The sequence below is a fragment of the Ambystoma mexicanum genome, chromosome 3q (genome assembly GCF_040938575.1).
Source record: "Ambystoma mexicanum isolate Mex_15411 chromosome 3q, UKY_AmexF1_1, whole genome shotgun sequence".
Taxonomy (NCBI): domain Eukaryota; kingdom Metazoa; phylum Chordata; class Amphibia; order Caudata; family Ambystomatidae; genus Ambystoma; species Ambystoma mexicanum.
Window position 1 is genome coordinate 1,127,247,076 of NC_090926.1, and position 72,089 is coordinate 1,127,319,164.

A 72,089-nucleotide genomic window follows, 5' to 3' on the forward strand; every position below is an offset into this window, starting at 1 on the left:
ACCAGCAGGTGGCAAGTGCAAGGGTAAGTGCAGGCATCGAGTGTCAAGTGCTGGTAGTGGGACTGTAGGGGTACAGAAACAGTCCCCAAGTGCAAGGATTGCCAGGAAGGCAGTGCAGGTAAGCAACTGGTGGGGAAGAGGATCTGGGCCCGAGATCAGAGGATGGCCAGGTAACTAGTGCAGTTTCAGTATCAGCCAGGAAGTCAGCACGGGAGAGGAGGAGAGAAAGCAGAAGCAAAGAGAAAGGTTTTGAGGTGCTTCCGGAACCCAGAGATGATTCTCCTCAAGTTTCAGGGAGGAAAGGAGGCTGTTCCAGAGGGAGGCCCCAGCCGAATGAAAGAGATCTATCACCAACTCGTTGCTTGGAGAGGCGACTGACCCTGCGAGAGCTGGAGGCGGATGAGCGAAGAGCTCGAGAAGGAAGATATCTAGGAAGAGAGCATTGAAGGTACAGAGGCCTCAGGCCCAAGAAGGCCTTGTGGACAATGCAGAGGGTTTTGAACTTAATACTTGCAGCCACTGTGAGCTAGTGCAGAGATTTCAGTCCTGGAGAGATACGATCCCTGGGCTTAAGGCCAAGGACAAGTCATGCAGTCCCGTTCTGGATGAGTTGCAGAGGGCGGAGGGTAGAAGCAGGCAGATTTAGAAAGAGGCTATTGCAATAGTCAAGCCTAGAGAGAACTAGAGTTCTGGAGACAGTGATCTTCTGGGGGAAGGAGAGGAAAGGAAGAATACCTCAGAGAAAGTGCAGCTGGTAGTGTGACTTCTTAGAGACGTCAGAGATGTTGGGGGAGAAGAAGAGTGTGGAGTCGAAGATGACCCCAATGTTTTTTGCCTCACAGGTGGGAGCAGGAGGAGGGCCAAGAGAGGCCGGCCAGAGAGTGACAGGAAAGGAGGGAGCGGGTGTGCCGATGAGGAGAATCTCAGTCTTACTGGCATTATCATTGGAAGATGGGTTCAAGAGCACTATACTTGTAATAATGGTGAATTTAATATGGTTTCACAATAGAATTAGCCCTCATTTCATTGCAAATCAAAACAAATTAAAACAAGCTCCCAAAATGCAAATTACTTAGGCTATTTTAAACAATGTATCATTTTATTTGGAAGATGCCGCTCGTATCGCCTTGTTTCCAGAGAGTTTCCTTAGAGACAATCACCTAAGATGGCGGCCTCCATGGTAGAGCTCACTCAAAACCAAAGAGTTCAGAGATGGGCAGGAATGGGTGGGATTAGCCATAGGGATTACATTGGCTAGGGGCAGCGAATGGGTGTGCTTTCAACTGTGTATCCCTCCTCAAAAGTATTGCAGACCTTCATTCAAAGCCCATATTTGAAGCTCTTATGTTAATGACAATAGTTTTGGCTTTTAAGGTAGCACTTTCAACGCCACCTAATAGCCCAAACTAAAAATAACTATCTGCCTTACTGTAAACGGTTATGCTGGAAATGAGTACCCAAATGGTTCAGCCTGCACAGAATAGTCAATTATGTCCCACTGCACAAAACACATCTCTGCTCTCGGTTACTTGGCCCGGGCAAACCGGGTGGCTGCCCGTGCCGCTATTGCCCAGAGGGGGCGTATTTGCCCGCCCTGGGACGGGGACGAATTGGCATGGGGGGCATGATTGCTCTGAGGCGACATGTGAAAGTAGTGGCAGCAGGTGCCTGGGTCACCAAATATTGCGTTGCTGCTTGGGGACAAAAGGGTGCCTCTCGCTTGGATTCCAGGATTGCAGCCATGAACCATCCAGCAGCAGGACTGGCGATAAGTGTTTTGTACAGCTAAAAGGTGGGATCCCGTTTGCGAAGCCAGGGTGCTGTGCATATTTTCAGATGGCCTGATTGCAGTCTAGGGTGGCAGATAGGGGAGTCCATATATATAATATTGAAGTGCGAGTTGGTGGTATGTGGCATATAGCTGCACTATCATAAAGGGGCAATTGGCGAATAATAAAGAAAAGCAAATCTGGAGGGGTAGGGCAGATATCTTTTTGGTCTAGATTATAGCATTTTATTATTCCCTTTAACAGCATCTGTAGTCCCCAATGATTGGCTCAAATGGAAAAATAAGCTGCATTTTTAAGCCAAATGAGTGGCATTTTGCAGCCTACAAGGCAAACTTTCATTTTGAATGAGCCGGACCCTATGCTTAGTACTGCAAGTATTGCCTTTAGTGTTTTGATGAAAGCAGTTGCCCACGTGCATGTGTGAGGTGCATCTTAGAAATATTCAATTTCTTATTAATTTCACACTCTTGATTTGCCCTGATTAGTTGGGTATTTACGTATTACTGACAAAAAGCCCCCATAAGGCTGACGTTGTGCTATAACACACACACACACACACACACCCTCCCCCCCCGACTTTCCATCACATTATTGCCATAGACGTCCTCGTCCCCCCTCTCGGGCAGGAAGAGTCCGCCACACCATCCAGAACAACTCATGTTTGCCTGTCATTTTCATGTTAGAACCGAACACAGCATTGCACAATAGTATCAGAACAATATTAACTTTAAAGTTCACGCTTACTTAAAAGTGTACATGAGTAGTCGCTTAATGCTGGGAAGGAAACAGACAGGATGGGAGAAAAACCATTATATTAGAAGTTAGCTACGATATATATATATATATATATATATATATATATATATATATATATATATAAATATATATATAATTACATGGCCCACGGTTGTGGCCGAGTAGTTATGGTTAAGTTGCTGTTTCCATAGGAAGAGCACTTTTTGGACTTCGCTCCCCCTGGACGAATCCTCACCAAACTTTGCAAAAAAAGTATATGGCCCACTCTTTTTTTGTAAAGTTTGGTGAAGTTTGGTACAGGGGGGGCAAAGTTACAGGGGGCGTCCCAAAACTTCTGTTTTTCCTATAGACTGAATGGGGGAAAACTTTGCGCACGGCTACAGGCTAAACTGCTGGACGGATTTCAACCAAATTTGTGGCAGTGGCAGGGGCTTGGTCGCGAAAGCGTGCTTTTGTGAATTTTGTGATAATTCATCCAGTAGTTCCCTTAAAAACGATCAAAAAGTATGTCTCTACAAATTAGTGATATCTATGTCCGCTTCGCGGTCACATTTCCCTGTCCGCTCCGTGGAGAAGATTGCAATTGGCTATTCCGTGACATGCTGGCCGCAACCATGTTGCGCTTTCACCGATTGGTTGTGGAACAGCGTGAAGTGCGTCTTAATATTTCGATACGTCCGCCATGTTTACTTCGTTTTTCTGTTGAACGCGGACATCGCCGCTAATATACCTAACCGAAGAAGACACCAATGCACTTGTTACACTTATGGAACCCTGTTTCGAAGGGTGAGCGTTAATGAGACTTGGTAGTAGAAAGTGAAACGCTGAAGTATTCTTGTTAGCACTGTTGTACGATACAGTGAAACTTGCTACTCATTGTACGAAATAAATTTACTGCGTCCATTGTACAATACATAAACAACCTTACTGCGGTCAGACTGGCGGGAATCCGAGGCAGCCACCTGCTCTATTTCGTACACACAGAAGTTCCGCGCGTGTCCGGGAGTAGTGGTTCTCATGAATAGGCGCTATGTTGTTGCAAAATGAGAATGTATTTGCATTCGCAGTGAAGGCCACTTCATTTTCTGTTTGAAATACGAGCTCAGTACGGCCGCATATTTGTCGACATCCATAAGGGTCAGTTGTTTTGTAACCTTGAGGTGCATGGAAAGAGCAGAATGAATGTAGGGAGTAACAATTAGAAAAACATATCGTTTGATGAGGTTATGCTTCAAAAACGTTTGCACTAACCATGAAATATTAGTTACACTACTGTCTGACTGCAGCTAATGCAATGGAGCCGGTCCACATCATGTAAGTGTATTTTTCCCACCTATACACAGAATTGACATTAAATTTTTACTTTGGTGGGAAATAAAATATTTTTTCCTAATGCATTACAAGGTTTACGTGCGGTCGAATTTTTTTTCCCCATTATGGACATTGCACATTGTCGCCGTTTGTAGCGTACCAGTACATTTCCCCAAATGAAATTATTATTTAGTAATAAAAGTATGTGTTACAACTTTGTTTTGTGCAGAGGTTGCGTATTGATATACGTTTTTGTAGTGATACACAAAATTGCAACCTTGCCAATCAGGGCTTTAGATGACAGCATTAGCCGCTGAAAGCCAATAGTGTATTCAAAGTATGTGCTAAAAATGCTGACAGTAGTCTGTTGTAGCACTTCCATTATGCAGTAGTGAGCTACAAGGAATATGCAGGCCTAGTATGAGTGATAGGTCACATTATGCATTGTTTATAGACAGGCAGGGAGAGGGCCCTAGCTCTGTAGCTGATAGGTATTTTTGGAGTGTTTGGAACATTATGGCACCTATATAGCGCATAGATAGCCAGTCTTAAGCGCTATAAACACTAAGCTATGAGTGCATGCCTTTTAGAGCTTGCAGATGGGGTTAATACATCCCTGCTTCCCTTAGAATATTCTGCCTCACTAACGGTAGCCCTGCATGGCCCCAAGCTAATCTCCTTTTCTCTGGGAAGGCACTGATAAGACATTCCTGAGCTTTGGCAGATGGACTCCAGGGAGCCAGGGAGGGGCTCAGAAGAAGGAGCAGTGGAAATTAACAGAGTTGGGTTTTTTCCATGAGCCAGCCTATATTTTGCACAGGGAAAGTTCTGGAACTGTGCGTGATGGACGGGCAGCACGAGATTATAAAATATCCATGCTCACATGACTCGGGTGGGAGATCGTCCTGTGGACTTGGTTCGAGCCAGATCAAGTGCCCGGAATTGGAGCTCTTGACGGCATCCTGCAGCGCTGTCCTCTGAGCGGGGCTTGTTACAGCTAGCTTATGAGGGCCAGGGTCTCCCAGTGCTGATTGAAGGGGCGTAAGACTGTGTTTCTCTATGTTTCTCTATGTTTATCTAAGTTCTATGTTTCTCTATATTTTGCATTTCTCTAGGTTTTGTGCTTTGTAATCTTCTCTAACTTGAATACCAAATGTATATGAAATTCACTGTTTAGAATAAATACTAAAACTTATTGAAGGTGTCATTTGTCACTAGCATGAGATCACTGCTCAGCACAATAGAACCTGTATTTTGGGCTGAATTGGGTAATTATTGCTCCCGAGGGCTGGTCCCGAGGACGATTTGGCCCATATCAAGACATTTGGTGGCAGCGGTGGGATTTGTGAAGAGCAGTGCCTTGCTGTGAAATGACAAATTGTGTGAGAGAACACAGTGCAGAGTGAGGAGCAGGCTGTCGCATTTCCTTGGTGGTCTCACTGCAGCTCTGAGACTTCAAAAGACAGCAGCGTTGTGTCGGCTTGCCGTGGCCGATAGCTTGTGTGGTTAAGACTCCCTTCAGTAAATCAGTCGTGACTGACTTATTGCTTGGGAATGGAGCCAGGGAGTACAAGGCGATAAACAAGCGGGAAATGGCTTTGTTTAAAGCGCTCTGATGAATGGTCAAGAAAGATATATGTTCAATTAGGAAAGAATTTTATCATGCGGTTTCCCCAGTTTAAAGTTGTAATTTGAAATGCAAAGTGAGACGGAGTTCTCAACTCTATTCTGTCATGAGGGCAGGGAAAAATAGTTGCAAGGATTTGACATGCAAATTGTGAATAGTAATCTAACCATTGACTCAGCCCCAGTGTGCTAGCGAGTGGGGGGCTGTAATTTTCGGAGGCGAAGGTTCGCTTTTTTGATGTATGCTTTTGAAGTGTTGACATTCCTGAAAAATAACGTGGGGAATGAGCCGTGCTTAGGAGAAAGAGTAACATATGTGCTGAGAGCCTAAAGGGTTTGTTTTTTTTCTTTTGGCAACTGTGAATTTCATGTGCTCGTGGTGCATTCTGTTTAAAGGAAACACACTAAAATGGTTATATTGCATTTTAAGCTGTGCCATGCTTATAATGGGTGAGAGACTCACTTAAAAAAGAAAGTGAGTGATGTTATTTGGATTTTCGATTTTTGTGTATTGATTTGAAATTGCAGAATCAGTTTGCAATGGTTTGGGGGGAAAAAACAATTTATATTTTTCTAAATTGCCTCTAAATTGCCCCTGGAGTATTTTTGACTGTTCCCACGCTATGCCATGGATTTGTACTGTTGCCTTATAACTGATGCATGTTTGGAAATAGTGACCTGTTGACTGTGATACATGGTGAAAAATGTTGTTGACACATTTAACAGCCCACAAGCAATATAGGGTGTGGGTTGCTCTTGCAGGGAAACCGTGCAGGGAGCTGCACTAAATATGGCATTTTTTAAATGCACTGAAATAAGTGGTTATATTCTGGCAATGGTACAACAGAATGAAAAAATCTGTGTGTGATAAGATAGCACAAAGATTTAGTGGGTTGCGGGTTCTTTTGAAAGATCGCACATTGCATTGGAGTGAGCTCGTGAAGCCAAACTACAAGGTTACGAGGAAGAAGAGAAAAAAAAACGTATGCTTTTAAATGGGACATTAATCAGTTCAAAACAGTCTAAAACACGCTTTGACATTTTGCAAAATTACATGGAGTAGAATCTGATGACAAGAAAAGTGCCTCTTTTGAAAATAAGAGTCTTGCTGTGTGTGCAGAGCTTGTGCCTTGAAGCTGTCTTGGGCGAGGTGCAGGAAGGCAAACAAAAGCAGAATACTGCACTCCTGTTTAATGAAATGGTGTTTCAGATATGGGAGCTTTTCTGAGTTGCTGGAACAGTGCAAGAAAGAGTTAATCTGGATGAACTGTCTGAAACGAGTGCCTTTCCATTGAAGCCGCCACAGTTTAAGAGTTATAGGCAAAGAGATAAGCTTGCTGCGCGAAAGATAAACAATGACATTCCTGCATTCCATCCCCTGTGAGAGACACCCAGTGTGAGCAAAAAAACTGAGGAGAGGGGGTGCAAAGACAGAAATGTTGATCAGAAGTAAAGAATTTGCCCAGTAACACTGGAAGGAAAACAAAGGCTGTATGCAGGATGGCAGATGGGCACATCACATCTGAACATTGGGGAACCTGTGCATCTGTGAATGGGCTAAGAAAAGACAGCTGCCCATTCCAACAGACATTGCCATGCAAACCGCATTCCCATGCACCATGTGATGTGATGTGAAGTGAAACGCTATTGCTGTGCAAGCTGCATCCCAGTGCTCCATGTGATGTGAACTGAAGTAAAGCGCTGTGCACTGGAGAAGAAACCTCTAGGTGCTTTGAGAAGAGAAAATACACAGCTGGCAAAATGCAAGCTACATTGCCAGGGCTGGAGTAACTGACAAAGACATTATGGCATTCCAGATGGAAGCAAAACTGACAAAAAGCGCTTAGCCGTTTTGCAAGAGACAACATGCAGAGCGGGGCTTTGGAGTACAACATGAACACTGCACATTAGCCATGATCAGAAGCCTCACGGCTTAGTGCAAGAATGAATGATTTGTTGAAGCAACAAAAGAAACTGACTTAGACTATCGCGCTCAAAGGGGTGGGCCAAGAAATTAGCAAACACCCTTTGAAAAAAAAAAATGACAAGTGAAAAACCAGAGGCTTGAAAGACACTAGCTGTATGGAGAAAAATAAACAAAGCTGCTTGTACAACTGCAGGCGGTATTGGACTGAAAGACTTTACCTTTGAAAAATGGAGTGATGCCAGCAGGGCAAACTAAATCAAGATCATGAGACACTGGAAGCAAGTTGGCGCCTGGCATTCGTGATCGCTTTGGTGAAAAAGAAAAGCATTGTGCGACCTGGGTACTTATTATATGGCTTTTGTAAAAGCACAGATCAGTCTGAGGTACCATTGACCAACTATGATCGCATTGCACAAATGAGTTTGTGATTAGGCAGTTACACCCCGTATGGTTGAGTGTAAATAAGCCCCCAGGAAACATGCAGAAGGGTGATAAATAATTGCAGTAGCAATGATAAAGTGTGTAGTTACCTGATGAGACTTCTGAAGATGGGGGTGGTGTTCAGGGAAGGGGTGGATAACGCTGATATTGAAGTTTTGATGACATCCTAACATTTCTGTTTGTATTTTGCCTAGGCAAAAAAGCAAGACAATAGCGCGCCATTGACAGAAGTAGATGTATTCAATTTGTGGGTGACACTGATCAGTCAAGCAAACTGTGCTCAGAGAAAGCGAGTCAACTTTAAACGTGTCCTGCACCGCACTCAATGCTGCTAACATGCATGACGTATGAGGACATTTGTTCTGCACCCTGCGAAAGGTGTCCAACAGAGTAATAACTTTTGCTGAACTGGCATGGTGCAGACTTGGCTAGTTATCAAATATTTGATGCTGCACATTCAAATGATTCAGTTGCTGGAAATAACTTAATTGATATGTCTTGCCTTTCTTGTTTAAAGGACTATGGACAATGAGTTGTGGACTGTAACATCATGCACCACAAACAGCTGTGTGACACAGCACTTGAATGCAAACACATTGAAAAATGGTTTTTAAATGCACTTTTTGAGATGAATCTGAAAAAACGAAATGGTTTTGCTCTTCCAACTGAATTGCTTTAACCAGAGATGCTTTGCTTTTTTGAAAAAAAAAAAACTTCTACGTTGCACGTAGGCAGGAAAATGATTTATGAATTGTTGGGGCAGCAGAAATATGCAAGCAGGAGCGTAATTTATTTTGAGATAAAATGAGTGCGCACATCAAAGTCACCTGTGCGTAGGTTAAGATCCTTAATTGAAGTAATGCTGCCAAGTGTGTGAGCTCTAATTTGAGATGGTAACCTTTGAAACACTGGATACTTTTACAGCCAGCTTTAAGGCGGGTAAATGAAACCATGACTGACTAGTTATTTGATTTTATGACACAGAGTGTGACACGGTTTTTGTTAAACCAACCAGTTTCATGTTTTTGTGGGGACAGCTGTCTCCAGCACACTAATGCAAAGAGTCACCTTTTGATTGTAGACATTTGGAATAATTCTTTGGAAAAGCACTACAAATGAGTATCCACACGGAATTGCTAGCGTACTGGCCTGGCACATTGTCAGACATCTTTTGTCACTGACTCATATGACTGGTGTCTATGAAGTCATAGGCCCAAATGTTTCAGTGAATGGATACAACGATTTGTTTAATTTGTTTAATGTGATGTTTTTTCTGACCAAGAACTGCAGCAAGTGTTCTCGCCAAGATTTTATGGACTATAATTTGACTAAATGCATTTTACACAATGGTGTGATGAAACAGCCACTGCCGGATGGTAGTATGGTGTTTGTGGCAAAAACTAATATTGTATATGGTAGATATCCCACTTGAAGAAGGGTATTCTCCAAGTCACAATAGGTAGACACTGTAAACATGTTAGATTTTCCAGTAGTAAGGCAACATTTAAATTGTAGGCGGGTAATGCACCCCTCTATTATTACAGTGATACACTTAGACATAGATTTATCACGAGGCAATGTTTCCTTAGTACTACCAAGCTGCTACAAATGGAGTCCATTTCTATGGCCCATCACTAGAGTGCGCGTAGCTAGGGAGCTAGATTCATTAATTGCAGGAGCTTTATATGCTTGTGACATAGAAACTGTGCACAATAAGCTAGCCACTATGGGTTCTGATGCCAGCTCTGCTATAGAAATTCTGGCCTAGTGGGGCCTATTGATACGCCCAACACTGCTACAAGTATTGGCAACCACTGAAGATGGCAGAATTTTAGGTATGAAGACATTTTTTCTGCCATAGGGCAGGTCAACAAGACCGCTAAATACACACGATGCATTGTATGGCAAACATTGTTTAATCAGCAGGTGTTGGCTTTTTACTGAGTGGGGGCGACCACCCTCCACACACTGGCACGCAGAGCTACAGTTACCAGCATACATATGGATCAAATTGCTTGCTTTTGATTGCATGAATAACACATGCCATGCTCGATGTAAATTAGTAGAATTGTTTTTATTTAGATAACCTGGTGCCCATGGGTTCACCTTGTTCACGAAATTAGATGGTTTCTGGTTGGGTTCCACATACATGGGGGAAGTGTCTAGTCACACAGCCCATAGTCACGTTTGAATGCCCTGGGATCAGGGGGAGGGTAGGCCCTTAGAATGAAAGGATGCCAGGTTTTAGAATTGGTAACCATACATAAATGCAATAGTACATTGTAGATTAGACTACACTGGATTGCCTTGACATTCTAACTGCATGCTGCTTTTTAACTGACAATCCGTTATACAATAATTATTTAGGTATTGTTGTGTAGGCCAGGTTTTGGCTAGGGTAAATGCCCATGTTCACTTTGTGTAGGTATTTTTGTGTAGGCCAGGTTTTGGCAAGGGTATATGTCACTGTTCACTTTGTGTACATTTTTGTTTAGGTAGTGTTTTTTACTAACCTTGCATGCCACGCTAACTAACCGCTAAAAGGTAGTTTGCTTAAACCTCTTGCAAAGCCCCAAGGTCTTTATCACTGCACTAAATACTATATTGATGTGTATTAGTCAGCATTTGTCGCACACACGTTGAATAGGGGTGGAATGTAGTGATACACAAAATTGCAACCTTGCCAATCAGGGCTTTAGATGACAGCATTAGCCGCTGAAAGCCAATAGTGTATTCAAAGTATGTGCTAAAAATGCTGACAGTAGTCTGTTGTAGCACTTCCATTATGCAGTAGTGAGCTACAAGGAATATGCAGGCCTAGTATGAGTGATAGGTCACATTATGCATTGTTGATAGACAGGCAGGGAGAGGGCCCTAGCTCTGTAGCTAATAGGTATTTTTGGAGTGTTTGGAACATTATGGCACCTATATAGCGCTTAGATAGCCAGTCTTAAGCGCTATAAACACTAAGCTATGAGTGCATGCCTTTTAGAGCTTGCAGATGGGGTTAATAAATCCCTGCTTCCCTTAGAATATTCTGCCTCACTAACGGTAGCCCTGCATGGCCCCAAGCTAATCTCCTTTTCTCTGGGAAGGCACTGATAAGACATTCCTGAGCTTTGGCAGATGGGCTCCAGGGAGCCAGGGAGGGGCTCAGAAGAAGGAGCAGTGGAAATTAACAGAGTTGGGTTTTTTCCATGAGCCAGCCTATATTTTGCACAGGGAAAGTTCTGGAACTGTGCGTCATATACGGGCAGCACGAGATTATAAAATATCCATGCTCACATGACTCGGGTGGGAGATCGTCCTGTGGACTTGGTTCGAGCCAGATCAAGTGCCCGGAATTGGAGCTCTTGACGGCATCCTGCAGCGCTGTCCTCTGAGCGGGGCTTGTTACAGCTAGCTTATGAGGGCCAGGGTCTCCCAGTGCTGATTGAAGGGGCGTAAGACTGTGTTTCTCTATGTTTCTCTATGTTTATCTAAGTTCTATGTTTCTCTATATTTTGCATTTCTCTAAGTTTTGTGCTTTGTAATCTTCTCTAACTTGAATACCAAATGTATATGAAATTCACTGTTTAGAATAAATACTAAAACTTATTGAAGGTGTCATTTGTCACTAGCATGAGATCACTGCTCAGCACAACAGACCCTGTATTTTGGGCTGAATTGGGTAATTATTGCTCTCGAGGGCTGGTCCCGAGGACGATTTGGCCCATATCAAGACAGTTTTATTTACGCTTTTCCCCTCAGATACTTCCTTCCCTATTGTGATTGTCACGGATTACAGCTGCCGAGTGACGGCTTTTTTAACCGTCAAATCCAACTGTTCATTACCGGTTGTCTGTGTGTCTTTAATTCAGTGGGATGATTGTATTGGACCTCTATGTCCTTACGCTGCTGTCGCAATAAGAAGTAACATTCCATCCTTTTTGGTGGTGTAGATCACAGCAGTTGACGTCGTCTTTCACATCAATGTGGGAGTAAAACGACTACTGTGGCGGCAACGCTTACTTTCTGTGTGTGAAAGAAACCAATGTGCCCATTACCATTTTCATTGTCGACGAAAGACAGAAACTTACTACTTGTATGGAAATGTGCATAGGGCAATCATTTCGCACAGCTCCTTGTGAAACACAACTACTTTACTAATTGCTTAGGGTGATGATTTCGCTCAGTTTATTGTGAAATAAAACTACTGTACTAATTTTTAAATGTCAGTGTTTGTTTTACAAATGTACTCTCTGCTTTCACAATGTGGCATGCTACGTTGCATGTTGTAATGTGTTCTTTTGTAGGTGCTACATCACGGCACGTACGTCAATATGGACCCATTTGTTTAAGCTGCCAAGGAACGTTATGGAGAAAGGTACTGCATACCCCACTTGCTTTGGCTACGGGAGGGTCAGGCCCATCTCATTTGCTTTAGTGCCGTCAGGCCAATTTCTGTCACCGTCAGACCAATTTCTGTCACCCAGATGCCCTATTAACCAACATTAGTTCAGAATAATTACTATCTTCTTAAAAGCGGGGAAATGAGGTAAGGTGCACTGAAAGTGTTTGGTGCACAGAAATGTTTGTAAAATAATACATGGTTAGACCCTCCCAATACACATATCTTCACACCTTTCAACCTGTGCCACTTACGAAATTATATGTTGAACGGTGAGTGGTAATGGTGTTGCTTCCAGTATTTCTAACGTCATTGCGCTTCCCATCACAGAGTTTGTTTCAGATTTTATGTAAACGTAAATAGACTACTCCTTTGCGTTTTTTAAGCACATTTGTACATAAAAGAATTACTACATGTACAACACATGTATGTAACGGTCATTGACAAAACCCGAAAAGGTTTATGTTGTGCATGTGATAGTGTTTTGATATTTAACAAGTGTACTCATATACATAACAAATCAACGGTACAGCTTCCGTCTCTGAGGGGTAGCCTCTATGTATGGTTAATGGCCACAATGTCGGGGATGTGGTGACTGGCCATTACTGGAAGGGACAAAACATTGCATTGAGGTCGCCATGTCCACCAGGGACTGCCTTTCTGGTAAAGGTGTTCCTTATAACCATACATTTCTCGATGAACACAAATGTGGTGCTGCCTTTACGGTCACACAGTTTCATTTTTGCTTTCTGTAGCCTGCAATGGAAAGCGAAGAAGGGTTTCTATCCAACACCCTTCTTCCCTTTCTATGGTGGCCATCTTGAAAAATGATTTGTTTTCTTCAGCCGGGAACGCCGGAGACGTTCCGGTTGAAGACAAAAAATCCTCTTTCTTGGTAGCACGGGTTACTGCTGTAAAATCTCGATTGCTTATGGCATTCATCCCCACTCTTTGGCGAGAAATAGGGGTTAATGATTCAGATACGTCGGTATGCACTCTTGCTTATATTGTGTTGCACGCTTGCCTTGTGGAGTTCTGTGCCGGACATTTTCCATTTTCAAATTCGTACAAGAATATACAATGTCACCCAGTTACACATGTCAATGTGAAGTGCGTATGACTTTTCGAACACGCCCCCATGCTGTGCTCCAGCATATGATAATGTGGAATTCTTCGGAAGGTGGGCAGTTACTTCAAATGTTCCTTTACAGTAGTATGCTTATGTGTTACCATTAGAACCCTGATAAATGTAGTACACATTTTTTGTTAACGTGCTGTTATGATATATTTACACTACTAAAAACCCATGGCATTCAGTTAAAAAAAACTTTGTTAAAGGCACGTTATGGTTACGTTGCCCTCCCAAAAACCTGTAATATACACTACAAAAAAAACTTTGTTGAGGGGACGTTATGGTTAAGTTGCCCTACGAAAAACCTGTGTTTGCCCTCCCCATTATGGTTCAAATTAAAACCGAAAACCCCCTGAAATTCGCCAGTTATGGCAGACTGAGCCCCCATACTTGCCATCACCACTGTGCACCCTGGAACTTGTAGGTTTTTCAATGAGAAATTAAGGAAAACTACAAGTCCCAGAATTCAAAGCAAAAAATAAGACTGGCCGTCTTTCTCACGCACAGCAATAGGAAATAGGAAACTGTGCTCTGCACTTTTGATGAGCAGTGAGCTTTGACAATGACACCAAGAAGTTATTTAATGCAGCACAGACATGATAAACTATTGTGCCTGGCTGGGGCCTTCTGTCAGCATTTGCAATATAAGTTACTTTAGACTTTGCTTGTAAACCTGGGGGCGAGTCCCCCTGTCCCTTGCCAAAATATACATAAAAATAATCCATATAACGATCCATTGCCTCTGTGTCCTCCTCTTCCTTGTCCCACTCCTTAACTCTATGAAGGAGTTAGCCTTTACATCAGTCCCTTATTGCATTTTTTTGTTAACACCATTCCTCCCCCCCCCCCTATAAATATGATGCAGTACTTGAGCACCTCATGTTTGGTCAGCCGCACTGCAGCCTCTTCTGACATTTTATGGGCCCTGCTGGGCTGCATCTGTGCACACAGATTTTGAGCATTATGTTAGGTAGTGCTTGCGCAGAGTCAAAGTTTGCATCATGAGAGTGTGTAGCAAACTCATGGGGGAGGGGGCACATTTTTATTTTTTGCCCTGGGTACTGTATTGCCTAGAAACTGCCCTGTCTGTTGCATGTAACAAATCCCCAAAATACCCCTCTCCGGCAGGCAGGGCAAAAAAAGCCACCCCAAAAGAAAACAAACCAAAAATAACTATCCACATTATTACTGTAAACTGGTATACTGGGAATTCACCTGGGACCGCAGGAGTGGCCGTGCTCGGCCCCATTGCACAAAAACACCCTCTTGCACATAACGAATTAGCAATATACTCAGAAATACCTCCCTCCTCCGGACAGGACAAATCAACCTGCTCCACTAAAATAACATCCAAGTAAGCGATAGCTATAAGACTTACTGTACACCAAATTCGCATGTTAACGGAGCAATGGTGGTGTTCATCAGCTCTCGGCCATGGTGCTGCCTTAAACTTCGACCTTCCGCTCTCGGCCACGAGGCTGCGCCAGCCTTCCCGCTCACGCCACGCACACGTTGATGACGCCTGCAACCTGGTGCGCGTGACTTCCCAAACGTGCAACCCACGTGATGACGAGAGGCAGGATCTTAGTTAAGGGCCGTTTCTCGAATAGGAACTAGAAACTACTGTTGCTGAGCAGCCACCGCCGCAGTGCTATCAGGTAAAAAGGGAACGTGGGGTTATGCCCTATTATACGCCTTGGGGACGGAAAGGTGGGACTTTACACCATATCAGTTACATGAACAGAGGTGGGTGACACGGGATGCACTGTCTGACCCTGGCCGCCAATGAGGAACGCGGGTGGGCGCTTGGTAATACTAATAGGCCATAAAACGGTGTCCCGATAAACTGTAAAGGGCACGGAATAGTACCCTCTTTGGGGCATATCATAGGTAAGTGGCAGCTATAAAATATACACGTGTCCCTGAGGGATTGCTTGGCGTCAGGGCTGTATGTTCCATGATACAGGGACATGCATATGCTATTATCGCCCAGTAGATTGTGCAGGGATCGAAGTGTACAAAAGAGTAGTGGGTCTACCTTCACCGCATCACACCGACCCCTCAATCAACCCACAATACAAACCCGATACCCGTGTCCTGGCTTTCCTCCATTTCATCATCCGACACAGTGTTTTATGAATGTATGCACGATCAACACTGACAGAAACGTTGGAAAAAAACGACCACCATTACTTAATGTATTTTATTGTTTGAAGCACACAACTGGCTCGAGAGCAGCGAGCGCTGAACTGAGTGTGGGTAGTTAGCATTTCGGCAAACACCTTTTAATAGCGCAGTACTGCGATTTGGGTGTCTGTGCTACGGTATGTGCATCAATTGGAATTAACCGTTTAGGAATTTCAATAATGGCTCCCCAAGCATGCACCTTTATGCAAACTTTCTCTTCTAATTACCCACGATACGGACTCTCATGTGACCTGCCCAGGACCATAGCAACTTCCCCTCCACCACCTATTAACTGCACACATAGCTGTGCCTGCAGCAATTTCATGTTAATGGTGCTTGTCTGCAGAAGACAGAGGCTGATTATTGCAGTGCAGAGCTATGTTGGTCTTCGGGAATGGGTGCCAAGAAGGCTATTCATGCAAACCAGTGTCTGCGAGATAGCTCAGTAAGATGCAAGACTAGAGTGTTCCAGGCAGACCCGGGTGCACATACAAAATTGTGGGGAGCAAAAAACACCTGCTGTCTATGAACGGTGCTCATGGTTACAAAAAGTAAGGGACCAATGGTGGATTTTCACAAAAAGTAGAGGAACATGGTACCCTTTTAGCTCCCGCCCACTTAACCTCTGAGATTGTGGCTCCAGTTGTCAGGTGACCGATCCGACATCCTCAACATTGTGGGTGGACTGGTTCTAGGCAGCAGCTGCTGGCTCCTTGGGACAAGATTTCAAAAACATGAAACGCTTAAATAAAATGGTGATTACAGAGTTTCATTGAGAGAAAATGATGTATTGGCTAGACTATTTGTGTTGAGTCATGAGACACTTCAATGGCAAAGGAAATGGAGAGGTAGAACTGCCAACCAGTTAATTGGTAGAGGCGAGCCATTAGGGCAGCCTGGTGGGCTGACTCTGAGGCAGCCAAAGGACCCCTAACTGACATCTTTCCTATTCCACACCGCAAAACCCCTGCTTTGTTTCTTGTCGCCCAGCCTGCTCAAGACAGGAGCCATCTATACTGTTGTGCCTTGTTGCAACATTAAACCCCTACTACGTACCGGTGTACTTTTCTAAACCCTATAACACAAAACCTGTATTGCCTCCACTTCCCTCTTCCCAGTACTTACTTGTGAGGCACAGCCTTCACTGACGGGACATTTTTTCCAGTTAAGATAGTTCCGTCCCTCCCCAGGAGTTATTCCTCCTGTTGCCCTACTCCCTCAGTTAATTTATTCCTGTCACCTGGACAGGGGCCTTTTTTTTTATTTTTATATTTTATTTATTTTTAATTATTTTGGTTGGCTGAAATAAGAAAATTCAACCTTTTAAAAAGTCATGACATATAAAAGACATATTTTCATACAATTTCATCATGCATTACAAAATTCACATGAATTATTACAAAAATGTTCTTTATGTTAAAACAATCATTGAAATAAAGACAACAACTTAAAAATTAAGTAAAACATTTTTGGTAAAGTAAAATAAACTCCATCTATGTGATAAGCTGTTTAGACATCACATGTTTTTCAATTAGATGTTGGTGAAAAAGGGATGTCAAGGAATTCTACCAAAGCAACTTTAACCGACGTTCTATTAGTAGAGAAAAGAGCATGCCATATGTAATTAGACGTGAAAATCAAAACCAAAAGGTTGCTGAAAAACAAGGCCCGCTCTGTCTTCAGGGCGAGACTCTACTACCACCACACTCTACTACCACGTGTTGTAACGTTTCCGTGAGCCCAGGTTGTTTACAGAAACGGCAGGAGATTTCCTCTGAAATTCTACCTCTCCTGACACGTATTTCATTCTCAATCTCATATACTGATTTCGGATGTACGGAGATGGACAGCGCACTAGATAGTCTGCCATCTGACCCAGTTTCTTGTAACCAAAAATTAATACATTGAAATCGGTGTAGGTGATGCATTTTTCTCGTGTACATACCCAATCGTATCTGTGAAGTTTCATCTTAAATTTATCTGGGTTAGCTAATAATTCATCACTTGACAGATCATCGAAAGTAATAATGTCAAAAACAAAATTACGCTAAACAGTTGGAAATTTGTCCTTAGAGGCCAACATATAGCAGGCTACAGTAGATAGTATAGTGGAGCATTCGACACCCAGCATGTATTTCCTAAGAAAAGCACACAATTTCCAAGCCACGTGCACAGCTAAGGATGCAAGGCCAAGTTCGTATCTGATTAAGGCCATCGGGACGCAATTAGGTAGTTGCAGGATGGTCGTCCTGAACCAAGCCTCAATTCTCTCCCGTTTTACTGGATTCCAAGGCAACATTGCCTCTACATCATAAAGAATGGTTGGAACCACTTTTTGTTGATAGAACATTATGATATGGGACTAGGAGAATTTACCATATTTATGGGCTAGAATCTTGGGCTGTGTGAAGTTAGGCTTTGTAGTTTTGATTCAACCGATGTAAGAAAAGTTGGGCTGGCAGTGTGCCCACTAAAAATTACTCCTAGATATGTCTATTGTTCTACAACCATTAAGTTGGATTGATATAGTTTCCATGAAAATGTAGTTGACTTCCCTAGCTTTGCTCCACAAATTACGATCTGCGTTTTTTCGACGTTAATTGGTAGATTGTTTGCGTTAGTGTATTCTTCTAATTTGGTTAATAGATTTTGCAGTCCTCGGGGTGTCTGTGATGGCAAAACCAGGTCATCTGCATAAAGTAACCAAGCCAGTTTTTGTGAACCAAACTTGGGAGCATCTGCTAAGGACTCATCTAGACGCCACCCTATATCTCTCAGAAATAGGTTGAACAAAGTGGACGCCAGAATGCATCCCTGCCGTAAACCACGATGTGTTTGGAAAGTGGTTGACAATAGGCCCTGCAAGGTAAAACGCACCTGCATGGAGGTGTTGGTGTGTTATGTTATGTTATATTATGTTACTTTGCATTTATATAGCGCCTTATATACCATTGGTATGGTCTGAAGGCGCTGATAGGTTGAACGCCCTTGGGAACCGTAGTTCAAGTCAGTAGAGAGAGTAGAGAGAGTCAAAGGTGCGTGTGCAGCTGGTGTGGCATTCGTGTCATAGCTGCTTCTTAGCGGTAGGTGTGGTGGTTGGGCGGTCAATAGTATGTGTTCGTTCTGGCAGGAATTATCCAGATCGATCGTGGCTGCGTTACGCCTGAGGAGAACGCCTGGCTGGGGGTGTGTGTAACCAGCAGTGTTTAGTTAGAGTGATGGGGAGTATGAGGCAGATGTTGGTATGAGAACAGCTATACCGTATGGTGTCATAGTATTGCTGTGTTCTATTTGAGTGGTGGTTTAAAGAAGAGAGTAAGCGTGGAGATGTGAGTATGGTGGTTTACAGTAGGTGCCTGAGATCGCGCCCACTCCAATAGTTCCATGAACTTCATCCGTTCCATGTACTCCGACTGTTCCATGCATTACGACCGTTTCAAGCACTCAGACCATTCCTTTCAGTGTTCTTTCAGACATTCCATGCCCTCCAAACCATTTCATGTACGTCCCGCCATTCTGTGCACTCCCATCCGTTCCATGCACTCCAACCATTTTATGCCCTCCACCATTTTATGCACTACTCCTGTCATTCGTTCTAGCCACGTTATCCTTTGTCCATGCGTCATCCATACACATAAGTCATCTTCACACTGATCCTTTGATTCGTTCTACCCATATTATCCTTACTCCATGCATCATCCATCCACATACGTCATCTTCACACGTTCCATTCACTTAACTAATTGTACCACTTCACTAGTTCCCCCCACTTCGCTGGTTCCAAGCACATCACCGACAATGCCTGGAGCTGACTCACTCTCCTCGCTGACGTAACGGCGACCAGAAAGGACACTTTCCAAGACAAGAACTTGAGGTCTACCGTAGCCATTGGTTCAAAGGGTTTATGGCACAGTGCCGTCAGGACAACATTTAGGTCCCATGGCGGGTGCGGATTATGATCCGGAGGGTAGAGGTGTGTCAAGCCAGCAAAATGCCTCTTCACCACTGGGTTAGTTAGAGAATAAGAACACAGGTCTGTAGAAAGGTACGCAGAAACCCCTGAGAGATAAGTCCTGCATGACAGAACATGAACCCCTGACTCTACTAGGGAAGACACGAAGGACAGCACTGTGTCAATCGTGGCCACCCTCGGACCATCTTCCATCGCCTTGGCAAACATGTTGGGTTCTATGGGCATATTAAGGAGGGTAGACAGTCTCAAACTGGAAGTAATGTGTAGTAATTCTATTAAGGTTAAGAGTGAAGAAGGGAACTTGTAGTCAGTTAGCTTGATAAAAAAATGTCTAGTCGATCAACTGAGTCAAAAGCGACACGAAAATCCACAAATGCCATGTAGATCGGCTGTTTTCACTCTGCTCCTTTTGCTCTGACCATATTTAGTGCTATGATGTTAGGAATGGTACCAAGACCCGCCACAAAACCTGCCTGAAAGGGATGTCTGTTTTTGGATTCTGCCGTCCATCGATTGAGTTGTTTCAACACAATGTGACTATATATTTTCCCCGGTGCATCAAGCAAAGCTATTGATCTTGTAGCTTTGGGGTTTGGAACAGTCTCCTTTTTTATAAATGGGAATCCCAATTGAGTGCTTCCAAGAGAACAGTAATTGTTGTGTGAGGTTTATGTGAGAGAAAATCTTATAGGATGTCGGCCCAAAGTTGTGGATGTTGCTTCAATGTAAAATTAGAAAGACCATCAGGTCCCGGGGCTCTCGATTTGCTCACCTTTATTTATGTAGTTGAGAATATCATCTCTATCAAAATCTAGTTTGAACTGTTGGAACGCCTCAACTTCTGAAGAGTAAGCCAGGCTACTTGGTTTAGCAAAGAGTTGTTTGAATTGTGTCACCCACTCTAGTTCAGATCATCCATTTACCTTACCTGTACACTGAGTTGGGGAAACAACACCAGCCTGATTTAGAGTCTCCCACGTACGAGCCATATTTTTGATTTGTATCAATTCCAACATCCTCTCACCATCTTGTTGATACTGAAGAGCCTTATGGGCTTGCATCCAATTTTTGAGTAGTTTTGATTTTGACTAGAACACGTGCCCTTGTATTTGGAGGCAGCAGTATTGCTTGTCTTTTGCTTGCTCGAAAACATGCTTTTCTTTCAGGATTGAAACTGAAGTATTTTTTTTTTTGTGAGATGTAAGACGTGGGACTGTGAAACACTAGTATAAGATCATAATAGTTAGTTACGCCTTCGTTACGATTGTACTTGAATTGACAATAGACTGAATCTAATGCAGAGTTAGTGTCCAAAGGTGGATTCTGACCATCTTGTACGATTTTAAGGCATAATTGACTTGAATCTCCCCCTTTCCTTGCAGTTGTTGCACAGTGGACTTAACATAGCTTACGCGCCAAAGTAGCCTAAGCATATTGTGATCGCTTTGTGTGGTGGGTATTACTTGAAACTCGATTATATTAGAAAACAATTTAGCATCTACATAAAGTCGATGATTGCTTTGGCTTTTCCACGTATGTTCTGGAGGAATATCATTTAGACATGCTCTGTTGGCCATGTGTAAGCCACGTGATTTTGTAAAGTGTGACCATTGCAACATACAAGCCTGATTCTGAGTGGTAACAGGGTCCAAACAATGTAAATTCAAATCACCAGCAACTATAATGTGAGAAACGGTGTCCAGTCATTATCTCGAAAACAATCTCGAATTACAATAATGTCGAAACAATGTCGAAAACAAAAATGTCGAATTGTTTTTTTTTTTTTAATTTACATGTTTTTTTGGGGTTCCGGTGGTAAAAAAAAGGGGTAAAACATAAAAAAAAATTAAAAGGGGGTTGGGGGGGGGGGGAACCCCCCATTTCGAATAAAAATCAACAAAAAAAAGAAATTCGACTTTATTTTTTCGACATTATGACTTTCGACATATTTGTATTCGAGATTATGACTATAAACCGTGAGAAACATCAGATGAGAGTGCTATTTGTTCAAAAACGTCATTTAGATCGTTAAACAGTACTTCAATAGAAATTGCTCTAGGATTCCAGTACAAATTAACTATTGCATAAGTAGTTTGATGATCTACAAACTTTGTTAATTGAATATACGGATTTGGTGATGTCCAAGAAGAGAGGATGCCATTTGAATTGGTCTTAACACCTGTCAGGAGCCCTGAAGTTGGCCGTCCCTTTAAACCCCTCGATGCTGGTATTAACAATACATCATGACTGTCCCAAATGGGGGCATTGGTCAGCCAAGTTTCTTGGAGAACCACTATATCATAACTCTCAATGCCATTATTGGTTTTATTTAACAAGTGCACAAAGCCGCAAGTGTTCCAGCAAGCCAATGAGAGAACCTTTTGATTTACGGGTAAGTCTAGTTGGCTGTTGTTCTTGTGACAATTACAACGGCATGCATTTGAATCTTGTGGCCTTAGTTTAATAAGAGATTTAGGGTTCACACTTAGGCAAGGTGGGATTGTTGGGGAAATTGTTATGTGGCTCTGTATTATATGCAAAAGCAGGGCCAGCGAGTACAACAAATCCCATTTTGAAGAGCTGTTTGGCTTGCCAGATGGCATTTAGTACAACTCTTGATCTCAACCACAATCTTACCAGAGTCAGTGTTTTGTCATCAAGAAATTCAAACTCCTCAATGTCCGAAGACCCTATATCTTCTGGCTGGGACATCAGAGAATAATTCTATTATACTCTGGCGATTTAAGTGATACTGTGTGAATGGGGCCTGTCTACAGCCAATAAGGATCGAGAAGGGACAGCCACTAGATGGAATGGACTTTTTCCATATCCGCCTCTTTGGGTTTTTGCATGATGGGCATTTGTTTAGGTTTATGCAACATTAGGATTTTCAGTATGCCATCTACCTCCCTGGCCATTCCTGTCACATGACCTGTCACACAACTTGATGTAGGAGGAAAGTATTAACTGGAAGTATTATCAGGGACTGCTGTTGTCGTAATGCCAGCGGAAAGCAAACCCAAATAAAGTTGACCATGGGGGCTATTTATATCATCAGTTCTCATAGTTTGAGAATGCATTTCCCGTACTTTACTTAATGCAGAGTTCTTATTTTTGGAGGCTGAGGATTTGTTCAACTTTTCTGCAGCTTCAGCAGATTCTGAATATTTGGGCAATTTTGAGGTATTATCAATTAATGTGGGTCTTAACCCTGCCATGTAGGCATCTACTTCTTTTCGTATTTCATTTCTTCGCACATCCAAGGCAACATTTTCCTTGTGTGTTAGTGATGTGTTTCCTTGAGTTGGATTTGCTTTCGGGGCAGAGCTTGCAGCAACCGAAGACGACCCTTGCATGGTGTCCACAACTTGCACCAGGTCATCAATGGAGCATAAGGTGCTATCACTTGTTGGGTTTCAATGATTGATCTGTTATTACAAACCAAGTTCAAAGATGCATATTTCTTAGCTACCGCACTTGCTGCTAATGTCAAACCCTTTTTTGGTGGAAGTTTTACATCTTTAAAGAATTGCTTAGTAGCTGAGCTGTTATTTTTTAATTGCTTTCATGTTTTTTTATTTCTTTTCAGTGTTTTTCCCCATTTTTAAAGACTGTGATGTCATGTTATTTTCACTGTCTTTTGGAAAAAATGGCAACAGCCCGTTTCTCAGCTATAATAGGTGCGCTTTCTATGGGGACAGAAGTCTCCACCAATGCGGAGGCTTGTGTGTCCACTGTGATAATCCCGTCAATGACGGGAAGTGAAGTGATACAGTCAGCCTGTACAGCAATAGAATTCGTAGGAACTTTAGTGGCCTTGATAAGTACCAGTGATGCATTTGAGTCAGTAACATTGTTATTTGGAACACCTACGCCAGTGGCCAAAGTTTTAAGGGTTTGCATGATGTAACAATCAATGACGGGAAGTGAAGTGATACAGTCAGCCTGTACAGCAATAGAATTCGTAGGAACTTTAGTGGCCTTGATAAGTACCAGTGATGCATTTGAGTCAGTAACATTGTTATTTGGAACACCTACGCCAGTGGCCAAAGTTTTAAGGGTTTGCATGATGTAACAATCAGGATTTTTCTGCTAGTCCAAGATGTTATCCAATTGTGACGCTTGGAGATTGGTTAAACTTTTTGAGTCTTTGGAGGTGAAAATCAATGTGTTTTTATAGTTAAATTTAGAGCATTAAGTGTAATTTGAATGAGAAAGGTCGTGGGTTCGCTTGTTGAATGACTCCCAAGGTCTCTTCTTAGCAGAGTAGGTGCTATATAAGATGCTTCTAGATCGTATTCTACGTGAGTAAGATCTCGGGGGAAAAGCTCTGGTGAGCATGACATTTTATCCCAGCTTTGCTCCAAAAAGGAGTTTGATTCATTTGTCTCAAGGTCAATAATTGCTATGTCTTTTGGGGCAAGTGGTGAGTTTGTGTCTATAGAGTCAAGATCGCAACTTGGGCCAGTAGGATCTCCCTATAGAACGGTATTATCAGACAGCAATGCATTGGACAATTTTTTGAGGAAGACACCAGAAGAGTTGGAATTTTGTATGGGTTCTGGGCGAGTTGTTGTTCCTTGGGCGAGTTGTTCTATCAGTGTCAGGAGGACCAGCACCAGACAAGGCAGAAACTCCTTCAGTACTAAACTGCTTTGTTGGTATGTCATGGCAAAAGGAGCGTATGTCGGCATTCAGGATTAGTTTACCATTACCCAGTTTTTTGGATTTATTCACTCGATGCATTTGATTAGAAGCAATCTGGACTGAATTTAGATATGATGTTTGAAATTCTACATGCTTGCCCTTTAGCCCCATTTGTTGGGCTCTTCCCATCACTGGCATATCAGAACATAAAGTGCATACTACTCGATTCATATTGAGTCACAACTCAAATCTTTGGGAGGTCAGCAGTTTTTGAGCAGATCACAAAGAGTAGTAAACGAGAATCCCTCTAAGTACAGCAGCTGTATTTAAAAAAGAAATGGTGCCGAAAGTTCTGTCCAAGAGAAATCTCGGCTGAAATGTTTGCAGTGTTTATTTGCAGCGTATCCAAGACAGGCTTGATTTAGCTGAGGCGAGGACCACCAGCGCTACCCAGATCAAAGGCCTGCAGTCTCTGGGTGCTATGATGGAAGACAAATCTGACAAAAAACAGGGCTTGGGAGCCACCTCGGTATTGCCTGTGCAGGGTGCTTTACGTTATTGCCTGGAATGAGTATGAGTGTGGCTTGAAAACTATGCTTAGTTTATTCCTAGGCAAGGCATGTAGAAGGGATTGCTTTGAACATAATGAGCAATCAATCGTCGCTCTTACCTGGGTCTTGGTTGGAGCGGCCCCCACAAAGGAGCATCAGCTGCCAGCAGACAGCCAACGGCCGTGATGTACGCGCACCCTTCACTTGTGCGGGCAGCTACTACAGCACGGTGTTGGGGAGAATTCTCTGTTAAGGCTAATTTCCCAAACCTAGTGAGTCCCCCAGCAGCTTTGCTGGATTTTTTTGGGGTTCATTTTTCACTCCTGCTAAGAGTGAGACTCTCTTTCTCCCACTCTTAGACCTGATTTGAGGTGTTCCTTTGACTTTGTATGTGTTCTATGGGGTCCTTTACCCCATAGGCTTTCATGTGTTTTTGATATGAGTTACACAGCACCCTCCGTGCAGTAACCCAGGGGTGTTGTAGGGACCCCCAAACATAGACTCCATACCCTGGGACTGACTACTGTCTCCCAGGGCATGTAAAGTCACCATTGGCTTTACTAGTCTTAAATTGTGAACAGAACCAGTACAAACCATCATATTGTGGACGTACTGGTCGGGGCAATTCGATTGCCCCGGTGTCTGTTGTTCGAGGGGGCACTGTTCAGTCCCCCCCGACAGTTTTGGCTGGTGGCAGTGGATACTACTTTTTATATTCTTCCTGCCTCCCTGAAACTTGAGGAGAACCATCTCCGGTTCCAGAAGCACCTCAAAACCTTCCTCTTTGCCTCCGCTTTCTCTCCCCCTCTCCCCTGCTAAAATTACTGAAACTGCACTGAATCTGCAACTGGGCCACTCACCGTTCTCGGTCCTTGGCCCAGCCACTCTCCCCTGCACTGCCTCCCTGGCAACCCCTGCACTGCGGGACTGTGTCTGTATCCCTACAGCCCCCCTTCCCAGCACTTGTCTGCACTTACCTTGCACTTGCCACCAGCTGGCCCTTGTTATTTATCCTGTATGCTATAACCCTGTACTGCACTTTCCCCTCTACCTTTCCCCCCTGCACTTTTCCTTCCCCTCTACCCTTGCACTTGCGCAATCTGAATGACACCTGGCCTAGTAGGATCGTTGTCTGACTCCCCTTGTTCCCCTCCCACCCCCCGCCTTGTCGCGCCTTGAAACACTTGTGAATAGGCGCGTTACAAATGCTATATCATATATATTCGACCGCGAATATACTCCTATGGGATTTTCCCATTCGAGGCTACCACTTTTTAATATAGCCTCGAACATACCGCCGGTTTATTAAATTAATATAAATTCACTGGTTGCTATTTTTTGCCGAAACTTGGTTCCAAAATGGCGTTTGTGTTCGCTTCTGTGACCAACCCAAGTCGAGCCCTTTGCTCCACTTTTTGGCGGGCTTCTCCACAGAAGCCTCCAAAAGTGGTGCCACTCTGTCTGGGTACCACAGGGGGTGTGGGAGGGGGTTTAGGCACCTTGGACTGAGTTGCCTCTGCAACTCAAGTCGCACTCGTGTGATTGGCCCCCGGCTCACCACTTAGCATGTTTGAGTGACAGCTAGGCTGAATGAATGGCGGTTTTCTGCATAAAAGCAGGGCTTTGGGGACTGGAACTTCAGAAGTCGCCACGGGACCTAAGAATCCGAGGAGGGAGAAGCCAAGCCGACCTGCAACGACGACACCACCGGTGGAGCCCTGCTGAACTGTCTCACCACTTTTCCCGACGACAGAGGAGATCTCCAGTCCGGAGAGTCTTCTTCCTTTGACTGGTGGGGATAACCAGTTTGCCCGTCTTTTTTCCTTCCTGGACCATCTCGTGGCCGCCTTGCCTGTGCCAAGCACCCCGGCAACTGGAACACCATGGGTTACCACTACCGCAAAGAAAAGGGTAGTACCTTGTAACTGGAGAACTCCCGGCTGGTTTCTTCCCTGGCAGTGCAACAACCTTCATCTTTCCTCCACGTCGAGACCTCCTCTTCCTCTGGACGAAAACGCCGACTTGCAACCGCTGCCAGGAACAACTGCCCCCGCTGGAGCGTTCTTACCATTTCAGGTACTGTGTCTCGCCTGGCTTCCCTTACGACAGATCGTTCGGGGTGACATTAAATCCTCCACTTTCTAACCTGGGTTGGCCTGAGGCCTGTTAACTAACTTTTCCTGACTTGATCTCAATCTTTTATGAACTATCTACAAAGACTCTTTGGGCATAACCCCACTGTGTGATCCTGGACACATTTCGCTTGCTCTCTCTAAGAGTGGGCCTGGCATTTGAACTTCCTTGCTCTCCAGTAGACTCTGCCTAACCTGCCTCACTGTGGTTCTTTGAAAAGTATTGAAATTGTGTGCTTTCATAACTTTGCCTTTTCCCTCCCTTTTTCTATAACTTATTAAAGTGCCATCTTATGTTAAGCGCTCACCTCTGTCTGAAAATAAGTGGTGTTTCTCCTTAAGACTTGTCTAATAAGTAATCAGGGTTGTATATATAATAGTGACTGTGTGTTAAATTTTTGAGTTAGTGTAATTTACAAGTGTGTCTTTAAATAATTATATACTTTTACACCAAAGCTCTGGTCAGTGTTTGCTTGTGCTACTGTATCTCGGTACCTATTGTGTATACTGCCTAACTCTTCTTGAGAGAAGTCGGACTGCTCAGCCACAGCTACCAGATAAATCTGGGTGGTACGGACTGCTACCAATTGGGTTTACTGCCAACCACCTGTAGACCTAAATCTTTTGCAGTGGTCCCTAAGGGAACTGCACACGTTTCTGCCTAACACACGGTACAGAGGGCATATGCCCCTCCGTTGTCCTCAGTTATCCTCAGACAGCTCAGCTCAAAGCTGCCGCTCTGCTCCCCGCACACGACACTCCACCGCTGCAGCTCCGTTAGAGGAAAGAACCTTTATGCGTGAACACACAGATCATCAAGTCCCACCGTTTTCGAAACCATAAACTCGTCCCGGCCGCTTCCGACAATCTCCTTTTATCTTCTTGCTGCGGGGCTTTGAGGGGCAACAATTGGTAGCAGTGTGTGCATACCCTTAACCTGCGCATGGGTGAGGGAAGAGGAAAGCAGCTTGCATGTGCTTCCTGCAGACTGACAGGCTCATTTGAGGTTTGGCTATGCTTCTCTCTGCCCCTTGTTTGTGGGGCAAGGAGATCCAGTTGAGATGGCACTAAGATTTGGCTGGCACTGGGGGGGATCTGCAGTCACCTGCTCGCGGTGGGAAGTTGTCCCACACCCAAGCACAGTTAAGAGGATCGGTCTGGATGGGAAACCCTACCCGGGCCCTAGTTTTCTTTCTGCTATGTGGACTGAGCAGGTGTGGGAGTCCCACTCTCTGTGTGGGGCTGTGCGTCAGGGGCTTGATCAGGGTATGACTTTGTGGTCTTCCCAGTAAGGTTGGTTGAGCGCATACTGAGCGGACGGGGCTGAGTCCAGTTTGTTCTGTGTGTAAGCTTTTCCTGCACCACACAGCCGATGTTGATGGGCCAGCACAGTGAGAATGCCCAGGATTAAAGCCACTAACCCTCACCCATTAGCTGTTCACACAGCTGTGCCTGCATCAGTTTCACATTAATGGTGCTAAGCTGCAGAAGATAAAAGCTGAATACTGCTGTGGAGATTCGAGAACGGGTGCATTGCCCCAAGCAGACTATTCCATCCCAACACATGGGTTTGCTTGTCTTTATTTGATTTCTAAACTTAACTTTGGCCTGATGGACAGATGTTCAAGAGGCCACCCTTGTTAGTGAAACGGACACTTTTGGGAAGATAGCCAGACCAATTCACGGTATCTTGGAGAGCAGTCGAGGCTAAATCGAAAGGGGGGTGGTGGTGATTAGAGGTCTACAGTGAAACACCAAGAATTAACATTAGACAGAAGTATAGGAAAATATACTATTTATTAGGGCCAAGAAGCAACGCAACAAATAATAAAAAGCAATCGCAAAATACCTCCAACACAACACACTGTAAAATATATACAGTTACTGGAGTCAAATGCGATTTTAAAAACTCTGCCAATACCTGCAAAGGAAAGGGAAAATAACTTGAATTGACGAATTTCAGAAGTGAAAACCCTAACTTTATAAGTCCAGCCCTATGATGAATGGAACCTCGTGATCAATGTTTGATGCTTGTGTAAAAGCGTTAAGTCGTGCATAGAATCACAAAGTACGTTTTTAGAGAACTGGAAAAGTTAAGGACTGAATTCTGAAGGCTGAAAACGGGTTCCAAGAGCCGGGGAGGATCTGCTGAGATGAACAAAGCTATTCACAGCTTTTGGAGGGCTTTAGGAGGCGGAGGCTACTCACGCCAAAGAAAGGGCTACAAGGAATCCTACATGCGTAAAATGATATGGATGAACAAGGGGCGACCGGAAAGTGGTTTCAGTACTCGTTGCCCTTTGCTCGGATTTGGTCCAAACTTGGCAGGTCTGCAAGGGGTCGTCGGAGGTTTGATTTCCCACCCTCGATTCGGGGTCAAAGTGCAGATGCAGGTCTGGTTTGCAACAGGAGCTGTATCTCTCAAATAGTTTGAGGAACAAAGGAAACACTTATGCCGCTGGTCTTGGGGCACAAGAAGGAATGCATGAAAACCTCCTTCAGTGGCTCACTGTCACATGGTGACACAGGGTCACCCAACTCTTGCGATCTGACGCTGCCTTCGCTATCGTGGGCCAAAACAGCTGGGACAACAACATTTGGTGGAAAGGTTCCGTATAATGCAAATCGAGAATTCCCCCCCACCCAAATTTTCGAGTCAAAACGTGACATGGCAACGCTCCTGCACTGTGGTCAAGGTTTGAGCTGTACAGTCCACTGGTTGGCCCAGGGACATTTCCCAACAGGCTCTTTTGCAGGGCAACCAAGGGGGCGTTGAGAGTTATTGGTCCGACCACTCCAAATGTGTCTGAATCCTACATAGTCCTCACAAAGACCTTGCCTAAAGTTTCCTCCCAGGTGCCCAGGGAAAGGAAGACGCTTCCTGATCCTAGGGATATTAGCCAGGAGGAACACCTGTGAGGAGAAGGGCACCAGGGGTACAGTAGGATTCCGTTGGGTGAGACGCAGTATTTGTCTTCCTCAAGGAAGGAAATCTCATTGAGACCGGAATATATAATGGCTTGCTGTCGGAGAGAGCTTTTATTTTCCCAAGCTAGCTATCTGGTTGAAAACCATCTTAATCAGTTACCTATTGGGAGTAATAACCCCCCTTTCTTTTGTTCTGTCGCATTGTTCATTTTTAGTTAAGTTTTTTAATAATCTGCATAATTCCTGAAGTTTTTCTGTTCCAGTACGATTTATCAGAGTATCAATTAATTGGCTTCAGTAACTTATATGGCCATTTAAATGTCATGGGGCGTCCTTTGCAGCCAATTCCTTTTGGTCTACTTCAGAAGTTGGGGGTGTCGGGTTTTAACTTTAAGGTGGCAAAATTCTTAAATATGTTGGGAATGATATATGCTGGTATTTTTCTTAAATAATTCCGAGGGTTATGTAGGCCAGTATGGTGATGCAAATCACTAGCTTATAATCCTCATGAAAGGTTATGCCCTTGAGTTTTGGGTTCACTCTGATTTTAGGAGGAAACTGGTGGCGACCGAGGGCTCCCCTGACAATGCTGTGCTCCAGCTGCAGTATCTCTGAGAGGGTGCCATTCATTGCAGTTTTGTCAGTGGCCAGTAGTAGTTTGCATATATTGGTTGTGTTATCATTGGGCCAAATACCTGTTTCTCCACGTCCCTGCCAGAAAGCCCCAGTTGACCTTGATGCATGTTTGCTTGGCATTGAGGTACACCACCACTGGTGAGCCCTTGAAGAACCTTCAAAATGTATGTATTAGGTGGCAGGGGTCAAGTACGTTATTGAAAGCCTGTCTACCTTGAATGAACCCTTCCTGGTCATGGTCGGTTAGCTGTGGAGATGTTTGTGCATTCAGTCAGCGATAAGCTTAAATAACCTTCAGCTGCATAGTTCAACTGTGAGAAGAAATCTTTCTGATCATTACTTCCTTTTAGGTTTCAGGATAAATCTCAACTTTGTCATTCACTTCACTCTCTTCCATCTTTTGTTACGACTGGTGATTATTATGAGGAAGAAACCATCTTGTCCAACTCCACCCACCCCCAACTGCATCATCTCCTCCTGAATGGGGTTATCAAGTGTGTCCTGTAGTGCTATTATGAGAATTGAGCAGATCCAGCAGCCAGCATAGCCTGATCAGCTTTTTCCTTCGGCTAGAGCTGTCCTTCATTGTCAAAATATCAATCCGTTTTATGATGTGCTTATTAATCATTTCTTCACAATTATAGTAGGGCTGTCTTCTTTATTTATGGAGAATATTTAACTGACTGCGGTTATTTCACGCTTCCGAAGTGCCAGCTCTGTTGCCAAGCTTTTTCTGTTTGTACTCCCGAATTCACGTGATATTAGCTGTGTACCGGCACTCGCTGACTCACCGTAGTCTTTCCTCTCTGCCTATTGTTAGGGGAGTTCCTAAAGTCCACGTGAGGTAAGACTTCATAAAGCTACCCCAATGGCATACAGGTCCCCAACTCTAAGTATAAGCTTTTACTACTCCAGGAACCTTGGTAGAGCTGTCAGGCTTATCATAGAGGAAGATGTGAGCTGTAGAGAAGTACACTGAACCCAGTTAGTACAACAGTCCAAAGAAACACTTAACTATATTTTAATCTGAACTGATTGGTTATTATATTTATATAAGGAATGTCTTAAAATATTTGGATCACTGAACCAACACACACAGGATTACTTCGAAGGCCACTGCTTAGTTGGTAGTTGCTTGCAGTACAATTGTTAGAGTTTGACACAAATGACAGTTCTACCGTATTATCAGTACGGCCGCGCACTCGTGTTAAAACAAAGATACACGGTAATTGTATTTGGTTATTAAAACCACATTAGAAAAAGTATTTTAGGAAGGAAACGGGTTGGTTAATCGTACAGTATCAGAGCTTCAGGTTCTATGAGCAGTTTCTGAACAAACTAAAGCTTGTCATTTTGGCGAGGGCTCTTGGGAAGCAGCCAAACAGAAAAAGTTCCTGTGGATACTTTCAGTCTCAAGGTAAGAATGCTTGAAGAATTAACACAACGTTGGAGACCCTGTTAAAGGGACACAAGTCGACACTCTGGAGCGACTTGTTGGTTAAAGGGTAAGCAATACCTTTTCACCCCAAGTACCTGAGGTTAGAAGAAATGTTCGTATCTGGGTTCTCCTCTGTGCAGCAGCGACAGACCCGGTCTCCTGATTCCTCGGTCTGGTGGCGAAAGGAAGGACCCTGAATGGGATGTTTCAGCAGCAGTGTCGAGAGAGGACCTTCTGGCATGGAATCTTCTCTGGTCAGTCTGTGTTTTTGGCACCTTTTTCTCAGCACCAACAAAAGACGCAATTCGCCCAGTCAATCTTCGATTCCTGGAGTCCTGTCCTCTGGTGAGGGTACTTGGATGATTCGTATCATGTCTCTAGAGGTTCACCTGGTGCTCAGCAAAGACTTCGGATTTGGCATCTGTAAAACATTGCACCACAAATGGGTCAGAGGTCTCCTGGTATTTGCGATCTGCTGCTCTGGAAAGGCACAGCACCTTGGAAGATGGCTCAGATTGTAGATCGTCTCAGGGCTGGTGGGTTCCACCAGCCAAAGGGGGTGGAGGAGTCCTCTTCGGGGCTCTGTCGTGTAGAAAACTGGGTCAGGACAGCAGTGTTCACTTCACGGTGGTGCAAAGGGTTTGCAGGTGGTGCAAAGGGTTTGCAGGTGTATCTGGTCGTCTTCAGTTACATCGAGTTCCCATGGTCGACTTACCTTTCACCTCAGGAACCTCACCTTTTATTCAGTTTAAGCACGCACCCCTCTGCAACCTTCTTGGCCTTTCACACTTAACAGGGTGGCTGGCTGTCCAATCAGGGGAGCCAGACCCTCAGTAGGCCATGGTTCCATTCAGGCAGACAAAGGGCAGCAGTGTAAATAACTCCTCCCCCACTTGCTGCCTGCCCAGACGCACTGGAGCCTAGGCAGGGACACCCGAGGGTTCCCTCTAAAGTCAAAACGCAGACCAGCCCCTCCCAGAATGGTAGAAGAAGGGCTAACCTAGAACCACCACGCTAGAAATAAAGAATCCACCATGTTGGAACATAAGTGATAGTAATAGTTGGAAGAACACGTCCACCACCAAACATAACTAGAGGGTTGTCAATGTGACTAAAAATTCACAGGAGCAGAGAGAAGGGGGGGATACTAGGCATTCCATTGGCACACTGAAGGTGGTGTGTGCCATATGTCATAGTATAACGTTTGAGGAGGAACAGAAAGTTACCCTCTATCCTTAAGAACTGTAGTTCATAAAGATAAACACAAAATGTCGCAGGGTTTCCAGCAGTACTGCCCGTAAGGAGCTGCGTGCTGTAAACATTAAATGCAGATGCCTTAAAAGTGATATGGAGGTAAGTAGACTCCATAGTAAAGGTAAAACATGGAGAACAGAGTTCCAAAAACCAGAGCAAATATGAATGAATGAATGAATGAGTGGAAAAATTCAGGATATAAAGAAAAAGGTTCAGAAGCCCAGCAAAAAGTGCTGGGGGTCTTACTAGGAGAGGAGGTGAAGCATAAAAACGATAAATCCCCCAAACACTTATCCTTTAGAAACACTTGGATTGGCTCCTGCAATAGCATGCGTATTATTTATAAATGTCCTACCGCCAGGAATCGCAGCAAATGAGCGCAGCAGCAGCACTCCTTGAATGGTGAAGTCGCTCCAAAGACCGATCTGTGGTGTTGACGGCCCATGGTCCTCTGCTGAAGCCACAAATAGTTCTTTGGATTCTATTTCCTGTGAGTCGCTTCTTAGTATGGCCTCGACAGATACTATCTGACCATGGGGATTTATTAGCACTTAGGTGGTAGGTAAACCTGGCCATGACAGATGATTTGGCGAATAGTGTTTTGATGAATGCTCACTACTGCTTTGATTTCTTGCAAGATTATGCTCCTGAATTTGTATGTGTTACCGAAACCTGGCTTTGGGAGTCTTCTGGTCCCTCTATAGTTCAAGCACTTCCCTACAACTATAATGTAATTTTCTGTGATCGGGTAGCTGACCATTCTGGTGGTGGAATTGCATTTGTGTAAAATACTCCTTTGACTGCTATTGCTCTACTTCTTAGCCATGCGATTAAGATGGAAGCATTACTACTTCGATTATATTTTTCTGCCTCAATGACCATCTTTTTAATTATTTACCGTCCTGTCCTCCATCCTATTATCCCATGTTTTCTGACTCTTGTTGCTAGTTGCTGATCTGAATGTTAGATTCTCCAAACTATTGGTTGTTGGTGACTTTATACATTTAATGACTCACATACTCCGTCTGTCTCATTTGCTGGCAGCATTATCAGATACCGGACTTATGCATTTGATATCTGAACCCACACATAAGTGATACTCTGGATATAATATTTTCAACTGAGTGTACTACCTCAGTTTTTCAGTTTCTTGTGGATTGGACGGATTACATTCCTTTCTTTATACGGAGTGATGTCCATGCTACCATTCCCCAAAAAAACCAATCGTTTTTTTTAATTTTTATTTATCGTGCCATAGCCAACATTTGACTTTACTTAAACACTTACAAAAAATATATACAAAAAGAATAAAACTGTAACCTTACAAACAATATACACACTCCAATTTATAACTTAAAAGAGAACAGCAGCAGCCGAAGGAAAGAAAAAGGAGGCAGCAGAAGACAACATATTTCGAAGACAGTAAAACTCTTTGGTCTCCAAGAGACTACATTTTGCATGAATTGCTCCCATTAAACACAACACAATATAATGAGGCGCAAATGGTGGCATATTAAAACCTCTGATGTGGTTGCCACAATTGACCTAGGGTGCATCTATCAACGGGATCATGATCTGTTGACTTGTTAGGGAGAATTCTCAGAAATGTGTTAATTCCCTTTTAGCTTAGCGACCCCCCCAGCTCTTTTGCTGGACTTTTGATCCCTCATGTAAGTTTAATGTGATTTATTCTCTGTTTCTTTTTACTTTGGAGTCTGACAAACTCGTAGGTATCATCTTTACATTCTGGCACACAACACCTTCAGTGCAATGGCACAGGAACGTCTCTTAGATTTCCCAAACATTTAAATACCTTCTCTTAGTGAAACTGTTTCCAAGAGCAGTGAAGTGAAATTGACTTTACTTACATTTTGTAACTTTCTAGATCCAGCACACACTATCTTACCACAGGGTGCTGGAGGGGTTACATGGTATCCCCTTTGTCTAGTTTCTCATGTAAAAATGTTTCATGTTACTCATTCTGCAATTAATCGCTGGTGGCAGTGGTTTACTTTTTACTACCATTGTGGTTTTTTTTTTTACCGCAGGCTGCGTTCGTAGGCACACATGGGTGCCCATTTTGTAAAAATGGCCCCCGTCTTATTTATTTATTTTTTGGCATTTTCTGTTGGAAAGGTCCTTCTTGCGATTTACTTTGTGCGCCAAATCAGGTTTGGTCCCTTTGTTCGTTTTGTCTTTGGCGGGATTCACGATTGAAGGCCACCTCTGGCTCCAGTAAGTCTGGCAGGGGCAGGAAGTGAGGGAGGTGCCCGAAACTCCCTGTGCTTAATCCCCTTGGTTACAGTAATGCACCCAAAGGTGATTGCTGGCTGGCTTTCCAGCAAGGACAGCTACCCTGCTGTGTGATTGACTGCTAGGCTGGAATGAATGGGAGAAACCTGCATAATATGTTATGTCCACTTATAAAGCTCACGGTCGCCCGAGTGCATCTAGGCGCTGAGAGGGAAAACCACTAAAACAGAGGGCACATCAAAAAGAGTAACCAGCTCAGAAGAGGTAGGTCTTCAATGATATCCGAAAAGACAGGTGGTTGGAGAGTAATGTCAATGCAGGAGCGAGATTATGCCACAGTTGTGCTGCTGTGATTGAAGAAGCACGGCCGCCGAGCCGTGATCGGGGTGCACGAGGCAGCCCTGGGGAGCTTGACCGCAGTGAGTGGTTAGTATAACATAACGTACAAATTTAATACGCAGGTACTCTGCACCCTGATCATGTAGAGTGCAGTGAACAATGCAGAGTGCCTTAAACTGGATGCGCAGTGCCACTGGAAGCCAGTGAAGAGAGCGCAGTACAGAAGATATATGGGACCCATACGCTGTACCCGTTGCCACCCTAGCTGCCCGATTCTGAAGGCGCTGTACCAACCCCAAGGTCTGCGATGGTATAAGGAATTACAGTAGTTCAGCCTACTCGGAATCATGGCCGCTACTACTGAAGGGCGTAGCATTGCTGGAATCAGATGGAGCACCTTCCTTAAGATTTTCAGCTGAAAGTGCCCATCTGGCATACCGCAGATACTTGGGCTGACATGGATAAATTGACCGACATAATGACTCCAGGGTTTTTTTACCTTCAAAGAAGGAACCGGAAGCGGACCCAATGAAGGAGGCCAGAAAGAAGCGATCCACAGTGAAGGGTTGGGAGGAGAAGCCAGCACCTCCGTTTTGTCCCCATTTCAATTTCGACCAGTTGTGTCCCATCCACTCACCTACGGCAATCGGGCACTTGTATAGGCACGGTGACGACACAGCCCGATCTAGATCTAAACGGATCAGTAACTGGATATAGTCTGTGTTTGAGTAGCACATGATGATGATGAAGGAGCGGATTAGACGGACCAGCAGAAAAATATAGATGTTAAAAAGAATGGGTGACAAAGCAGAACCATGAGGGACAACACAACTAAGTTGAGATGGTTTAGAAAGAAATGGAGAAAGAGAAAGGGTTCGATCGGCTGAGAAAGAGCCAAACCATGCTAATACCTGACCCGAGACACCAATCTGGCCTAGGCGGGAGAGTAGGGTAGCATGATGGACTATGTCGAATGCCGCTTAAAGATCTAAAAAAATCAGGGTGCCGACACTGCCCCGGATCAACGAACCTGGCCATGTCATCCTACAAAGAGACAAGGACACTCTCAGTTCCCCTGGCAGGACGAAAGCCAGACTGGGCTGGGTCAAGCATCCTGGACAATTCCACAAAAGAGGACAATTCCACAAAAGAGGACAATAGAGGGGACACCAGTGATTCAAGGATCCCAAGACGGCTTCTTCAGAAGGGGGAATAACGAGAGCAGCCTTGAGCTCCGGGGTGGGGAGGAGGGTGCGGGGGGCAGGGGAGAATAAAGCCAGACTTGCAAGAAGTGTTTACGGCGATCGTGATCTCACCCAAAAGATTGGCTGATGGCTCTTTGATAATTCCAAGAGGTAGTGGATCGGAGGGCGCGCAAGATTTGATCTTTTGCAGCGCCATAGACACCATCTCCTCCGAGAAGGGAGGAAAAAGGGGACAGGGATGACCGACAGCATCCTGGATGTGGAGATTGTCGGATGAAGAAGTCTGAGCTAAAGAAACAAGACTCCCTGCAATATTCGCACGGATAGTCTCGACTGTAGTAATGAAGAATTTTGAGAGTTGCATAGCTACTGGGTAGGGCTTATATTAGGGGTATGTTTAGTGGAGGAGGACAAAGACTTAATCACAGAAAAGAGGGTCTTTGGTTGATTTAATGCCGTTTTAATTTTCTTGGCAAAGTAGAGTTTTTATTTTTTTATTTTTTGCTACAAGGTTGGAATTCGAATATGCTAAAAGACCAGTCCTGTACACAAGTCTATCAGCAGCATCATAGCCAAGGTGCCATTTCCGCTCTAGCTGTCTCTCCCCGAGTCAGGCTGACCTCCAATGATCAGTGAACCAGGATTGGGACGGAAGTCTACAGGGTTGGAAATAGCGAGGGGGAGCTACTTCATTGGCAACATCCAGCAGCAGAGGCTTTTTGGCTTGGAAGGCAGTCAACCACTGGACGAAGAGACACCTGCTTCAACTCCTGGAGCGTTTGTTTGCCCGGTGAAGTCCTGGTGCTGTGCTGAAACTCTGAATTCACCTCGACTAGAAAAGACCTGCAAGGGCAACTTCCCCCTTTTTGAGTTGGTGGGACCAATCAACTCCAAAGTAAGCCTGTCTGGAAATCCTCTCGGAGCTGGTTGCATTTCCACTGCTGCTGCTGGAACCGAAGAGCCAGGGAGAGGAACACCAGATTGTGGGCGTTGCTTTTAAATCGGACCCGAGTGCTAGGAAGATCAACCGGACTTCCCTGATGCAGGACTGACCAAGCCTGAGCCACCTCAACAGAGTACTGGACCCCAAATGCGAGGAAAGTTTGAAGTGGTATCCGAGAACTGCAGTGTTCCTATTTGCTGTCAGGTGCGAGGAGCTGAATGAAACAAAGAAGAACCGCTGAATTGAAGTTTGCCCATTGCTGCCTCTGACCTTCCCATTGCAGAGTAGGAGTCCCCAGACGTCCTCACTCTTTTCCCCACGACTGAGCAGCAGGTACAACAGGATCTGCAGTGCTGTACAGGATTCAGAAGCCAGCTGGAACACTTTCTTCTAACCAGAGGTACTAGTCTAAATTAACTTGCCTCTTGCTGTGTAGCCTTACTTGCTCTCAATTGAGACCTGGCCTGAAAGCCTTGCCCCTCACAAGTCTCTCAGCTTGTGGCCCTTCAAGTGTTCTATTTTCTACAAACATTTGCAAGACTCTTTACCTACCTGCAAAGAAGATCTTCAGTTCCACTTGACATTGGCTGTCCTGGCTCCCTGAGTGACTCTTCTTACCTCTGACTTTGTGCTCTGGCCTTCCCCAGGAAAGGCAGGAAAGGGTTAATTTACTCTGCTTTGGAAGGTTTTTAAAAAAGTACTTACCAGTTTATTAATTATTTGTTAACCTTTTGTTTTATTCCTCTATTCTATCTTTTGCACCAAACTCAGTATTGCTCTAAATGTACCAGTGATAAATCAATGTCCACAGTGTCCTAGCTATTTGTCACCTGAGGGTGTAGGAAGTGTCTGTGTGCCATCCCCAATGGGTATCATTTCATTTAGAGAATCTTGAGTGTGTTTTGAAGTATATTTAAGTGTTACATGTTTTGCTCCCTTTCTGAAGAAGGCTTATGTAACTGACTGTGAAATAAATTAATTGTTTTATCAAGAAACCTGGAGTGTGTGTTTATTTGGATAACTTTGTGGTGAAACTCTGTCACAATATTACTACTCACATTGAAACCCTCTCCCCCCTGGCCCCTTGAGGTAAGCCTGGCTGCTCAGCCAAACCCTCATACCAACCTGTGTATTTCAGACTTGTACCAAAGGTCGGGTCCCTATTGCCAGGACCTCGGGGTTATTGTAGTGCACCCAAAGGGTACTGCATCCAGTCTTGCCTACCATCACTCTTGTGTACATTTTTAATATTGCTGCTGATCGCCTGGCACATCTTAACTTTTAAACGGCGGTTTGGCCCATCTGAACCCTGGTTCACTGATGATGAAGCGTAGACAAGCTGAAAGACAATGGTACTTGTGTGAGGACATGATCCGATTTCGGCAGACTACGAATGTCTGTCATTCTGCTATTAGGACAGCTAAAAGTAACGTCTATACTGGTCATATTGAAACGGCTCTTAACCAGTTGAATGAGCGCTTTAATTTTGTTTGCTCTTTCATCGATTTCAGCCCCTTAAGCATAAAGCATTGGTTATTCTATCCCAGTCTCTGTGTGATTCTCTCTCTGCTTTTTGTAGTTGCAACATTTTGGATATACATGGGGAAAATTGCTTTGTCTGGTTTACAAACTGGCAGATTTGTCTTGGCTGCACTGCCAGTTGTGCAGGAACATTCAGGGTCTTGTTTTCCCTTCTTTTTGGTGGAGGATATTATACAAGCGACAAATGGAATGAAATCTACATCTCCTATGGTTTCTATTCCCTTGAGTGTCATTAAAGATATTATTTCAGGTATAACTCCAACTGTTGCTCAGGCTATCAATCACTCTTGTACTTCGGGTATTAAACACACGTTAGTTGTTCCTCTTCTTAAAAAGCCATAGCTGGATGTCCATGTTTCAGCTAATTATCGTCCTACATCACTGCTCTCTGTGAAATCAACAATTTCACAATTTGAAATTGTTGATTTCACCTCTGATCCCTGCTTTTCTTGAGACTTTGGGGTTCTTTGATCGTTTTCAATCAGGCTTTTCCCACGTTTGGAGCAGTGAGAGCATTCTTGTATCAGTGAAGGATGATCTGGTTGAGCTGTCTGACCAAGGTCGAGTGGGTGTCCTGATATTAGATCTTTCAACGTCGTTCGACGCGGTCGACCACTTCATCTTGTTTGACCGTATGGCAATGGCAAGATTTTATGGCCAGGTTCTGGGCTTGTTTAAAATCATTCCTTTCTGGCCTGTCCGATTACTTACGCTCTCAACATTTCTTTTATCTCCATCTTCTCACTTCTGTGGGGTTCAGCAGTGCTCCGCTTTGTCACCTATTCTTTATAATATCTATATGCAGCCCCATGTCAAGCTCATCCACTGTCAGAGACTTTGTTGCTACTCCTATTCTGATGATCTGCAAATTATACGACATAATCTTGCTCAGCAGGATACTACAAATCAGCTTGAGCGTTGCTTGGAGGATGTGGGATGTTGGATGAGTGATAACTGGTTTAGGCTAAATGGTGACAAGCCAGGTCCTCCTTCTGCTTCATCAGTGTGGACCTCGGCCTTTTGGCCCATAGCCCTTGCCCCCTTCCCTCTCCAGTTACTTCAGTCCAGGACCTTAGAGTGAAGAGTATTTCATGTCTTTCCAGTGAAGCTCGGGGATCTGCGATCTGCCAAGCTGGTTATTATAAACTTAAGATGTTGCTTAGTTATTATTTTTTTTCTTTCTCCCGTTTAAAATTTGTTTTATTTTTTTATTCTCCCTTCAGTTTCATGCCTCTGTGGTGGCTTTCCTGGTAATGAGCACAGTTGACTATTACAACTCTTTATATCTTGTTGACCCACCGCTTACAGATGCTTCAGAACTCAGCAGCTAGAACTGCCATTCAAACTCCTTTGTAGAGCCCACATTGTTCCAGTTGTATGGCTTCATTTGCTTCCTATTTCAAAACGTTTTCAGTTTAAATCCCTCTTTGGTACACTGCGCTTTTTATGGACGCGTGGCGGAATATTTACAATCGATTACCTGTTAGGTCTCTCTTCTAAAAGGAAATATTCTCCTCCACATTCGCAGGAGAACAAGCAAAGTCCATATTAAATGACTCCCTCACCCGTGGCATCTTTCCTGAGGCCTTTTTAAAACGGCACATCTCACACCTCTTCTGAAAAAGGCATCCCTCGGCCCCCTTTAGCCTAAGAATTACTGACCGATTCCCAACACTCGATTCTTGGTGAAACTCATTGACCGCGCTGCATACACTCAGCTCAACCGTTTCGTAGAATCCAACAACCTTCTCGATCCTGCTCAATCAGGCTTCAAGCCTTGCCATGGAACAAAAGCCACCCTGATCTCGATTTGGAATGATCTCAAGGTTTCGGCAGACTCGGAGGGCTGTGCAGCACTGGTTCTCCTTGACTTGTCAGCTGCCTTTGACACTGTTAACCATTATATCCTCCTTGACCGACTCCACTCCCTACGAATCCGAGGCTCGGCACTCCAATGGATTTCCTCATTCCTCAGCAACAGGAAATATCACTTTCCACTCCCCTTTTCTCTCGACCGCCCACCCAGTGAAGACTGGAGCACCACAAGGCGCCTCCCTTGCTGCTCTCCTTTTCAACCTCTATCTGACTACTCTACGAGGGATTATCCGCGCGCACAACCTCACCTGCTACAACTACGCTGACAATATCCTGAGAATTCCAGCTTCAACCCATGACCTTGAAACTTGCCTCAGAGACCTTGACAGATGGATGACAAGAAACCACCTCTTTCTGAACCCAGATAAAACTGAGATCATGGTGTGCAGCAACACTGCCCTTCTCCCGCAACCACTCCCATGGCCCCCTCCCTCCTACTTCCGATATAGTCAAAAGCCTTTGCTGCACTATGGAATCTGCCTTAACCCTCTCCCATCAGATCAATAATGTATCAAAATTCTGTCACTACCACTTCAAGCTCCTAAAACGCATTTTCCCTTACCTCACCTACCCAAACAGACTTGCCGCTATTATGTCCTGTTATGTCAAGACTGGACTATGCCATCTCCTTATATCTGGGTACACCGGCATACCAACTTAACAAAAAAAAAAATTCCAAAACGCTGCCGCCAGACTCCTTGCACTGGGATACAGGAATCGCATCTCCCCGCCCTCTGCACCCTTCATTGGCTCCTTGTTGGACGAAGGGCCACTTTCAAAATCCTATCATTACCCATCGACAGAACACAAGACCCGCCCAGCGTACCTACAAGTTAACACCCGAAGGTCAACCACTGCCCTCTTACTAGTGATTCCAGCCTCTAATTCAACCAGGATTAGAAAGTCTGCCTACTCAACCTTATCTCCAACTCTGGAACTCATGCCCTCCTCAAATTCGACACATCTAAGACTACATGCCCTTCCGTGAAGCTCTAAAAACCTGGCTTTTGTTTTTGGTAAACCGGGGCACATGGATGGGACGATATACTTTTGTATTATTCCTTTTTATTTCAGTGTCGGAAGCGGCCTCTCGTTTCTTTGTTTCCTGCTTTCATTGAGGTGCGGCTTGACGCTTGACATAGCTACACGTCTGTAGGTCCTGTCCTTTGTCGGACGATCGAGTGAGCAGGAGCGCTGACTATACGTGTCCGCCGGCGAGTTTCTGCATCCCCCCTGTGTTATGGTTTAGCATGGAGGGAGAAGTGGATTAAGTGGCCTGTTGGAGATCCATCTTGTTCCAGTCCAAGGTGGGGCAAGCTACGAGCGGCAAAAACAGGGTATTGTCTGACATAAGATCCCAGCGCGGTAAGCTCGTCCCTGTTTTTGCACCCTGAGCCCTGAACCTTGCACACGCTCAGGTGTGAGAATTGTGGGAGACTGCGGGGGGCAAAAACCCCTTTGATCCCCTTTGATCCTGCAAGTGTCTTAGTTCACACTTTTGAGTGGTGGCTAGTGAAGGCTTTTTTTTCTGGTGGTTGTGTGTTTGGAAGATTTTTATTTGCTCTCATCTGTTTACACGTGCCATTACAACAACTTGTTCAAATTGTGGTGTGCTTAAAACACCTTTATCCTGAGTATTCTTCCAAGTGTTGGAGAGCACGCTGCTACTCTGTACTTCTTAAAATCTTCTTAAATTAAACTTGTCGTAGTCCGACAGTGAGTCCAGACTGCCCAGTCCAATGTGTTTTCAGTAAGTGGAGCTGTTGGAACCTTTCAGACCCTCCAGTGCTTCAGTACCGTCTCTACTCCACTGCTACCGTTATTGCTTCTGGAGCTTAAAAGCACCTCTCTCGCACAGCGTGGAGTCAGGCAGTGAGTCTAGTATGCCCAGTCTGCTTAGTCTGTCAAAGTGTGTCTCTGTGCTTGTGGACATGTCTGATTTCACCTAAGGCTAGCTCCCTCCCCGGACCCCAGACCCGCCACAAGACTCTCCAGCATCGATGGATGCTGAATCCATGGACTGCTGCACCGCTTAAAGGCTTAACCGGCTTGTCGGGCAGCAAGGTAAGCAAGTTAATCAATCGGCCTGACAGTCCAACTCAACCCTCTTGCTACCTTACTAGAGTCAGCCCGGTCAGAGCTGCCCAAAGCCGTGTTTCAACCACCTTCGCAGCCCGCATTGGCAGGTTCCATGGTCCATGCTGCACCGCTCCCTTCAAATGTTACTGACTTTAGTGGACACGAGTGACACCTCCCAGGTTTCGGTGGTTGCTCGCCCACCTGCGTTGCTGTCATTGTCAACTCTCGTCCCCATCTCAGTGTCGGTGCAGGAGCATACCTTGATTCCACGAGACTCTCCGGTGAATGCGGATTCACCAGACATTTACTTTAACCCGTTCGATATTACGGACGCCGAGATTATGAGTGTCTCACAGGTTATTGAAGATGTCGCACAGCCCGAATTAGTTGACCTCAATGGGACTTCCTTGACTTTATCGTCATTGAGCCGTGTTGCTGCGATTTCAAATAACTATTTGACCGACTCGGCTCCCAAAGCCGCCCATATTATTATGGAAAAGCCCCCGGCTGTTTGCGTCTCAATGGAACCAACAACTACAGCTTTAAATCTGCAGTCGCATGCTCCAACTCAGGAGTCTTGAACCTGCCGGCACCTAATAAATTGTCTTTGTTATCCCCTGTTAGAATTGCCACAGGTCCTTTGTCGCAACCAACTGTGAAACTGGCCTTGGCTGCCTCACTTGCTTCCACGCCCCAGCAAGCGTCTTCTTACCGCCCTGCCGAAAAATCCTTGGAAACTCGGAAAATGGCAAGCTTGCCTCTATCTTCTGAAGCCGGAAATTCTTCAAAAGAAGTGCGATCAATTCCTGAAACAGTCAACCTTTTTAAATATGCAAACTCCTCACAGAGATTCATCATGTCGAGCGAATCTTGAGTGTTGACTGTCCTACGACTACTTTCACAAAATCGAGCCTCTAAGTTGCGGCCGCCATTCAAATTCATAACAACGTTCTTGCAGCTTCATCACAAGCAATGATTCCTTTTGTCAAACTTTATGAAACATTGAACGAATCTATTCGAGATCAGGCTGCCATCTTGATGACCTTAACCACCAAAATGGACCACTTTGATAACATTACCAAATTTTTGAAACCACAAATGCAGGCCGAAGCCGAATCGACGATGCAATGGCAACTTCGGCTTGCCGACCTGTCGGCACGTCATCACTGTCAAAACGACAGCCTGACCTCCTGGATTACTAGATGCAGTCAAATGGATGAGGCGTCTACTGAATTGGTTTGCTTCCTCATGTGGGTGCCAGCATTGAATAAAGAAAACATAGTCAAACTGGGCGCTCAAAGACCCCCCTATTGTGAATTCATCAAATATGAACTCTGCTGAGACACCCAGCCCAAGTGATGTACTGAGTGTGCTACCAGGAGATCCTAGACCAACGCAAGAATTGACCTAGTCATGTCTGACTTGCCACCACGGTCCATTAGTGTTGTGGCTCAGTCTTTACCCAGGGTCAATAAAAATCTGGCCACTTAAGGATTATTGGCTCTCACCACTGGGCACGAATAGCCTCCCCAAGGCCAGCCTCAACTGGACCCACAAGGACCGCAATGTGCCTCATTTGGCATCTTTGTAGGCCACGCAAAATCAGGTAACGTCGGTACATCACCGAAAGCAATGATTGCAGTACCCTCAGTCAAATTGATGGTGACGTCTAAGAAGTGAAGGCGAGCGTCCCCAGCTAGCACGATCCTCCCCACAATGAGAGACAATAATGGACTCTCCCAGGATGGGAATAAGGCCAAGACAAAGTGCGGGTGAGGGTAAATGGGAGTTTATCAACCAAAATAGGTCATGCAAAGGACTCTGCAAACTCCGAGAGCGCTCTGTCTGACAATAGCAAAGACAGGCGTATATATATTTACAAAAAACGTCATAAGAACCTACATACTATAGGGGGCACAAGTTCGTGGGGATTGGGTGGCGACGACTAGCTATAGGTGCTGCTGCGATGTGGTTTGCCGTGGCTGGAGGACGTCACTGGTTACCCTCGTGGGTTGGGCTGGGCCTGGCAGGTCAGCTGGGTTCATCCGGGCGGTGTTGTGCAAACTGTGGCCAGTGTCAGAGATGAATGTCTTTCCTGACTTTCTGCCCTAGGACCACGCACACCGCAGTCATTCAACCATTGCAATATTATCGTCTCTGGTAAATCTTCCAATAGGTTATTCTACAGGTTAATGCAACACAGGAGGAATGCACCTAGAGTGGGGTCTGTTGGCGATGCAGCAATACATGGTTACCATCGTCCTGTTGACCGGGTATTGTAGGTCGTGGGGTTGGGTCTCGGGGCATGGGGGAAACGGTCCATGTCATCATGTCTTGTTAGAAGCCATTATGGATGTGTTCCTGTAATGTTGCCATAATATTAGGTGTCCTAATTTTATAGGGGCCATTAACCTAAGGTGAGCCAGTGGGTCGTGGAGCCTAAGAAAGGGCGCCTCTGGATCTGTGTTTTCAGGCCGGGGTTTACTGCTGGGTTGTAAATAATTCAGGTGGCAGGCAGTGGCCTTGGGTGCTGCGGGGGAACTACAAATCTTTGCAGCGGCTCCAGCTGAGTTGGGGGAGGTGGAGCAGCGTGGCACATGCCTCTGCTTTTTCGTCTGGCAGGCTTCACTGGGAGGAAGGGGGAATGGCCTTGCATGTGCTCACAAAGGTATTTTCCTCGTGTGTTGCCGACTTTAGGTGGAAGAAGCATAAACATTCAAATAATCTACAATACTCATTGAGTATTTCCAAAGCTCACGTTTTGACATTGCTAGTGCCATCCACATGGCCAATTCGAGCACATTTCTTGTACACTAGGTTTTTAACAACTACAACATTTTGTTATATGCTTATGCATGCGCGGTAAGTGAGGTAGTAGTAAGGTTGGTGGAGCACGCAGAAACAACCCGCCAATGAGACTGACGGCAGCGGCACAGAGTGGGCTTGGACACACATATGGTGCATTTTCGTGCACCCCTTACACGAGCCCTCAATATGGTTGCATTTGTCTTTCTTTGCACTCTAGCAGCATTAGTTCGGTTATGGTGCGGGACCGTGGGGTGCAATCCTTTCAACGACACACATAACACGAAAATCCCCGGGACGCTTTTACTATTTGCGCATAACTGCAGGGATGTGGGTGCTTCATTCCTAATGTCATATGAGCACACATTCTGCCATGTTTATACATTTTACAGGTTTTTTTAGTCGGAGAGGTTGTGGAGAGAACGCTTTCATCACAAGTGGTTTTCTCATTAGTATTTGGGAACTTTGCTTTTGTCAGAGGACCATTTTACAGTTCTTTTTCCACCCAGGCCCTGCTGGCCGGGTCATGCTGGGAACAGCGATACACTGCGGAAGGTGAAATGTTAGTGTTGGTATCTAACACTAGCTTATGCCCGTCTTGTTCGTGGGAACGGGCTCTCAGCGGATCTGCCAGAGAGCTGTGGCCACAGGGATAATTGAAACTCTCCAAAGGTGGGGGCCGTGCTGCGGTGCACAGGGCTCAAACCATCTTCATTAGACAAAATGGTTTCCGAGGCCTAGCTAAATTCAGCAGGTTTGGTCAATGTCTTCGGCAGGTGACCCATCCACCACCTGGGCCCTGGTGGTAGGGAGGGGACCCCTGACGAGCCATGGGCCTCACCGGGAGAGAGAATGCAGGGGAGTGGGGTCTTTTGGACCAATCCTCCCCTACAGAAGCAAAAGAGTATTCTGGCTACAAGATCCTACAAAAATAAATCCAGCACCTCAGCTCACTCAAACAGAAAAAAATGTATAAGGAACTTGACGAGCACACCGACCCCCGCCCCCCCCCCCCCCCCCCCCCCAAGACTGGGGCTTTTTGTACACAACACTGGCGCCATCGGAAGTGCCCGCTCCAAAGTGCCGGACGGCACTGTGCAACCTTTGAAACCAGTCTTAAAACGAAGGCGAATCAATTGCGACGATTGTTTATAGTGACGTCCGTGTTGGTTTCAACAGAGCTATGTGACCGATCTATGTATCCTTGTTCTGATGACTGCTCCCAGATGTCTGCTGTCAATTCAATCTCGGCCTCAATACATACCAACAGCCAAGCCAAAGGCACTAATTTTCCTTTCCATCTAATGGCCATACCAAGTGCTTACCTAATTCCGGAGCTGATAGTGGCCGGCTGTCGTCCGCAAGTCCATCTGTCCCGAGTCTAAATCCAAAACTCGCTCTGAATCAACGTAAACAACTCATGCACTTTAAATCTCGATTTCATGTTTCAAAGTCAACCTCTCAGGCTGGGCATAGCTGTAAATTAAGGCTCCAGAACATCCACAGTGACTATAAAGAGCTGAACCTCAATAGAGGTAATGTGTTGAAACTGTTCAAGTGTATTCCATCTCTTCGCTCGATAACCTCAGATGATATCAAAATCGTTGAATACGCTACCGGGCGTTGCCGCGATTAAGTTCTGCTCCACATTGATTCAGCAGGGGTTCGTAATACGATTCTCAAAGCTGCTGACGATCTATTGTTCTTTGGCATCTCCTTGGAACCTACGAAAGCAATTGTAGCTCGTTCCCCCCTGAGTCGGCAGAAGGCCAGGAAGGAAGAGTTCTGATGTGTCGCATGTACGGTCTCTTACGCGTACTGCCCAAACTCAGAATTGCCTTGCAAGCTCAAATGTAAGCCGAGAAAATCCAGACAGACTATGCACAGGCCTAGCCATGATTGATCTCCTCGGAAAGGCAAAACTCTATTTTTTTTTATCATGGAACACCTGTGGATTGAAACGTCTGTGATAACTTGAAGGTCTCCTTAGATCAAGTCTTTGCAATTTGCCTGCAGGAAGACATGGTTATTGGACACCCCTTGGAGAGATGGTTTTACCATGTCAGTAAACCCTGCGGTCCAAAATGCTCAAGGAAGACCAAGCGCTAGTTTACTAATAATGACCCGTGTTACTCCAAACTGGTCATCTCCGATCTGCTCAAATCCTAACCCTTATGTCCAAGGAATCATCATGCATACTCTGAACTCCAATCTAGCGACGAAAAAACATCTTCTTATTGTCAACAGTTATTGGAACCCTGCAAAAAGTAGTGCAAAGGTTTTTGTTAATACTGTATGTAACTTGATAGATGATGCAATGCTGCTATATAACAACTTAACAATTATCTGTTGTGGGGACTTCAACTGTTCTTGGTTTCAATCAGTCAACTAATTGTTAAAAGCGACGTCCATTAATGGATGTGGTGGCCAGAGGGCAAATGTGGGCCGACGCAATGATCATGTTAAATGGTGCTGTTAGTGGTGATATCCCTGCCCAGCCAACCTGGCACTGTGAGCACCAACACAGCATCATTGATTATTTTTGGGTTTCAAGGAACTTTGAGTTGAAGCTCTTAAGCCTTCAAATCCAAAACATGACTAATAGTTACCACAAGCTCTTGAAACTTAGCTGCCTTTTAGATACCTTTTAGCTCTGGTCAAGTGGTCAAGTATACAATCTTCCAGTAGAAACTAACAGTGCAGGTAATCGTCTTCGCATAAATGCATCGCAGATCAGCAGCCTGACTGACAGATTTACTGGCTTATTGAATGGTGTTGATTTCCCCTCACTATTGATGGAACATCAAATTGTCACTAAGGTTCAGGGTCAAAAGCATACCCAACATAACCATGCGTTCAGTCTAATCATGCATGAGAAATAAAAAGCTTTGCGTAAAGATTTACGGCTCATAAAAAAGAACTCCCCAAAGAGCATGGTTTCAGGTGCTGTGAGAGTTAGAAGAGCCATTTTTAGGAATTGGGTAACCTAAAGCTATCATCGAACAAGATCGTGCCAAGCTGATGATGAAGCTTATAATCACCAAGAACACTCGGGGAAATTTGGCAGTTATTAAACATGGGCACAACCGACCATTCAACCACACCTCAAAACACCATCTCGGGTGATAGATGCTCCAGACATTTTTCTGGTGTTTTTTCCAGTTCAATTAATTCCTTTGAGTCGTACTCGGTTGCAAGTCATGGCTCTTGGGCTGTTGACACCCCGCTCGATGAAATTGAACTAGCAATTAAGAGTCTAAAGAACTCTCGTGCTGTTGGCCCTGACCTGATTAGCAATGTGATCCTCAAAGAGAACTTATCAGTCTGGGCCATCTTCATTGAACGATTATTTGCCCGTATTGCCTTGCAAAAATGTCTACCTGTGTCATGGTTAACATCCATTATAGTGCCCATCCATAAGAAAGGTAGCTGGGATTGGCCGGATAACTACCGACCGATTGCCCTCCTAGATACAATCGGGAAGATCTTTGGCTCTGAGCTGAGCTGAGCTGTGCTTGAAGCTTGTTCAATGGGCGCATTTAGCTGGTATTCCTGATGTACGGCAAGCTGGCTTCACAAAAGGTGTGGGCATCGATGTCAACCTTTTGATTCTCATAATTCTGAAATTTGAAGCTCAGAAAGCCAGGCATAACATCTACCTAGCATTTATTGACATGAAGCAGGCCTTTGATTGCATAAATAGAGGCCTGCTCTGGAACAAATTAAGAAAATGGAATTGTCCACCAAATAACCTTGATCCAACAATAGCTCTTCATTTGAATACCTCTATCCAGGTAAGCCTGAATAGAAGTATTGAACTGTCCGATTCTATCCAAAGGGCAAGGGGTGCCCCCTTGCTGCTGATTTGTTCAAATTATTCTTGGCGGATTTACCGAATCATCTTGGACATGTCCACTGTTTCCTCCAAAGATCAACAAAGTTCCAGTAAGTTGTATTGCTTACGCGGATGATCTAGTGTTAATTGATAGAACTCAAATTGGTCTCCAACGGTTGCTCAGCTCTTTACATGTGTACCTATCGATCAATGAGCTCACAATTAACACAGAAAAAACAAAAATTGTGGCATTTGGCACTGTTTCAGGTAAAAAGGCCAAGGCGTTCAGGTGGGCCGTAGGTGGCTGGTTTGTTGATACTGTTGACTCTATAAGATACTTGGGTGTGCAGTTCAACAACTCCATCTGTGAACACCAATGGGTGAAAGATCTGAAACTAAAAACCATGAGTCTTGCCTTCCAAGCGGCAAAAAGAAATAAAAGCTATGGCAAATTTTCTTTATCCCCGGTCCTGACGTTCTACTTGCAAAAGGTAGTTCCTATTCTAACTTTTGGCGCTGAGATCAGCTGGAACATCAGCGAGCGTATCTGGAACTCTTTAGAAGGGTGTTTTTGGCGCTATGTTCTGCACCTACCTCAATGCGTTTCAATTATATCTTTATGAGATGAATTGTCACTGAACTCTTTGTATAGCCATGTGATCTGGAAATCAATTACATTAATGATGTCTGTTGCAAATCCAATTCCTGCATACCGAATATTCAATAAAACCTATTCTGACAATAATGTTACCTTATTAGACATGTGGCGTCTCAGAGTACAAGCCTGGGTCGATGCCGCGGGAATCTCTGAGTTCGATCTTTCCACAAGACCACAACATTCAAAAAAGAAATTTGAATCTTGGGCTTGGATCATCATCGACAAACTGGAAAAACTATCTTCAACAAATTGGCCAGGCATTGGTCAAAAAAAGTTAACTCTCTAGTCACATTATTTAATGCATTCTCCATCTCGCTATCACCGTGAGCAATTCCTCAGGTTCCGACTGAACATCTTGAAATTCTCTGCAAAAGATAAACTGGCAAAAGACAATCTATGCTGCTTCTGTTCTGTGGCAGTCGAATCGCTGAAACACTTAGTGATCGAGTGTGAGAAAACTAGTGCCTTGCGTTCTGTACATTTGAGTCAATTTGCTCCTTTAGATAATGATATGTTCGCTTGGGGGCTTTAGATTTCATCTGGTGCAAATGTTAAACATGTTGGTGCAATTGTGAACTATCTTGATGCACTACTGAAATGCCCACTTTGAGTAATGATCTCAAGCTTCTATTCTGTGTTTTGGAGGTAATGAACTGGGATAGAATTGACTTTCCGCATGTTATGTATAAACTGGCTGATGTGTTTTTAACTTTGCTTTTGCTCGCTTTCTTCTTTTTTCTGACGTGAAGAGTTATTGGTTTTGTAAGCGCCTATTGAGTTATGTTCGTGGAATTGAAACAAAAGTTTTTATGTATGTTAAAACTATAGATTTTTCAATAAAAAAAACATGATTAGGACGTCTAATTCTAGAATCAGGAGTTCAATTACAAATTGGAAAGTAATTACAGCCGGCCAACAAGTGTTCCTAGGGATACAGAGGGAAGTGATCACAGAAAACGACCAATAAGACATCAAGGCAGAATTGGTAACTGTCGGGCCACAGGCCACAGTTGGCAGCCTTAGTGTCCTGCAGGCTCTAGGATGTACACCTGCTGACTCTCCGCTTCACGATACTACTACGCAGGAGTAGCAGCCTCTCGTGCCATCAAGTTGATCATACCCATTCACTCTCTACCTTACCCGACTACATACCTGATAACAACCCACCTAAGGCACTAAAACAACCAAGCTCTACAATACCTCCTGTCCTTTAGCACCACTGCCTCATTATGACTACGTTGCTGCAAGCTATTTCCTGACCTATAACCAGTATCCTGCCAAGACCAATCCTGTAACCCACCATAAACCACAACCATGGACCCGGAAGATGAGCTCCCTGACACATAGTGCTGACCCTAAGAATAATGACCCTCCGACGGTGCAAATCATAACTTACTCCGGTGCAACCTGTGAATCTACCACCGAGTATACCAGTACCGCAAAACATGAGGACGATCACTGCCTGCTCATTCAGACCCAGAAAGTAATCCGGAACAGAGGGGGCCCCTAAGAGCAAATCATCCACTACAGACACTCGCTTGTCCTACCACTATGCTCACTCTCCACTTTACACCAACAAACAATAGAGCGCAGCTATACCCGTCAATCCGTTTCGGCCTAGCTGCACACATATGAACAATTCTCCATGAACACCTCAACAACTTGCTAGAATGCAGATATACCCCACGATAAAATTGGCCTAGCTGCACATATAAACATCCTACATAGGCCTAATGCCGCCACAATGCAGTCTCAGCGATCAATCACCTGACTGCACCCATTCCACTGATCTCCAACTACCACAAGCGCTTTGAGATCATATATATATATATATATATATATATATATATATATATCTCATAAGGTTATGTCCACGGTTGCAGTCTTCGTTCTATGGATTCTCTTCGTATCCAGGTCCCCCGTTTTAGACTCCCCAGAAGGTGGGGGTCGGGACTTCTCTGTTGCTGCTGTTAAACTGTGGAATGCTCTTCCCTTAAGTTTTCGGACCACAGTTAATCATGCAGCTTTCCGTACATTTCTGGAATATCATCTTTTTTTAAGTTTATTGTCTTCTGATCTGTTCTTGTTGAACCTCTGTTGTGCTGAGTTTATAGAGCTAAGATGCCCTATGGGTGAATGTTCTGTGCTTTATAAATCTATAACATAACATCCGAAGGTACATGTTGGCCTGCAAAACCACAGCTTGATGTATTCTCTCTTGGCTTACAGGTAGTTGGTTTGTTGGTTAAAGCTTCAAACCTTGTGAAGTTTGCAGCATGAAAAGCCCTTGTATTTCTTTCATAAGTTTTGATTGTCTTTTGTTTTTAGAAAATGGACGCTCGATTTACAAGGGGGAAGTCTGCCATCCTGGAGCGCTCATTAACCCGTCCAAAGACCGAGGTCAGCCTGAGTGCTTTTACTCTTCTGTTCTCTGAGATTATCCAATATTGCCAGAACCGGGTCTATTCTGTATCGGAGCTTCAAGGCAAGCTGGCTGAGTTGGGACAGCAGGTTGGGGCCCGTATCCTTGACGTGCTTGTTATGCGGGAGAAGAATGGTAAGCGAGAGACAAAGGTCATCAACATCCTCCTCTTCATAAAGGTTAATGTGTGGAAGGCCCTCTTTGGGAAGGAGGCAGACAAGCTGGAGCAGGCCAATGATGACGATAAGACTTATTACATCATTGAGAAGGAGCCACTGATCAACACATATATCTCTGTGCCGAAGGAGAACAGCACGCTCAACTGTGCCTCATTCACAGCAGGAATCGTGGAGGCCATTCTGACTTTCAGTGGCTTTCCCGCCAAAGTCACTGCCCACTGGCACAAAGGCACCACACTCATGATCAAGTTCGATGAGTCGGTCATTGCCAGGGACAAGGCCTTAGATGGCCGCTAAGCTGCCGTGAATATGTGTGCGCTTTGTTGAACTATTCTTCATTAAAATAACTCTACTATGGCAGCATGGAAGATGCTCCTGTCTACTCTTGAATATATTCTAGGCACCCTGGAACAAAAATGGTTGTTCAATCCAGAGCGCATGGGAAGCCCGTTCGGATGAGGGCTGTAAAAAAGTATATACTTTTGACTTGTGGTGTAACTGGTATTTTTTTCCAGCAACAGATATTATCCGAAAAATTCAGATAATGGTAGACTAGAAAATGAATCTGTATTTCGATAGGAACAACATTGAATTCTTTTCCCTACATGGCCAATACTGTTCCATTGACTCGTTGATTCCATTACTTAATTTATACCAATAGTAAGCATTACTGGTGTAATGAAGAGATGCAATTTGTAACAAAGAGATGCATGTTGTCAGTCCCTTTTTAAAAGAGGAATCCCAAATACTTTTGTTTTGAAAGTTTTGTTGTCTTTTCTCATATTACTATTTGATGAATACATGCCATTCAGGTCGTATTATGTGGATTCGTGCTTTATTTTTCTCAAAGCTTGTTAGTTTCTTTAAAGAATTGGTTCCCTACTTTAATTCTGACTGCACTGACAACTGTGGTGTGTCGCCAGGGTGAGTCTTTTTTTTTTGCATTGTCCTTCTCTGAAACATTTCCAGTTTGATATTTATTAAAGTCAATATGCAAATGGACTCCCTGTCCTCATCCAGATTCTGGTGCATGATCCATGTCTACAAGTGACTAGATGAGTGGCTATGATTAGAAAGTGAATTTGACTTTAGAAACGGGACACTGAGGTTTTAATCCTGGAGTCCGACAGGATTTATTGGCATTTGTTTCAAGCTGCCTGCCAGCCTTAAAAACTCACTTGCCACCTCAATTCTACACATTCACATAATTTCTCACTCGCCAAGAGCCATTTATCACTAGCCATTGGCTAGTGGTGAGCGCTAAGTTTGAGCCCCGATGTCAATGTTCCCTTCTGCGTAAATTTGGAAAAATATCTTTTCCAGTAGGAAGCCATGCATACAAATGGTTTATATCTTGTGTCTAGGAAACGGTTCAACAGTGGATTTGACGTGATCATATTTTAGGAGAGCAAGCAGTCTTCAGTAGAATTGTAAAATTCAGAAAGCCCCCTGTAGTTGCGATACGTTGTCTTGAGCCTCCAGTGGCTGTAGAAGTTGTAAAATAAGTATTTCATGTTATTGCCCTTTTCCTTACTGCTCTTTATTATTAGAAATGTGGGTCTATTTGCTTATAGCGAATTATATTTTATTAACCTATGCTTAAATTAAATGAAGCTACCTTCCTGTAGATATCCAATGTTAAAAAACACATAAAATAATGCTAATACTTAAAGCATTAGGATGGGTAGTGAAGGCAAGCGTCCCCAAACAGCACGATCCTCCCCGCAATGAGAGACAATGAAGGACTCTCCCAAAATGGGAATAAGGCCAAGACAGAGTGCGGGTGAGCGTAAATGGGAGTTTATCAATCAGAATAGGGCATGCAAAGGACTCTGCAAACTCCGAGAGCGCTCTGTCTGACAATAGCAAAGACAGGCGTATATATTTACAAAAAACGTCATAAGAACCTACACACTATAGGGGGCACAAGTTCATGGGGATTGGGTGGCGACGACTAACTATAGGCGCTGCTGTGATGTGGTTGGCTTTGGCTGGAAGACGTCACTGGTCAGCCTCGTGGGTTGGGCTGGGCCTGGCAGGGTGGCAGAGTTCATCCAGGCGGTGTTGTGGGGCCATCGCGGCCAGTGGCAGAGATGAATGTCTTTTCCTGACTTATTAGCCCTAGGCCATGCACACCGCAGTCATTCAGGCATTTTGATATTATCTTCTTTAGTAAATCTTTCAATAGGTTATACAACAGGTTAATGCAACACAGGAGGAATGCACCTTGTGAGGGGACTGGAGGTAATACGTCAGGGCATGGTTACCAGTGTCCTGTTGACCGGGGCCATAGGTCGAGGGGCTAAGCTTCAGGGCCTGGGACGGGCGGTACATGTCTTTCTGCCTTGTTAGAAGTTGTTATGGATGTTCCGCTGTGTGTTGTCAAAGTGTTGGGTATCTTGATTGCACAGGGCCATAAGTCTGAGATGGTCCGGTGGGTTGTGAGGTTTACGCGGGGGCGCGTGTGTTCAGGCAGAGGTTTACTGCTGTGCTGTAAATAATGCATGTGGCAGGTGGTGGCCTTGGGTGCTACAGAGGGGGTTACAAATCTTTGAAGTGACTCCAGTCTGGTTGGGGGAGGTAACGCAGCGCGGCGCGGCCTCTGCTCTCATGCCTTGGCAGTCTTCGTAGGGTGGGAGGGGGAATGGCCTTGCACGTATTTCACAAAGGTATCTCCCTCGTGTGTTGCCGATTTAGGTAAAGACATCACAAACCTTTGAACACTCTTATAATACTTATTCAAAACATTACAAAACATGCATTTAAACTTTGCTGGATGTGTCTTGATTATACCCAGTCTGAGCATCTTATTTATACATTATGTTTTAACCAGTACAGTATTTAGTTATATGCATATATATATTTGCAGTAAGTGAGGTAGAGTTAGGATTGGTGGAGAACATAGAAAGTAACCCGCCACTTGCTCGTGACGGTGGTGGCGCATGTGGGGCCTAGACATGCACACATGACATGTGCCTTCTTTTGCATTCTTCACATGGGCCCTTTGTATGGTTACATTCGTTTTCTTGTGTCCTCTAGCAGCTTTTAGTTCAGTTATGGCGCGAGCCCATGGGGTGTAAGTTTTTCAGTCATACACGTAACAAACAGATTCCTGGTGCGTTCCTTTATTATTAGCAGCCAACTGCAATGGTATAGGCTCACCATCGCTTATATCATGGGAGCATGATTTCTTGTAATTATACATCTTACAGGCTTTTGTAATATAAGGGATTTTATGGAAGAAAAGCATCCTTTGCAAGTAGTCTCAACATTAATATATAAAGATTGTCTGTCATCTAACGACCATTTTACTGTTCTTTTCATTTGCCTAGGCCTGTTGGCCGGGTCATGCTGGGAGCGATGATACACTGCGGGAGGTGAACTGTTACAATGTTAGTGTATTACACTAGCTCATGTCCGTCTTGTTCGTGGGAACGTGCTCGCAGCGGATCTGCCAGGGTGCTGCGGCAACAAGGATGACTGAAACCCTCCAAGGGTGGGGGCCGTGCTACAGTGCGCTGAGCTCACACCATCTTTACCAGACAAAATGGTTTCTGGGCCTAGCTAAATTATAATACATGTGGGCATTTAATACGTGCGGGCAATGTCTCCAGTGGGTGAGCCCTCCACCACCTGGGCCCGGGTGGCATGAGGGGACGCCCAAGAGAGCCATAGTCCTCACCTGGGGAGAAAGCGTAGGCGAGGGGAGGTCTTCTTGGACCAGTCCTCCCCTACAGTAGCTGGGAGATCTACCAGTGCGTCATTAAAGTCTTTGTTCTTTGGGACCATTACTGTAAAAGCTGTGTTGATTTGGATTTGTAGTGTCACACACTGCATGTTGGCAATTTTTGGGCACTGTAGCTGCATAATTTTGGACAGAGTGTCAGGCAAATCCTTGAACGATTACCTAAGACAGGGTTTGCCCAAGAAAAGCTTCGATCAAGGTTGATTTCTGACAGGGTATTCCACAGGGAGGCACTCTATCGGCTTCAGGAGCCAAGTAGTTGACATTTGAAGTTAACATGAATGAATTTAGGTTCGGTTTGAGCAAACCTATGGTAGGATAGTATTTACAGAAAATGTGGCACATGCATCAAAGAATTATAAATTAAGTGCATTTTAGAAATCCCTAGTTTTCCCTAATATCTATAAACCTGTGTAACGCACTGAATTTGATAAATGAGAAAGCAACTATTATTTACTGACGATGCCTACTAGCTACAGTATGTAATATAGTAATTGCTCTGGTCAGAGAGCAGGGATGGCAAATATAGCCAGAGGTGCCATTTCTGCCCCCATAACAAATCACCAGTATGCCTGTCTCTTTCTGGTATATTACGACAAAAAGGTCTGAGTGTCTCCCCAAGAATATGCCCCAACGCCACTTTACTGCAAACCCTTAAAATGTGTATGTTTCTTGTACAGTGCTGATTACTGAATTCAGAAGAGAACTGGATTGGGTGGAATAGTAGTGAGTGGGGTGGGGAGTGTTTAGTTTGGCAGAGAAATGAGAGCACTGGTGGTAGTAACCATGAGAAGAAACGTTGCCGGACAGTTACAAGTTAGGCTGCGCAATGAGATGAGGACTTAGCTGAGGTCCTATGCATGCAGTCCCCTCCCTTCTCCTCCACCCCCTCCCCCCCCTTCACCCCACCCCACAGTGTCGGCAGAAAGGCCCACCATGTTCCTGGCAAAATCCCACATATCATGTTAGATGGAGGGAGAGCAGTCTGGGTGCCAGTTGTGGGTTTTTGTAGAGTGACTTCTGATAGGGCAAGTTCATTAGGGCTCAAACACGGTCACATTCTCTTGGATCAGCCTTGACGCATTGGAATTCTGTAGGCCAGGAGTATTAGATTGCAGAGCATCAATTCTCACCCTAGGCTGCATTGGTTTGCTGCTCCGTAGATGAGTCCTTATACTGAGGGCTGTACCAAACTGAGCTATGGTCCTGTTTGGAACTCATGGCAAGTACAGGAAGGGCTCTACGTCCCTTACTGAGCATTGTCCTTGTAAAGGCATGATTGTGCAGAAAGTAACCTGTTATACCATCTGTCTGTACTGTCAGTCCTTTGAAGTTAACTGAATAGTTTCCAGGAGGCGAACTTGTGCGCCCTTGCTCTCTCTCGTGTGCCCACTTTCTCTCTCCCTCTTGTGCACTCACTCATGTGTGTGCTCCCTTTCTCGTTCTCTCGTGTGCCCTCAATCTGTCTGCTTAACAGGAAAGGAATTGCTGCGGACGGAGAAGGGCTACACAATATTTCCTAATATCTAACCTGTTATCCCACATGCCATCTTTGGATGATCCTGTAATACTGCTGCGCTGCACATATTAACTGCCTGTTAACTCTTAGACCTCTGACCACTACCGTCATTATTTTGGCCTCTCATTTTACATTTATAATAAAACTTCCAGGTTTGTCCCCCCGTATATTGTACTGGGAATGCTTGTTCTTTTAAGTTTCCTCACTTGAATCCTGACCATATTAAACCGCTGCAGACTTTGACATAAATATTTGAGTATGAGCTAAAAGCACCTCTCGGGAATCGGGCATTAGCCATTCAGCACAAGCTACCACTGGTGAAAGAGGAACTAATGCACTGCATGTAGCAAATTTAACATCCGCATAAGCTGCCAACTCAAATGTTTTGTCCGTTTTATGTTTTATAATGCTCCTTTTATACACACACTCCCAAACAGATTTACTGTTGCACAGGTATGTTTGAAAGGCACCACTTGGCTTTGAAAATCGTAATTGTTGGTGTCAAGCTAAACTAGGTTCTTTTTTGACAACCGGCAAAACAAGCAGCAAAGACACATACCTCCTTTCCCCTTTTGTGGTAATGTGGACTGAGGGAATGCTATCCTCTCAGATGGGGTGTTTGTGATCCAGTAGCAACCCAAACCGCCAAGTACAGCTGTGCAAAATAAAAGGAGTGCCCAGTCAAGGTGCTATTAAAATATGTTGTTTAATTAAACATACCAATGAAAAAATAACTGCGAAACCACTCTGAAACCCCACGCCTGTGAAGGACAGACCTGGAAATATAATTGTGCAGAACTCTGGGTTTTCAGCATGAAGGAAAAATGGGCAAGAAATGCAGCAAGGAATTAGTATGTTCTTGGACAAAGTTGCAGAAGGGACTTGGTTACTGCTGGTTCAGGTTGGCGTATGAATCGATGCTCCAGTGGTTCGAGTCAAGGTCTGTTGACTCCTTCCAAAGGGGGTCCATCCTGGGAGAAAATTGAGTAAAGCCTAGAAACTCGCCTGCTGAGGCACCAGGTACAATGAGGACGAACATCTAGCCTCAGGAGTCGCGCAGTGGTCCCAGATTCGTCTTGGATCCTGTTCTCCTATGGCCTCTCGGGTACTTTGGGGGTGGTAGAACCTGAAATCACACAACGTTATTGAACAATATTGGACTGGGCTGTAAAAGACAATGTAAGGTACTCCCTAAGTTTTCTATTATAGGTTGCCCAGGTGGTGGGCGGGGTCCTCACTCGGAATTACTTGTGTAGTCTAAAGAAAGTATTCTGCGACTATTCATGACTTACCCACCTTTCTATGCTGGTTACACCTTATTTAAGAATTCACAAAAATCTGTGTTATTGCCTAACATAGTGTGTGGACATTCCTTTGTGGGGGCTTTGGGGAAGCGCCATACTTAAACTGCCAGCATCACCTCCTGAAAGCTTAAGCCTGGCTGCTTGCCACGTTTACCAAATTGAGTTTTACTGGGGTTGTTCTATGCCTTTACTCTATCGCATAGGTGACTGAAGTACAGAGACCCCCTTCCTGTCTTTACACAGAGGTTTTGTGCATAGTGGCAGGCTCTAGTCCACAGCAGGCCACTCCCAATATTCCCTGGAAGTGGGTAGAGAGCAGAGCTTCCTGCTGCCTTGCTAGAAGCAAATCTCACACTTGTATGTGCTAAAGAAAATGAGTGGAAGGAAGAAACCAGAGGTACAGAGAGAAAGAACCCTTCCCCACTTGTGTTGAGCTCTCTCTGACTCCACTAACTACCCACTTCCCAGACCTATAACCTCAATGTCCATTTGGTATGAAACACCCTGGTGTGAAGGTAGTCTTTTTGTGAAGGATGTGCCCTTTGATCCCTGGTTCCCCGGACAGTGCCTGTTGAGGGGCTGTATTGCTGGAGAGAGGGGATACCTAACCTCACAAAGGATTGAAAGATGGCAGTCCCCACTGGCTGCTATGTGCAACAGAGAAAGCTGCTCTGTGGAGAATGCACACAGCCTGTCTGTGGCTGGTCTGGCTCACAATGTTGACACGTATAATACAGAATCTGTTTTGATTGGAATAATTATGTGAAATACCAGCTGCCATACCCTAAACTCAGACATGGCTTATGTTTAAAAGTAATTGCCACCATGATGATGTCTCATAATGTAATTTGTGAACAGAGAAGCAGATTTTAAATGCAGCCCCTGTGCTGAAGTGGATTGCCTGACACTGCAGCTGTCAAGAGGGCAACTGTGACCTGAACCTGCTCTGTGCCACTTCACAGCATGTGCTCCAAATACTGATTCAGCAGTGCACTATGATCTTGGCATGGAGATGAGGAATGGGGGGGTGGGGGAGCGGGCTCTGGTGAACCTTTACGTAGTGAATAGTGTGGAAAGATGTTGTGTGCTTAGAGATTCCATTCAATTGGATCCAAATTGCATGCTCTGCCTTCACTGCATCAACATGAATAAACAGAAGTGGGCAAGTTGACACAGTACCAGTGCATTATGCCATCCCAACCATTAACAATAGTATTTGATTTTATCTGCCCTCATTGTATCTTTCTCTGGGTAAACATGAAATGGTTATTATGCTGATCTAATGATAAACTGGTTTAAAGTGGTTGTGGTGACATTTGAGTGTACGTTTATCTACCACAGAGAACCAAGGTAATTTGCCATGGCTCCCCTCCTAGATGAAATAGTTAATGTAAAGTGATAACCTTTAAGTTGATACCATTGTGCTTCACATTTGTTCTCACTATCTGTTTAGTGCCTGCTTCAAAACAGTTGTGTAAAAGACACCATCTTGTATCTATCCTTGTATATAAAAGGTTTGCTCGGTGTCGGTGCTTGCAAAAGCTATATTAATCCTGTTATATATACTCTTCTGCCTCAACTGCCTCTCAATACTCATCAAATTTCCCCCAGACTGCTTTCCTTCTACCTCATTTACTTGCACCCTTAGGAGTTCATTTCAACTTGGAGCTTAAATATTGTAACTTGATCTCCAAAATTGCTTCTGCTGTGTCCTTCTGAGCATTGGAAAAATGTCACCTCTCGTTCTACTGTTAAACGCTGCATGTTCTGTAATATGTGCACCATTCTTAACCTGGTCCCACCAAATGCCCCCCATCCCCTCAAAAAAGTATTAAACTTTGCAACTTGTGCTCTATTCAACCTCCCTGGTTCCATGTGAGAATTGTCGCCTGGAAAAAGTTGCCAGGTAGGTGACTTCCCTGACCCCAAAATAAATTTCCCCAAATTTTCTAGGAGGGGTATATTTTTATATTATAAACTCCAATCGTAGACTATTTGGGGGAAAGTGTTTGATTTTTTTTTTTTTTACTGAGACAACATTTTTGTGGCAACCATTTCCCAGGTGACTTTATTACTAGACACCACATCCTTGATCTTCTAACTAAATCTTTATCTGCTGTCCACGCAGAATTGAGATGAACTCAAGTTTTTATTCTTTTCTCCAAATTCATTGGCTTACCATTCCTTGCTTCACTTGCACTATTGCCCTCGTCTTTTCCCTGCAAATTCTCTGCCTTTCATTTCAACCCATCACCCCTCTCTGCCTGTCTCTTCTCTTTTCCATTTCATCTTGCTTCTATTTCACTTCGACTGGAACTTGTAACATAAAATCTCTCAATTCCTTCAAATGCTCCCTAAAGTCATACCACCTTGTAATTCCCAAGCCCCTTCTTTTATTTGTTGTGAATTGGCTTACACAAGGTAAACCTTTCACAAGTTTTAACCAAATACACTTTACTTGTAAAAAAGAGAAAGTATAAACATAAATAATTTACATTTGCTGTATGGAAAAAAAGATGACCAAAACAAACAAACCGTTTGCCAACATGTGTTTCAACCTGCTTTAGTCTTCATCAGGTCAAATATTCGATCCCACTCCTAGAAAAACTAGTGACCTAGACAGTACAGAAGTGTCGCCATTAGGGAGACCTGCAGATGGTTGGTCCACTGGGCAGGAACATTTTAGGGAATGTTGGGGCTCAGGTGCCTTTGGCTCTCATTTCCCTGAACCAAACAAATGGATCAAGATTCTGGTCGGTATTCTGTCCCGCAGCAAACAAAATATGTTCCCTTAACCTTTTCTGAATCGGAACAATAAACGAGTGACATTTCAAGGGCAACGTTATTAGTACATGAACAAGTTAAAAAAAACAGCAGCCAGAAGGAGGGTAGGACAAGGACACGGATCAGTAGCTGTATGAAAAGGTACACATACCCAGCATAGACAGAGGACTCATTAGCACTCTCAGGGCACAAGAATGGAGACAGATTGAAAGCAATGAGAAATGTACACATACCATTGAAAATAATTAAGCAATAAGCCCCTCGATGCAGTGGCATTACCGAAGGCCCTGGGGCCCATAGTTAACGAAGGCCCCAGAGCTTTACCTAACTCGGTAATACTCCTGCGTCAAGGGTCTTATTGCTATTAGTACCCCGATCCACATGATCGGGGTACTAAAAGCATTGTTTTTCTTTTCCGAAACGTTCTGGAAAAATGTAAACAAAGAAAATGGCCGGCATGGAAAGGAGAGAAGGGACTACATGTAGTCTCTTCTTCCTTTCCATGACGGCCTGTTGTGGGTTGGGAGCGGACGCGTTGGGAGGAGTGTTCCCAGCGCGTCCACTCCCGAAATGGACCAAAAAGAAGGTAAGTGGGGTTGGGAGGGTTTATTTGGATTGGAAGGGGGGAGGGGGACGAAACACTTCCTGAATCCCCGGCGGGGAAGGTGGCCGCCTCCAGCCGTGTGTTGGCTCGGAGCAGGGATTACCCTGTTGCGAGCTTCCTCATTGGCAGAGGGGCTGACATCCCCCCCATGCCCTCTTGTCAGGGACAAAGAAAAGGAATGCTGGGAGATTGCATACTGATTGACCCTCGCCGGGTACTAATAATGGATATAAATTAGAAGCAACGAGAAAGGTGCATGTATGCTAGCACAGACTGAAATTACAAAAGATCTACCGTTTTCAAGTTGTATTAATATTAGTCGGTGAAGAAACAAATGTCTTTTTGGTGTCGAATCTATCAATGCCACTATTATTATACATGAAGCAAGCTTGTCAGACCTTTTTGAAGAACATCCCCTGAGAGCTAAATCACTTTTAGATTTGACAATTTAGAAAATGTTTAGAGAATTGCAATTTTGGCATTTCAGGCATCACACGATGAAATGAGTTACTCAGGACCAAACGGTTTGTTGAAGAGTTGAAGCTGGAATTTGAGCCAATCTGCAATTTCCATACTTGACATATTATTTGTCTAAATGCGAAATTATTATTATTTCCCATATCTTATCATAGTGTAAGGTACAATTATTGTGATAGGTTTTTTTTTTGTTTATTTATGAACAGCACACAGGAAGCATAAGGTTAGCAGTCAAATGCAACTCATTCCTCCCAGCTTAAAACATCAGCATAACCCACCCCCACCCCTATATTCCCATCGAACAAAGATCATTCTCGATCTGACAGGGCATGACTGGGTGCGTCCACCCGTCCACCCCCCCCCCCCCCCCCCCCCCCGTCCCAGTGCAAAGCCCTCTCGCCGGAAAATTGAGGTCATAATCCAGAAAGGGCACCCAAATGTTTGATAACCGGTGAAGAGTGCCTGCCTTGGCTGCTGTGAATTTCTCTTCTATCAAAATATCCCAGCGCTTAGTCCACCAAAGCGCCATCAGAGAGCCCTCAACAGACTTCCAGGTGTGAGCCACCGTGATTTTTGCTGCCAGCAGAAGTTGGGTTATGAGGGCGGCCTTCCTGTCTGTTCTTGGGTATGAGCCCGGGATCGGGACTCCTAAGAGGACTGCTTGGGTAATATATTTTATTGTGGTAAGGCATTGGGTCCAGAACTCTCTGACCTTTGGGCATGTCCACCACATGTGGAAATAGGACCCTGGGAGGCCACAAAGGCGCCAGCATTTGGGATCCAGGGTCTGAGAGATACGGTGCAGACGTGGAGGTTGGGGCTGTACCACCGTAGAAGCAGCTTGTAGGCACACTCCTGGTTGGTAATGCAGGGGGGGGTGGTGGATGAGTGGGTCCTCGACCAGATATCGACCCAAATCTGGTCCTCCATGGTGAGCCCTAGGTACACATCCCATTGGGTCATATAGGAGGCTTTCGCGACATGGGGGTTTTCCTGCATCAACTTGTAGAGGGCAGAGATCTTCCCTCTGGCTGGCTAGTAAGTCTTTCGCAGTGAGTTCCAGAGGGGTCAGGGCTTGTGTTGCTGCCAGTCGAGTCAGGGTATGAGAGCACCAATGGCAGAGTTGCCAATAGGCGAACCTGTCTGTTTCTGCTAGCTGGAATCAAAGGATCAAAGGAGCGCAGACGCCCCACCTTGAAGAGCTGTCCCAGGGATTGAAGGCCTCCCACCACCCAATTCCGAAAGTTTGCGGGGAAGGCTCCCGGCGAGAAGGTTGGGTTGTGAAAGATTGGGGAGGAAGGGCCCATTCCCATTGGGATGCCCCCTCGTCTCAGGGCCCAGTCCCAGGCCCACACCAAGTACTTAGTTGAGGACAGTACCCCCGGCCATGTGCGGCGCAGGGGGGTGGGGATGTGCAGGAGAAAACGGAGGGGAAGAGGCAGTTGAGACTGTTCTATCTCCACCCATTTTGGGCGCCCTGAGGTAAGAATCCATGCCAGAATGTGGGCTAATTGTGCTGCTATCTGATACCTGCGAAGATCGGGGACCCCCAAACCGCCCAGCCTGGAGCTGCCCATCTTGTTCTCTGGGGAATTCACTACCTCCTACCTCGCCAGATAAACCTAAGCATTTTCCTTTTGGAGCCGCCTTAATGGGGGAGTGGGATTGAGACCGGCAAAGATGAACAAGCGTAGAGGAACCGTGGAGTAGGTTCATTTTACAGGCCATTATACCACTTAGAAGCGAGATCTCCTGTGGGAGCCAGTGGTCCAGATCCCTCTCCAGCTCCCTGAAAAGGGGCAGGGGGGAATGTTTAACTGGTAAACATCTGCCGGGTGGGCGGGAATCTGAACCCCCAGGTAAGGGATCGCCTTAGCACTCCATCGTATTGGGCATTGCTTCTCTAACACTTCCCTCTCCCCTTGAAACATCCGAATCCCCATGGCCACCAACTTCGCAAAAATTGATGGCAAAGCCTGCTACTCTCCCAAAGCTGTGAATCTCGGCTAAGGCCGGGCTCAGTGAGGCTGAAACCTCTGTGATGGTCAGTAGCATGTTGTCGGCATAAAGCGCAATCTTGTGCTGGGAGGGGCCTACTTGGGGGCTCTTGATCTGCGGGTTGAGATGAATGCGTTGGGCTAGAGGCTTCATAACCAGGGCAAAGAGCAGGGGAGATGAAGGGCACCCCTGTCTTGTGCTGCAGGACTGGGTATTGGACCTGATAGGAGGCTGTTGACCCTCAGAAAGGTCTTGGGAGACGGGTAATTGGCCAGAACCACCTTTTGAAAAACGGGCCGAAAGTGGAAGGATTCAAGGGCCTGACGCAAGAAAGACCTGTCCAGTCGATTGAAGGCTTTAGTCTCGTCTAGGGCCAACATGCAAGCTGTTGCGATTCTTTGTTAGCAACGTCTATTAAATTCAGGGCTCTGCGGATATTGTCGCTCATTGACTTGTGGGTTATGAACCCTGTCTGGTTCGAGTCTGAGGTTGGGGAGGGCGCCTGCAAGCGGTTAGCCAGGATCTTTGAGTATATATTGGCATCAAGGTTTAACAGTGAAATGGGCCTATTAGAGCTATTGTTCACCAACAATCTGTTCACTTATTACTTTTAGCATAATACCATTGTTTGGTTTTAGTTAGCATGTGCGCCGTAGCCTCGGCATAGTGTGCCTCCCGTCTCTTTCGTTCCGCCTGCAGGGTCCGATAGGATTTCAGGGACCAGTGCTGTGCGGGCGTCTCGCCTGAGCCTATGGAAGGCTGCTCCATGGGCGATCAATTCCCCTCTAACCACTGCCTTCATGGCATCCCAAGTATTAGCCGGGGACATGTTCTCATTCCGATTCCCCAAGAAGAAATGTTTAATCGACTTGGCTACGGAGTCCCTTACTGACATGTCATTCAAAATGGGGTCATACAGGTTCCACTGACGGCGGGGGGTACGGGTCATGAACCCTGAGCGTCGGTGTCACTGGAGCGTGGTCAGAAAGGACCCTGGGGCCAATACTGACATCCGTGAAAGCCAGGATTTGGGGGGAGGCCAGAAGCAGGTAGATCCGGGAGAAGGTTCTATGCACATATGAGTAGAAGGAGAAGTCCTTCTCGGTGCGGTGGATTACTCTCCAGGTGTCCACGACATCCAGGGTTCAGAAGAGATGAAGAAGACTCTTTGCCAGTTTCAAGTCTTTGGGGGCGCGGGGTGTGAGACCTGACCCTGAATGGGTCTGGGACTCCGTTGATGTCACCTCCAATGACGACTTGGCCCTCGGTGAACGGAAGGAGCACCTCCTCTAGGTACCTGTAGAATCCTTCCTGGTTATCATTGGAGGCGTAGGCAGAGACGAGGGAATAGAGCTGGCTGAAGATGAGGCATTTGACTGCGGTAAAGTGGCCCTCCGGGCAGTGTAAGGAGTCCAAAATTTGTGGCCTAATATTTTTTGCACAATTCCTAATAAATTCAACAAAGTTCCAAACAAGAAGAATTTTACATACACATTTCTAAAAGAAAAAATCAAATGAGAAAATATAGTAATTGTTTAAAAAAAATAAAAAATAATACCACAATCAAAAAAACAAAACATTTGGAATAGAATGGGAATAGTCTATAAAGATTAAGAGCTAAACTAGACCACATTCAATTTTCAAAAATCTAACCACCGCTAAATGCATCAATGTCTTCATATCATAAAGCATGCGTTTCCATAATAGATCAAGGTCCATGCTATTTAGATCTGGACAAAGCAACAAAAATAAAATGCTCGAGTCAACATTAAAGATGAACAATCAATCAATAAATGCCGCAATGTCTCTACTACTCCTAGCTCCCTGCAGAATCTACACACCGTGGGAATTACCAAAATGTTTCCTCGTACTGACATGATTGCTCCTGTCAATAAGACATTGAAGCGAAACCTCATAAATGCATTTCTCCAGCTTCTATTTGGAAAACGCTGTAAATATGGTTCCGGAAGACCTAGGCATTTTATAATGAGAAACCATATGGGAATATAATCTCGACTTCTTGCATTGTATTAGCCCAGTTGTTAGGCAGAATCCTGTGCAGTTCCCTTGGGGAACACTGCAAAAAGATTAAGACTACAGGAGTAAGCAGTAAACCCAATTGGTAGCAGTCTGTACCACCCAGATTTACCTGGTAGCTGTGGCTGAGCAGTCAGACTTCTCTCAAGAAGAGTTAGGCAGTATACAGAGGATACACAATAGGGCTAAAAACACAGTAGAGCAAGCAAACACTGACCAGAGCTTGTTATCAAAAGTATATAATTATTTATTTAACACACACTTTAGAAAATACACTAGCACTATAAATCAAAAGCAAGTTCCAACACAATCAGAAAAGTATTCACACCTCCCTTAGCGATTACTAGACAAGTCTAAGTCAAAACGCAGTCAAAACGCCACTTTTTGTCAAAACAGGGTTGAGCGCGTAACTTAGATGGCACTCCAATAATTAGGTTAAAGGGAGAGAAAAAGGCAGGTCATGAAAATAAAACAGTTCCCAACACTTTTAAGAGACAAAATCAAGTTACTGAAGGCAGAGTATACTGTGGAGCCAAAGTTCATAGGCCAGGCCCACATTGAATGGAGCAAGGCGAAATGTGCCCAAGATCACACGGTTTAGAAATGCATTCAAGTCTTTGTAGAAATGTTCAAAAGAGGTTGGGGTGATTCAAAAGACAAAGTTAGGTCTGGGGGCCAACCCAGTTGGAAAGCCAAGGATTTAAGGGTCACCTTTAGCAATCCAAAGAAAGGGAGGCCAGGTGGAACACAGTACCTTTAAGAGTGAGGAAGCGCCAGCGGTGGCAGTTGTTCCTGGCAGCGGGTGCAAGTCGTGGTTTCGACCAGGGGAAGAGAGAATCTCGTCGAGGAGGAAACTTGGAGTCATTGCACTGCCCAGGGAAGAAACCAGCCGCAGAGTTCGTCGGTTAAAAGGTGCGTTTATGGTATTCGCGGTCACAGTGGTGAAGCTTGGCTATCCGGGCGATTCGACCAAGAGACGTCCTGGAAGGCGAAATGGCGAACTGGTTGATCCCACCAGCTCTGAGGGAGAAGAATCTTCCAGCAGAAGATCTCTTCCTGTTGTCGGGAAAGTGGTGAGGTTGTTGCAGCAGGTCTCCACCGGTGGTGTCGTCGTTGCAGATGGCTCAGCGTCTTCCCTCTTCGGATTTCGTAGGTTCTGTGGCGAATTCTGAAGTTCCAGTCCCAAAAGGCCTGTTTTTATGCAGAAAAACCCCCATTCAACAGCCTAGCTGTCACTCAAACATGCTCACCACTGGGCCAATCAGAACAGAGTGCGACTTGAGTTGCGAAGGCAACGAAGTCCAGGGTGCCAATTCCCCCACCCACACATGCTGTGGAACCCAGACAGAGTGGCACCAGTTGGAGGGCTTCTGTGGAGAAGCCTGCCAAAAAGTGGAACAAAGGGCCTGACCTTGGTTGGAGTTACAGAGACGGACACGAACGCCATTTTAGAAAAGAGTTCTGGCAAAACGACCCAACCGGTGATTTAATATTAAATAAATCAGCTGTATCTTTAATGTTGCACCAAAAAGTGGTGCGTTTAAAATCAATGGGAGAATCCCATAGGAAATATTCCGGTGGAATATTTTGCGTGGTAACCACTGCCACCAGCCAGAAACTCGACAAGGGGGGGACTGGACATTGCCCCCTTGGAAACCGACCCAGGGGCTATCGAATTAACCCCTTCCAGTACTTCCACAATATGATGGTTTGTACTGGTTCTGTTCACAATTTTGGACTAGTAAAGCCAATGGTGACTTTACATGCCCTGGGAGACAGTAGTCAGTCCCAGGGTATGAAGTCTATGTTTGGGGGTCATTATGACACCCCTGTGTTACTGCACTGAGGGTGCTGTGTAACACATACACAAAAACAGATGAGACCCTATGGAGTAAAAGAACCCATAGCCCATAAGCACACAAGAAGTCGGACATACCTCAAATCATGCCTAAGAGTGGGAGGAAAAGAGTCTCACTCTTAGCAGGGGAAAAAAACAAACCCCAAAAATCCAGCAAAGCTGCTGGGGGACTCACTAGGTTTGGGAAATTAGCCTTATTAGAGAATTCTCCCTAACACCAGTCTAAATTCCGAAGGGTTTTTTTAATGTTTTTTGGAATATGTGCATAGAGTTGTTCCCACATTTATCAATAACTGTTTACATATTTTAGTTAGCTTACTGAGAAAAATTTAGTTTGTAGAACCTTGTTTGCTAGCTCAAGTCGGAGTACATGTTTTTAGTGTCCGCTCTTGTGAGATTTTGATACAAGGGGAGGCATTTACATTCGATAAGGCATTGCAGCAGTTGGAGACCTAATGCATATCTCAATGCAGCTAAAGGAATGCATTTCAGTAGACCCGACAACATATTTCTCAGCATGCTGGCTTCTAATTTGTTTAATTCCCAAATGCCAGCTATAAACGGTAATTCTAAACCGTAACACATTTTCGGGATGGGTTTCTGTTGGTAGAACTTCAACAGCGGTAAGCAGGACAATGCACCACACTTGCGATCAACCATTTGCATTTGGGTGATACTCAATTTGGCTTTCATAAAATAGTGGTTTTGAATCTGAACATTGCTTGGATTGTCTATCACAAGAAAGCTAAGATAAATCCTCGAATGCTTGTCTATCACAAGAAAGCTAAGATAAATCCTCGAATGCTTAATTGTCAGCTTTGTTTTGTCGAAGAACCATTGTTCCGATGATTGCTTCTTCCTTCGGGAGAAACACATTACATGAGATTTTTGCCCATTTACTATCAAACCATTAATGGGCAAGAAGTCTGCAAAGGCAGACCACAGATGCTGCTGGCCCAATGGAGTCTTATCAAACAACAAAACGTTGTCCGCATAAGAACACCAACTCAATTTCTTCCTCTGTAATGTAGGCTGGATGAAGGACGCCTTCTGTAAACATGGACCAATATCAGACGTATATAGATTATATAAGGCAGGAGCAAAAATGCGTCCTTGCCTTAATCCATTAGAAGTTCTAATAGGAAAAGAAAGAAGGCCTTCGTTGTTTAAACGTATTTGGATTTTTGATCCTTCTTGCAAGTGAATCAGGATCGAAAGGATCTCCTGGGGGATGCCTAATGAGTTTAATTTCCTCGGTAATACCGCCCTATTGACCAAGTCGAACGCTAAAGATAGGTCCATACTTGCAAGGAATATTGGTGTAGTTCTTTGTTTCCATCAGATTTCTTGTAGGAGAGAAATTCTAAATCCTCCTGCTGCTGTCCCCACTCCTCGCCTAAAACCAAATTGCAAATTTGATATTTGCTTCAGACCACTCTTCAATTTGTTGAAGGATAGGACTAGTGAATATTTTTGACTCAGCATCTAGTAGGGTGATGGGATGATAATTTAATGGCAAAGTTCTATCGATCGCCCTTTTTATAGATTGGGATTATGAAAGACATGTTCCGGGAGTTAGGGATGCACTTTGTTAAGCCTATATTTTCAAAGAGGAGAGAACACGCCCTTGCCCAATTATCTGGGTCACTCTTCAAGACAATATTAGACAGGTTGTTTGGTCCCGAGGCCCTAGACGAGCTAGCCAACTTAATCTTTTCCCGAATTTGTGGGATTGAGAATTTACAGTTCCACTGAGTAGATAATATGGCATTTGTTATTCTCATTGTTGAAATGGCAGGGCTCTAGGGGCATAGAGGGAACTGAAATGCCCGGCCCACACTTGTTTAGTAATTGGTTTTAAAATAGAGTCAGTATTTGGGCAGCTACTGCCATTGACAAGGCGCCAAAACTTGCGCAAAGAATTATCTCTGTGACAGCAACATTTTTTCATTGTCAGCCTGATACATTAAAAACGTATGACCTCTTAGCCAATTTTATATAGTTGTTTCAGATGTTTTGCACCCTTTTTTTTTTTTTTTTTTTGGATTCGTCTGAGGTTGGCAACAATCTTATTTTTCTTAAAGCTAGATGCAAGACACTTTTGGCGGTACGTACCATGTTATCATATTGATGAATGTGGAATTTCTTTATCTGCTTACTAGCAGGTTGTTTAATGGATTTGCTATCAGAGTCTTTACAAATGGGATAAAGTGAGTATGTGTAAATCTTGTTTGCTTTTCTTCATAGGTGGACAAACTATAATCATGCAAAAACAAGTTATTACATGCCTGGATGTTCCCAGGATGCCAAGTGATTCTATTTCTTGCCTGATTCAGATTTAACGCTAAAGACATAAACTGGGATGTTGGTACTGATTTTACGATCAAAATATCCACTTCCAACATTTAATGATCACTCAATGCCGTTGGAGTTATAACAAAAGATTCCACTGAATTGAGTATATAATCAGAGGTAAATACATAATCAATGGCAGATGACCTATTCCCTA

At 44.6% G+C, this 72,089-nt stretch overlaps 1 protein-coding gene across 1 annotated transcript; it reads left to right on the top strand.

Annotated features, from left to right (window-relative positions):
- The first annotated feature begins 14,931 nt into the window (after positions 1-14,931).
- On the top strand, positions 14,932-54,072 carry TRAPPC5 (trafficking protein particle complex subunit 5). The gene is made up of 2 exons (XM_069603919.1): positions 14,932-15,031; positions 52,982-54,072. Exon 2 carries the CDS (start codon positions 52,985-52,987, stop codon positions 53,549-53,551), a length of 567 nt encoding a protein of 188 aa, XP_069460020.1. The 5' UTR covers positions 14,932-15,031; positions 52,982-52,984; the 3' UTR covers positions 53,552-54,072.
- The last annotated feature ends 18,017 nt before the right edge of the window (positions 54,073-72,089 follow it).

Excerpts from the sequence above, each read along its gene's own strand:
- TRAPPC5 (XM_069603919.1), top strand. The coding sequence starts at position 52,985 with ATGGACGCTCGATTTACAAGGGGGAAGTCTGCCATCCTGGAGCGCTCA.